This window comes from Anopheles moucheti, chromosome 2, assembly GCF_943734755.1.
Source record: "Anopheles moucheti chromosome 2, idAnoMoucSN_F20_07, whole genome shotgun sequence".
NCBI lineage: Eukaryota > Metazoa > Arthropoda > Insecta > Diptera > Culicidae > Anopheles > Anopheles moucheti.
The window spans coordinates 60943073-61015161 of NC_069140.1; the positions used below are offsets into that span (position 1 = coordinate 60943073).

At 39.1% G+C, this 72089-nt stretch overlaps 5 protein-coding genes across 5 annotated transcripts in view; 1 reads left to right on the plus strand and 4 right to left on the minus strand.

Moving 5' to 3' along the window:
* Positions 1–12075: 12075 nt before the first annotated feature.
* LOC128310671 (uncharacterized) lies at positions 12076–14741 on the minus strand. Its single transcript, XM_053047369.1, has 4 exons — positions 14181–14741; positions 13911–14109; positions 13743–13843; positions 12076–12811 (listed from the first exon to the last, which is right to left on the minus strand). The coding sequence occupies exons 1-4, from the start codon at positions 14739–14741 to the stop codon at positions 12452–12454; spliced, it is 1221 nt and encodes a 406-aa protein (XP_052903329.1). The 3' UTR covers positions 12076–12451.
* Positions 14742–22567: 7826 nt separating this feature from the next.
* LOC128296741 (pro-resilin-like) lies at positions 22568–25344 on the minus strand. The gene is made up of 3 exons (XM_053032227.1): positions 25303–25344; positions 23571–23978; positions 22568–23411 (listed from the first exon to the last, which is right to left on the minus strand). The coding sequence occupies exons 1-3, from the start codon at positions 25342–25344 to the stop codon at positions 23280–23282; spliced, it is 582 nt and encodes a 193-aa protein (XP_052888187.1). The 3' UTR covers positions 22568–23279.
* A 10329-nt stretch (positions 25345–35673) lies between these two features.
* LOC128298045 (histidine-rich glycoprotein-like) lies at positions 35674–37699 on the minus strand. Its single transcript, XM_053033775.1, has 4 exons — positions 37664–37699; positions 36445–36726; positions 36238–36372; positions 35674–36162 (listed from the first exon to the last, which is right to left on the minus strand). The coding sequence occupies exons 1-4, from the start codon at positions 37697–37699 to the stop codon at positions 35674–35676; spliced, it is 942 nt and encodes a 313-aa protein (XP_052889735.1).
* A 2590-nt stretch (positions 37700–40289) lies between these two features.
* Positions 40290–40962, plus strand: LOC128298046 (uncharacterized). Its single transcript, XM_053033776.1, has 2 exons — positions 40290–40694; positions 40783–40962. The coding sequence occupies exons 1-2, from the start codon at positions 40290–40292 to the stop codon at positions 40960–40962; spliced, it is 585 nt and encodes a 194-aa protein (XP_052889736.1).
* Positions 40963–69038: 28076 nt separating this feature from the next.
* The window catches only part of LOC128297719 (pro-resilin), a 3984-nt gene continuing 933 nt past the window's right edge, over positions 69039–72089 (minus strand). Inside the window, exons 2-4 of the mRNA XM_053033409.1 lie at positions 69886–70083; positions 69611–69802; positions 69039–69541 (exon numbers count right to left, since the gene is read on the minus strand). Coding sequence (XP_052889369.1) covers positions 69464–69541; positions 69611–69802; positions 69886–70083 — 468 coding nt within the window. The 3' untranslated portion in view covers positions 69039–69463. The remainder of the gene's footprint in view (positions 69542–69610; positions 69803–69885; positions 70084–72089) is intronic.

Consider the following 72089-nt stretch of genomic DNA (forward strand, 5'->3'; position numbering starts at 1 on the left):
CTCAAGGCTCTCGCGGAAAGAGACGCAAAAAATCGGGCAGAGCTCAAGACCTTGAAAGAAGGCAAGATGAACCTTGGAGAAGGAAGTTCCACTAGGGAACAAACTCTACAGGAAATGGTATCACAATTGTTAGTGAGCCAGCAAAGGCAAATGAAAGAATTCATTACGCTAATGACGAACAACCGTGGTGAATCCACCCAAATAGGGATCTTGGTCAAAAGACAAGCCCTAATGCAGTTGCCCAGATTCGATGGCAACACGAGTCAATGGACAAACTTTAAAAAGACGTTTGAAGACACTACCCGAGAAGGGGAGTTTTCTAATATAGAAAACTTAAATCGTCTAAAGCAAGTTTTACACGGAACAGCCTACAAGACTGTTCAACAATTGATGATGGAGGCGGTAAACGTCCCGGAGATAATAAAACGTTTAGACGAAACTTTCGGGAGACCTGATATGGTTTATTTGGAGTTGTTGAATGATCTCCAAAAGTTACGAAAGGAATCAAAAAACGTGATCTCGGATATGGCTAACGCACTCGAAAACATCGTGACGAACGTAAAACTTATGGGGAGACCGACGTATTTGAACGATCACAGGCTAGTGATGGATTTAACGGCTAAGTTACCGCATCACATTCAAGTGAAAAGAGCGGAACATATGGCGGCCGCATCATCATCATTAGATGTTCAAAATCTAGAGGAATTATGTCGATGGCTCAAACCCTATGCCAAAACGTCGGAAATGATGAACACGATCGCAGTTCATACACAGAAGGGAAACAGTCTTTTCCATGATCAAAAATCAACTGCTAAGGCTGAACTACAGCCTACAAAAAAGGAAACAAATTCCTACAAGTGGTCAAACGGGGTAATGAAATGCTTAATATGCAATAAACCTCATGCTACGATCACATGCTATGCATTGATCAGGGAAGTACCTTCTGAGCGAATAAAAATTGCTCGAAACAAACGTTTGTGTCAAGGTTGTTTAAAAACAAACAATCATTCGATAAACGATTGCAGGTCCGCACAAACTTGCGGAATAAATGGATGCGAAAGTAAGCACCATAAGATGCTTCATGTAAAGGTTACACCTCCCATAGTTGAAAAAGAAGGTGTAAATAGCCATTATGAACAAAATGCATCATCAACACATTACCAGGTATTACCGGTAACATTAATAAACGAAGATAAAAAGATAGATACATATGCTTTCCTAGATCCCGGATCGTCCTTAACACTTTTGGAAGCCAAAGTCGCAAAGAAACTTGAGCTTACAGGGAAAGAAATACCTCTTCAATTACTTTGGACACAAGGTAAAATGGCCGACCACGTCAAAAGTCAAAGCGTGGAAGTAAGAATCAAGGGTGCCACAAAAAAGGGATTTGTACTAAAAGACGTAAGGACAATTAACAATCTTAAGTTGCCAATTCAATCTTTGAATTACGACAAATTGTGCGATGAATATCCTTACCTGAAGGACTTACCCATAAATGCCTATAATAACGTTCAACCGACAATCATAATTGGCATTAAACACAATCACCTTTTAATGGGAATATCCCATAGATATGGAAAATTAGGTGATCCGATCGCAATGAAAACAAGATTGGGGTGGTTGATTTATGGCAAGGCAGCCCATGATCAAGGAATTAATCATTCCATGATAATAAAAGAAGACGAAGGAAGTCTCCGTCCAATAAGGCCAAATTATTTATCAAGAGAGAATTCTGGTGCAAAACCAGTCACTCAGCTTCCCGAATCAAAGGACAAGGCACGAAACAATGATGAATCAGTTGAAAACTTCCCGAAAACACGGAAGAATGCTATCAAAGGAAAGATTAATAAATGCTGCATAAGGGAAAACGTTGATGCACCGCCCAAGAAAAGGGCAAAACGGAAGAAGACAATACCTTGCACGCGGTATTCGAAACAGCTTCAGACAAGCACGACAAATGTTGATGCAACAATACACAAAGATGAGTACGTACCAGGGAAGCGTACGAACAAAGCAAGGTTCAAACCAAATATATGGAATGCGCTATTAATCATACTTCTTCTATTTGCAGCTCAAGCCTTTGGAAAAACCATTAATGGGTTAATCGCATACGATTGTGCGAATGATAACATCAACATAACGAGTTACTCATTGATGAAAGTAGCATCTTGCATACCTCAAACAGAAAACATAACTACAATCGAGACAAAAATTCAGGTATTACAACGTAGTCCGAAAACATTAACACATGTGCGCCAGTGTAAAGTAATTATTAAACGCTCGATAAAACACTGCGGGGCTTGGTCTCACACCTCTGAATATGAACATGGTTTCGCGTATATAGTAAAGGAATTTACTCCGAATGAATGTAGGCACGCTCAAGTGGTAGGCGAAATTTTACTCTCTGATAAGATAAGATTAGGGAATTACGTCGCAATCACACCACCAGAGGGCAGGCATTGATCATCGGCAGCGTCACGGGCTCATCGTGCGAGGGAGGTGTCTACTCAACACCATCTTATACGTGGACGAAGGCGCTGGTATACTACGAGTACGAGATCAGCATGTACGACTACGTGACGACAGCGAACATCGAGGAAGACCAAGTGACACTTCGAAGTGGTATCGTGTGCCCGTACAGTGTTGGTTGGTGTTTGGACACGGAATACGGCTATCTCACCTGGGATTTAGATCACCAAAAGCTCTGTGAAAGGACCGACTTCGAGATCATCTACGAAGGCACGGTCAATAAAACGTTTAACAGCAACAAGGGCGATCGCATAAACGCCGTGTACACCTTGATCACACACGAACAGATGTTTTCAATAAGAGCGCGTGATGTAAAACAGATCTGCGGTTTCGACAGTTTCGATACAGATCACCCGAGGATCTTTATCCTTGAGTCAAACGGTTATCAATCGCCGTTTAAGCGCAAGGCGGTAAATGGGAGAAACCTGGATCTCTTTACCTATTTCAACTCCAAGATAACGTTGGTTGAAAGTTACCTCGGGCAGAAACTAAATGATGTGTACACCGCGGTAATGACAGAAATATGCAAGGTCGATAAGGCACTGATGGAAACAAAACTAACGTTAGCCCGTATCAATCCAACCGAATTTGTCTCCAATTTGATACGACGACCGGGGCACACAGCAGTAGTCGCCGCAGAAGTGCTGTACATCCTTGAATGCAAGCCAGTTTTCGTCACCTATGAGAGGAAAGATGAATGCTATCAAGAGGTACCGGTACAGTATAACAATCGGTCGATGTTCATGGCACCGGTTACAAGAATGCTGCAACTACGTGGTACCCAAATTGACTGCACTCCACTGCTGCCTGCTAAATTCAATATCGGTGGTAGATGGTATACGACGGATCAAAGACTACGGGAAACAACGCCACCGCAAGAGTTAACGACGGACGTCGTGACAAGCTGGTCATACACTCCCTTGCCAAGTCTAATGGAAAGTGGCGTGTATGATTACGAGAATCTGCAGCGAATGAAGGATATGGTGTACGAACAGAGTGACAAACGAATCGCTTCATCAGTCGTACACAAGATGATATCCGGCCAGCATCCCAATCTACAAGGCTTCTCTTTCGAGCCGCTCGTCTCCGAAAACATCATTCATGACGCCTTTCATAAGTATTGGTCGAAACTACTATCATGGTCAACATGGCTGGGCAACGTAACGTCTACAGCGATCGGCATCTACATGTTAACGAGAGCTCTTAAATTCATCGTCGACACCATAATACACGGCAGAATTTTGTACGATATTTACGGCATCGGATGGCAGCTTTTGGCTTCGTTTTGGGACTCGCTGACAAATTTGCTGTCGCATCGCAACCACATGAAGAGGGGTCAGCATACACACGTCCCACCGACAACAGCTCCCGAGCTTGATCATCAGGACGTCGAAGTACGTTCACATCGTCTTCCAAACACCAAAACCAAGCAGTATCCCGACTTACGCGAAGAAATGGATAGTCTTCAGGTTCAGCGTAATGACTTCGGATCATAAGGTTCTACAAGCATCAGCCCATCCTTCAGATCAATAATGCCGGTGGTAAACGAGTAATTTAAGAAATCAAATGAGAGTGAAATAATTGAATGGATTAATAGTTATCGCGTTAATTTGTAAAACCTTTAGTTTTACCAGGGGAAGAATGTTGCGAACGCGAACAAAACTCATGAATGAGCATGCTAGAATCCGAAGGGGGTTAATCATAACAATTGAGAAAACCGCGAAATCAGTCGAAATGTTAAGAACGCGAACAGAACTCATGAATGAGCATGCTAGCACCCAAGGTGAGGGCGTAAATCATAACAGTTGACATAAACGCGAGCTCATAAGTAAACAACGTCCGGAGACCCGTTCGTAAGACGCATAAACAAATAGAGACCTCCCCGTTTGATATAGTAAACAATACGATCAACGATTCGGTTAAGAAATAATTATCGCAAATAAGCTGACACCATACGACCGCCAACGGGCAGGTATACCCTCACAATGCAAGATATGCTAAAGTAAGAACAATGATTTGATCTTTCAACATAAGATTGCTAACGTAAGGAGAATGATTCTATCGTTCATCTCGTTTTCACCTTCAAATCTCGAGACACATTGTTAGTATATAAGCAGGAGACATTGCCAATAAACTTCACTTGTATTTTAAACCCTAAACGGTGCTTTCAAGTCAATTCTACGGCCCTTTCAGTGAAAGTAAAGATCCACGTTAGAAACTCGCCCTGGGAATCCAGCTACAAAGCCTAACGTCTGATCCGAACTGATCTGAAAGGTGAACGAGACTTGCGCGAGAGTCTCAGGGTAGGCCAACCTTCGCGTGGTCAACCTACGGCGGCGGACCCAGCAGTCCGACTTTGTTCCCGAAGCAACAATATCCTATATTCAACCTGTGAGGAAACCGATAGGCATCTCAAAGGAGCATTTCTGATACACTATAGGAACTGTTCAATACGTTTCATGATTTTTAATTTCTCCAATAACGAAATAGCTAAGATCGAACAACCAGTATATACGATATCGACAGACCTTGGAGTACCAAGAACCGACGTCAACCCGCATGGTTCAAAGATCCTGGAAGAAACACGCCTTCAGAAACTAGAACTTGGGACACCTAGCGACAGCGCGTGCATCGGACGATGACACCATCGACACGTGTGTTGCCCGGTCAGCAGAACCAACCTAAATCGTGGGAATCGCAGTGCAAGCGATATCGACGATTCACCTCCATCGAAGCCAGCAGCAGAAAATACAGAAAGGCAGTTCTGAAGTAGCAGTCCGCTTGAACGGTCACGGAATTTAGGAATAAAGTTTTGATTATTTACCAAATAGTTTTTTTTTTAAACCCGGACCCAACGCGAGTTTGGTAATTTCAATGTCGTTGATTGTTCGTAGTGGATCTTCAATATTTACTTTACTTTCCATGATGCGTTGGAAAGCTAACCAATTTGCTGCACGTTAGTTTAGACGTTGGCTTTGGCTTGGGTTCCCGAACCTTCAATACGCATTAATACTAGGAAATGGTCAGATGACAGTGCCGTTACTGTTACAGGATCGTTTGTTTCCATGTTGGTCAAATATAAATCGAGGGTTGAGTAGCTTACGTTGCCGTGGTACGTTGGTTATGATGGATATGCTACTTTATAGTAGCCCGTCTGCAAGTCACCCCATAGCGTAGTGCCATTCTTATTGGCAATAGCATTGTCCCAATTGCGATGTCTTGCATTTAGGTCTCCAGCTACAATGAAGCGTCCCGGTGTTCGAGTGAGAATTATTTGAGAAGTGAGTGAAGATTCATTTTTTAGAAGTCGAACAGTACCGTCACTGTTCCTGGCCTGTCTTGGGCAGTGTACTGAGTGGAAACGGAAAGATCCATGGGATGTAGTGACCTCAACACCTACGGACTCTATTAAGCGGGTTCCTGGTAGTGGAAGTATGCGGTATTTTAGTGACCGGTGAACAGCGATCGCAACACCGCCTCTAGAATCTTCACGATCTAAACGAACAATCGAAGGATATACTGATTAGTTTGACTAAGTTGTCCACTGTTCGTTTGTTGTTTCACTTGTTGTTGTTTCTGTAGGTTCTACGGTTGCGAATGCTGTTGGCGCTGGCGCTGATTCTGCTGCACGATTTGATGTTGTTGAATGTACACCACTTGGTGTTGTGAAGTCTGCAGTTGTACCAACCTGCCAGGACAGCCTTCACACGAGCAGTTGTATTGGCTTGGGTTTTGAAGAGGCGTTAAATCAGGAGCTTTTGCAGTTTGCATCCAATGCATAGGATTTTCCCAAGCAGTTTTATTCGGCAGAGGGACGGGTACAAAGCGTTGCTTTGTAGGCAGGTTTGCGGACGCTTCCTGTTTGCGAATAAACTTGATTCGAGTTGGACAGTTCGCGTTATGCGGGCTATGGTTTCCTGAGCAGTTTACGCATTTGCGCTGCCCTTTCGGTTCAGCAGAGCATTGCGCTGTTCGATGCTTATCACCACATTTAGCACACCGAGCATGCATCGAACAGTTATTGGCACCATGTCCAAACAGCAGACAGTTTGAACACTGCTGTACCTCACTGCGCAGCGGTGTGTATTTTTCCCATTTTACAATGGTGTGGTTGAGGTATTTTAGCGATTGTACCTCTTCAAGTGTTTTGATACCTATTTTGAAAGCAACCACAAACACTTTGTTCGCGAGTTTCGTTGAATCTCCGAACTTAAGCTTGCGTACGAGCGCAGGTTGAAGGCCAGCTTGATTCAACAGTCTGTCAACAAGCTCTGCATTACCGAAACGAAGACCCTCGAGTACAACTTGGTTAGGTTTATCACCCGGAAAGTCGTGTGTTAAAAATTCACGGTTGAAGCTGCTCAATAATAATTCGATCGCTTCGTGATCTTTTCTAGTTTTGCAGATAATTCTGCAAAAAGTGTCCGCAGTGAAGCTGAAGGAGGTGTTAAACTCTCCTTTTTGAAACGAATTGCATAAATGGCTGTAATGCTCTTCTTTTATTCCCTGCACCATTATTGGCGGATTTTTTTCCTTACGAGAGACATTTGTCTCTGTGAGAGTGGATACTCCTGCATCATTATCGGCATCCTTTTTGCCTGACGCCGCTGTTACTTTGATTGTATTCGGTTCAGTTCGGTTCACTGTCCGCGAAACAACAGTGTTGGATCGTGTTTTAACACGTTTTTGCCTGTTCTCAGCATGCATCGTTTCAGTTGTTCTTCCTTGCCGCTTCCTTTTCTGAGCGGCGCGCTGCTCGGCTTGTGTACGTACGACTCGCCAAGAGGCCATCGTGACGTCACAAACACACTGTACCGTACAAATGTACTCACACACTGAAATATAAACTCTTCACCGCGATAAAAGAAACACGTCCGATCGCTCTGAACGCTGAAGAGAAACCTATGGATTATTGTTCACCTTCGTTCGATAGAACAAAAATCACACAATTAATGAAAGATCATTCTAACGGAATGCAAAATGCTATTTTTGCTCCAGAAAGCTTACTAAACTTAATTCAAGCGGATACAGAGGATACTTCAGTGATTCAAATCGTCATTTCGTTATTACACAAAATATTGTTGAAGACGTAACATCCGACTCAATCCAAGACAAAATTATTAAAAAAGAACACGAAAGAGCCTATAACCAAAGTCGAAAGACAAATTAAACGAGCATACTTTTTCCCGAACATGATGAAACGAATCAAGCAGCTTGTTAATTCCTGTGCCATTTTTACCCAACACAAATACGAACGAAAACCATACCAAAAGATGAGCATTATTACCTTTCATTAATATGTGCATTTTCAAAACACCTTCAAATTATCAAAATTAAATCCAGAAACATGACAACGCTCCTCCACAGTATAATAGAGCATTCAGGCCGCCAAGAAAAATTATTTGCGATCACGAAGCTGCTTTCAATAGTATTCAATTGCAAGAATTTCTAGCTACCTTTTAACCGTAATCAAATTCACCTCCTCATCAGAGTCGAATGGATAAGTCGAAAAAACTCAAACCCCCATAAAGCTTTGCAATACTAACAAACACAAATTTAACAATATCCCACAGCCAGAGATTGTGCAGATTGTGACTTCTTTATATAGTGATACAGTACATTCAGTCACCACATACACTCCGAATGAGAACATTTTTAATCTAGGATATACGAATCCTATAGAAAGGACTGAAAATGCAGACAAATTTTTTCAACAATTTGAAAGACAAGACAAAAACAAACACGTAACGAAAAATCCTCCGGTTATTACCGAAGGACAAGACATTTTCATAAAAAAAAACACGGGAAAAAAAATGCTCGCCTCACGTTTTTCAAAAACAAAATGGGTTGAAAATAAGTAAAAAAGAATAAAAATTGTACAAAGAATTGGCAAACGCAACGAAAATGAGTTAAATAATATGTGGTGTGAGCCACCCAAACAAAAAAAGATATAATTGAGCTTCATAAGAAACAAGAATAATTTAAAATACAATATTTTCTCAGCAACTAACATGGATCAAAAAACATATTTTAATTGCTGTCTTCAAGTTACATAAAATCACCTACTCGAAAGCACGGGATTTGCTAACCAGTAATCTAATTGATCAGCCAATCCTCATACCCATGTAAACTACATAGCATAGAAGCTATAGGGTCAGTTTGGAAATGGATCGCAGGAAGCCCGGATGCCCATGATTTGCAAATCATTTACGATGAATGATCTTATAGAAACTGAAAATAAAAAATGGAAAATAGAATTAAAACCCTCACCAACGAAGTGAAGCAGATAATCCAAGTTAAAAATGATGTACCACTTACCAAGTTTGACATGCTGACGACAATGATCAATATAGACACCATCAATAAGATACTAGAAGATATCAAAGAAGCGATATCGTTACCCAAAATATCTGTTACAAACAGCAAAATTCTGCTGCCAGGTGAACACGATATTATCATACGTCTTTTAGAAGAACAGGGAATAGAAACTCATATTCCCGTCGAAGCTTAAACCTACGTGACACCCAAAACAGCAGTCAGCCAAGAAAAACTGCTAAACATATTGAAACTGTGTCAGTTACAAAAAGACAAATCGAAAAAAGTATTTGCGATAAATCATAATAATTCCGTAATCAAACATCATCCAAGATATCTGGTACAACACAAAACAACCGAAAAAAGCTGTTTAGTAGTAAAAGGTGTATAGATTATGCCAGAAAAGGCTCGAAGCTTGAACTCTCTTCTTATGCTAGAGGGGACCCCGAGGAGTACCACAAGGGGCCCCTGGAAAATTTTGTTTTGGATTATGGTTTAATGCGATGAAAACGAAGTACCTGCTCACTTGATGCCGTGACCGTGATGGTCTAACTTACTCAGCAGTTAAATTCGGAGACGTTTTGCAGCATCGTGCCTCATATAAGCTCCACAAACTCTTACGATTTAGAAGACACCATCAGACACCAAACGCATTAATTATCGCACTCTGATATGTCCAATATCTTTGAGATAACGTAACTTTGTAAACGAATCTTTGGAGAATGAACCACACTTTTTGACTGCTGGACTAAAGTTGGTCGGTTTGGTGGAACAGAAATGGAACAGATAGCGGTTGGATTCGTTGCAGTGGCAGGATAACGTTGAATGAATGTGAAAACTAATGACAAATCAAAAAGATTCTCATCATCTACCTGTTTGGTAGGAAGCCATCAGTCGAAGATCCGAAACATCCGAGAGTGACATTAAAAGAGGTAGTAATACAACACGGGAAAGGGAATAACATGGTTTCACTAGTGAAATGCAATGAAATCAAATGTTTGACTGCCAAATTTACAAAATGAAACGCTGGAGGTTTTATTCAATGAAAATAATATGCAATATTGGGATTAAAATTGTTGCTCTTTATTAAGTGAATTCGAGTGTGCCATAGTAGCTAAATGCTGCAAGAATTTATCTACTCATCAACTTAGATTCTCGGTTGTGTTTTTACCAGAATTAACCGATTTTCCTTTGAGATTGATCCGTTGAGATTTACGTTTAGTTTTAGTTTGAGTTTTTTTGTATATTGACTTATGTTTCCAGTGCAGTTTCTTTTGGTTGATTTAGTTTCAAGGATCATGTGATGTCTTTTTTGAAATATGGGAAAAAGAATTCTCGCTATCGTTGCGGATTAATTTAAATTATTACACCTTAAATTGTGTCTCACATTCCAAATAGCTTGTTAAAAAAAGGTACAATTTAACTGATAAGGAATAGCTTAAAAGCTGTTACACATTAGTCACAATTTTAAATGAATGTTGTACAATATAGCAATTTTAACGTTTAACGGTTTTTCAGGTTATGAAGATGAAGGTTTTTAATGAAGCTCATTGATACAGTATAACGTATTATAGTAATACATATGTTGCATGCGTTTACTTGAACGTTTTACTGAATATTATGAGAGTTTTTGAAGGCACGCCGAATTGATAAAAGTTTCTTGTTAAAACAATTCGTGTGTGTGTGTGCGCAAAAATGATATAATAGTTACTATATCGCTGTTTAATTAGGAAGTAATAGTACCCTTTTTAATACAGGTAGAGTTAGTGAAACAAAATTGACTTTGTTCAAATAGATTATTTGTAACTGTTGCTTTGTCTCACTCATGCATTGGTATATTATGTATAATAATATTTCAATAAAGTAACACAGAGGGCATTAATCGACTATCTCAAACATAAAATAATGTACAATTTTAAAATAACTTGAATACATTCGTTTCCCTGGTCTGTAAATGGTGTTAACAAAAAACCGCAGATTTGATTAATAGTGGGATTATCATGTATCTTTAATATGGTATTGTCTGGTGTCAGGCCAATGTTTGTTATGGTAATTAAGCTACTTAAGATAGTGATTTTAATAACGATTTATTTGAAGCAATCCTCTCTACGAAATGCTTTATATGGAATAAAGACGATGGATATTGTGAGTGGTTTAAAAGTGTTAACTTTCACTAACTCATTGAGTTGATATATTGATTATATTGTGAGATGATATTTTAGATCATTTTATTATATTTTCAATTCATACACTGTCTATGCCATTGCATGGTTGATGCAAAATATGACAACAGTAGCAAACTACTGCAAAATAACAAACAACTGTTGTTGTGCTGTAGCATATTAATATCACACATTACTTCGCAGTTTTGGGGCAGCACGGTGGTGTATTGATAGCATCGCCGGTCTTCACATGACAGGACCGGTCCAAATCCTATCAAGACCAATCCCCCCGTACAAAGGACTGACTTTTCGGTTACCTTGGTAAAATAAGTCTAGTAAACCAGAAATGGCAGGCATATGCCCTAGTAGGTCCATTACGCCAAGAAGAAGAATTTAACAGTTTTACAGACAAATGTATTCTTCAAACGTTTGTTTCGAAATAACCGTAATAAATATTTATAGTTAATGTGATTTTAGAATAATCTTTACTAAATAAGATTGCTTTAATTTTGGGGAACCATCTTCAAAGGTGACATGTAATGATTGTGGTTTTGATGGTTTATATTTGTTCTTTTTCTAACAAAAGTAGCGCTTTCATCACATCTACACGTGTGTTGCTTATGGCTTATGTTGCATTACTGTTTGATTTATTGATACTGGTTTCACACAACAGAAAACTAATGATATCAAAGAATTTATTAATGAAGATCGCATTAGCTGCAACGCATGGCTAGTTTCAAATTTAGCTGTGTTCAGTTTAAAACCTTACTGAAAATGATTCCACACATAACGAAATCCAAATTTTGTAATTATGAAGGATTTTCTAACAGCACGCGCATGCCGTACATGCCTATGGGACATATTACGTGGTTTATTTTTATGAAATTGTCCTATACTAATACGCTAAGCGTTTGGTTATTTCATTAAGATTCATGGGATCAAATCTCTCTAATCAAGCAATGACCGATTATATAACTATCAGATCGTGTAGTACGTGTAATATGCCTAATAAGCAAATATAAGGCAGATAAGACCGAGTAGCTCGATACTATACCAAATAAAAGAACGAAATACATCCTGTTAGTATTGAATGTAACGTTCAAAGCAATGTAAATACGAGTGTCGCTATATCTATATAGAAGAGAAACACACTCTTCTTCATCTATTTATTTTCTTATCAAGATATCAGCTGACGGCCAGCCATCTGCAAGAATATAATTCATAATTGTAATTAAAAGTTATATCACCTATTGAATAAGTCAGGGTTACTGATCTGGCTCTCAATATTACGGTCCTTTAATAGGGAAAGTAGAAGATTGAAAATGTGTCTACTTTTATCTACAAACAGCCTTTATGTATATTGACGCGAAGAATTTTCAACTAGTGTTGACCATCGTCACTAGCCAAAGTACGGAGGAAGAAATTCGAAACGATGCCCTACTGCACTAGTCGATTTTGCTAGTTTTTATAATTATATTGTTTTCTTGCAGCATTGAGGTGGATTTTGCTGGCGACGATGAACGCGAAGATGGACGAGATGATGAGATTAGGTGTGGCGGTAGAGACGTAGAGGATCCTACTGCAGCCGCCGTAACAATTGATGATGAGTCCGTTGGCTTTCCGTTTTTGAACGTCGGATGATTTACAATTGAAGATGGTAACGGACTAAATAAAAATGTAACCAACTTGCATAGTAATGTGCACAGAATTGCCTCATGAAAAACAGCACAAATACGGTAGTTAGAACCTTCAAAGGGATCTTTCAGTGCTGGACATAGCATGTGGTTTAGGTTAACTTGTACTGGCTGGAATGAAAAATAAAACTTAGATGAGTATTTTGAAAAGTAGTGATAAATATTAAATAGAACATTAAATATTTAAGAAAATAACGTTTTATGTGAGTGTAAAATCAAGTGAATAAGTTATGTGTCATATTATTTGTCGCTTCAACTCGTATATATAATGAAAAGAAGCAAATGAAGCAAATGAAATGAAGGACACTTTCCTGGCACAATTTTGACACGCTCTTGAATGTGTTAAAATATTGTACATATATTTACATTGGGTACAGGTAACTTGTTACGCTTCATCGATTGAATCAAATCAAAACATTATTCATGCGTCTAAATGTATGAACAAGTAGAGTGCGATTAGTATTACTATTTAGCTAGACTAGTGGTAAGATTAGTGGTTACTATTTGGTGGAATTGCTGTGTATCGTCACTACCACAAGATTATTTTTGATTATGAGATAGTAGAAATGGAAGGAACATGAATTATTACGGCAAATAGTTTGAAGTCTATATACCTCTGTTTATATACCTTTCGTCCAGCCTTATGATCGCAAAAGAGCCCACAACTGGTGTAACACCATAAGGCATTTCCCGGAGAAATCAATCCACTTGCCACTCGGGAATAGTGCAACACACAAGACCAAATCTTTCTCTCACCAGGCAATTCTTCAAATCGCCTACTTCACGTCAACATAATTCATAGAGTATCGTGTCTAAAGGATAATGGACCAAGAGATTCACAAACCAACATTGCAATATACACAAACATGCTCTAGTATGAGTTGAAAAACTTAAAAACGTTAAAGAATAAAATGTTAAGTATAAAAGTGTTGTTTATCGCTTTTCTTTCGTGTTTGAAATGAATTGAATTAAGGGAATCGTGAAACGCGTAATACGTCGACAAATACGATACACATTCAATTTGGTACAATTAATTACTTACAGTTGCTACCACTTGAAGGACTCCAAAGTGATAGATTATTAAAGTAGCATAGCCTATAATATTCCAAGTAAAATCATTCAACGCTTCCATGTTATACACGCCTGCAAAGTAATATTACAAGTTAATTTGTAAGAATTCAAATGACAAAACGGTCGTAGTTTTTTTTACCTCCAGTTCTTAATAAAAATACAGGTATAATGCACATAAGCGCGTGTTGAATCCAGTAAATGGATGATTCTACGGGTAACTGTCGGCTATCGGTTTCCGGAAACATGAATGCTAACAGTGGTCCATTTAAAAAATTCATCTGTAGTCGAAAGAGCACCGTACTGCTCTTGGTCGGTTTATTACAAGCTAAAAGATATATCTAGAAAATGGTGTAAGATGGTTATTGGCATAAGTATGAGACCTTAAACGAGAGTCTTCATAATTACTTACCTGTATGATGGTAGTTATATGACACGGATTTAAAATGTAAATCACTGTTCTGGTAGCGAATTTAAAGCCTAGCTCAACTCCCAACGTAAGCGTCATAGTAACAAGCAGAAATTGTTTTCCCCAGCTGGGTACAAGGATGTCTCCAGGTATTACCATACCGCGACCAGATAGCGGTTGAACACATCGCTGACAATGAAATTCCTCTATCATTCCGCTGGCAATTGAAGCAGAGGAGAACGATCGCTCCCGATGGTGGGGCATCAGTAAATCTCGTGGTTCGGAATCAATCAGATTGCGCTGGTAGTGTAAGTGGTGAAGATTATGATTGCTGCTACTAAGTGATCTGTTTACACCAAGAGCAGAACCTGTCGCTCGATCCAGCTGTCGATACGTGATTGGTTTCAATCTGCTTATGGAACACTTGATTGCGATCAGGCATAACGGTATTATGACGATTGTTTCCATCAGCTTTCGACTAGGTGATAGATAATCTGCACATTCCAGTCCAGTATTTCGCGGAACTGAACCGTTAACACCATCGTATGCCCAACTGAACTGCATTATGTATAACTGTGAACAAATAAACTTGCTTTACATTTGCAGCCCCGGTATATGACATATGTTCATTACTTACCGTAAAGCGAATCTGTTCGTTTGCTATATTCTATGTCAATTGACTTTGCCACTCTGTCGTGCTGATGGTACTATGCAACTGAAAAGAAGAATGAAGGTGCAGGTAAAGTGCGTATTTTGTTACTACGTACGCGTGTGATGTCAACAGTTAGCAATATTAGATTAAATGTTTCTTCTAATGTGTATAGGTAAGCAAATTAAATTAACATCGATTTAGTTTAGCGCATTGAAGGGTACACGGGTGGGAGTCTAACACAGTCGATGAACAAACATTCAGTCACAACTGAAGTACAATTAAGGTTTACTATTGAAGATATTGAAACAAAGTGGAACTAAATGGAAACATCTTCGTTATGCTTGAGTATCTAGTATGCCTGCCTCGTGCAATGACTTATAAGATTTTTCGTTTATTTCTATTTCAATAACATATACTTGATTTTGGTATGATTCGAAACTCGACACATGACGTATCCGCTCGATCATCAAAGATTAGTTCAGTTAGCATTTATGATTTTTACTTAACAGTTTTTTTGCATTGTTTCAAGCATGCTCAAACTCATTGCATGCATAAAATTTAATCTTGATGCTTTATAATGCCTTAAATTTTGATTTGATTTGATTTATTCATTTATTTAATTTCCAGTATTACGGCTTTTGCTGCATTATTGTTTTATTTTGATGTAATATTTTTTTTTAATAATGAACAAAGCCTGAAATGTAATATAATATTAAAAATGAAAAGATAAAATAAACGCTACCTCAATAATTTACTGATTAGCTCGCGATTAAATCACTCCAGCAATATTATCAGCTATTCAGCTAACGCGGCATAATTATCATTTAATGCAATGGGGTATCACCAAAATCGATTCGATGAGAAAAAGTAGATTAGAACCATGATCTCAACTGACATTATACTTCAAATATTGATGTTGTTGTGTGAAAAACTTTTGGCATTTTAAATAATTTGTTATAAATTTTGTAGGTTTCATTACTGTATTTGATATGTACAACTTAGTGAAAAGGTAAAGTTTATACTATATGCAAGTAGTTTAATGATTTAACGTTATTTATGTCGCTGTTATTCTTTATATTAGGCTCTCATTTTATGTTATGTAGCGGAGACACATTTTAAGCGATTTTGTTTAAACTTGTGTAATTTAATTTTAATACTTATATCACGCCCACTTCCACAATTCACTTTTTCTGGAATATAGCAAAAACTAAGCTACGCTCTTATGTAGTATCATCTGGATGCTCCTATTTAAATAACCAAATAAAAATGTAGACTCTTCACTCTACGCACTGACATTTCCCCCCTCATTCCTAGAGGCTTAGAGAATTGATTTGAAAATTAAATATTTTTGCTCAGGATGTTTCCTTAACATTTAAAAGGTACCAGAGGAGTAAAATAAAATTATTATTGAAGGCCCTATAGAGCAAACACTTACACGACAGCACATGGCACTTGACTTTTCACGACTATCTGTTCCTATCTATGGATTGTGCCAGAGAGTCTGTCAGCTGCTATTTTGTTATCTCCACAATGAAATACGGTATTGACGTGAATAACGACGCCTATCAAGAATAACTGAATGTTTATGTTTAGTTCAGGGTTTGCTTGCTTTTTTAATCTGCAAAATTGCCATGTTGCGACATGATTTTGTTTTTTTTTATTTCAATCTATTAAAAATGTTTATTATATACTTAGTAACCTAAGTTAGTTAAAGACTTAATAAATTACACCTTAAAAAGGCTAAAATTCTGAATTCTGAAAAAATTAACGTAAGTGATATTTTTGCTGGATATTTAACGAAGGTGAAAAACTTTGCGAAACAGCGTCTTTGCAAATCGATGCATAAATGCTCTGATTTTTGTATGTATCGTATATTTTTTAGCCATTTTGCATTTATTTGTTTGTTATTTAAAAAAATAAACAAATTACAAATTATATTGTTTGCTTTGGTTGGTGTAATTATGTATCCAACCAAAGCTGAAAAGGCCTATTTTTCCTACTAATTTATCCAATTTAAGGGGAATATATTAATATTTAACCGTTAAAAAATCGATAATTCCATCTACTTTTGCTCTATTTTCATGCCCTAGCCATCCGTATCGAATCAATTGCGTACTATTGCTTTAATGTATATAAAACTAATAAGTGTTTGCTATTAGTTGCTGCTTGCAAAGGTAGTAGAAAATTAAGAATTATGCTGAAATTATGCATTATATAGCATGTGAAAGAGACCAATTTTTGAGAAATATAAAGTGTTAACTATCGCGTGAACTCGTGTTAAGTTTGTTTGACTTTTGTTGAAAAATAATGTACATATGATTGGAAATTAAAGAAACTATTGTATTGAAGGAGATTTAAAAGGAACAACACATCAGTATACACCACAGGCATGAGATAGAATCATGATAGGTAAAAGTACCCAAAAGAACATGGCAATAAAACACTCTTCCTTTTCCTATTATATTCACGGACTGCCTAGAACAGATACTATAGATAAATTGACATTTGCTACATCCAAATTTATCTTTGTTAAGATTGCATAGCATTAGCAATACGGCCTGGCCGTTCCTGAGTAAATAAAAAAAAAAGATTGCATAGCATTCCTAGATTTCGTAGTTTATGTAGTATAATTAAAGGTAATAATTTTTTTCCAACTCAGCGTTGTAAATTATAAGGAGTTATAATCGTTGTAAGCACACAAGGATAATGTTAGTGACATGGTTATCTATTTATGTATGCATTTCGATAGGTAATTCGTCAAATAAAAAACAGGAAGTACAAGTGGGCCCCATTTCGAAATATGACGCTTCCCCGCGAGGGGAATCATTATTACCGAACAGAAAGGTAACAGATATGTACAATGGTTGCTTAATATGGTATCTATTGTTATTTTTCTGTGCATGTATGTATTCCTGTTTTTACACGTTGTATGTATTGTACGTTACATAAATAATTCACTTTATAGTGAAATAATATCTGCTTCGCTTAAAATATTGTATTATGAAAAAGGATTTAAATATATGATTGCTACATACCAGTCGCATTCAGGTGATATTCATTATCCGTCACCTAGTATTTCCTTATTGATCCGATTAAATATGTCACTAAGCGTCAGTGAGTCACCGCATCTTTAGATATGTGTATATATATATACATAAATATGTATATATATATATATACATATATTTTTTTGTTGGTTTATTTTTCAAACAACTGAATTCTTCTTCCACAATTTTTAAATGATTGCTAATATGGCACCAGGATCAACTCACGACAGTATAGAGATATTAAAAGCACTTTGTACTAAGCATTAAATGATCAGTTGACACAAACGTTTTTCACAAAACAAATATGCTTTTTATCTTGCAACTGCAATTCACCAACACTTGATATGTACTTATGTTGACATTCATTGCATTTATGGTTGCACCATCAGTCTGCTGAAAGGAGATTATGAATCCAGCGTTATATTTGTACCTTTTAACAGAACCAGATTATCATCATCGTAACATGTGACATTTTTCGTTGGATCGATTTGCGATACACAATGCTGCTTTATGATTGCATAAAATTGGCTTAAGGTTGTAAAACAAAGGAAAACAATCTTACTGCAACCACGATGAACATTGAAAATCTAATTAATCAAAACACTCTAGGTCCGGCTCCTTGAACCAAGTACCAGGATTGCTCCTGTTTGTTGTTGAGCCCCGGGAGAAATATTATTCGAGTTCTAGACACTGAATTGAGTTGAAGAATCCAAATTGGAATGGGAATATGTTGAACTGGTGCAGTCGTATTTGTTCACTTGATTATTGACCGAATGTAAATGAGTTACCGTCTGTTTTAGGCCCTGCAATGAGGCAACTTGTTAAAACTGAAACAAGGAACACTGTATTTGCTCCTGGGTAAATATGAACATTCATGTGAACTAACTACAATGCGTTCACTCTTTTTCTATGTCAGCTCGAGTGAAAAACTAAATTCTTCGAGGCCACTTACTATGTAGGTAGTTGGAACTTTCTCACAGGGATGTTGCTGAGAAACAAAATCGATAGGAGAGCAAAAAATCGGAGAGCAAATGGAGAGTTCATACGCTTCGATAGAACGGAGCAAGAGAATTTACTAAGGCTTGGAATCGAAATGACTTCCGAACCCGGCAGCATATTCAAACAGCAGGTGTTGTGAGAAATATGAGAGAATATTGCTGGTAGATGATTGCTATGCGGTCGCTTCTACGGAGCATAAAATTGGGAAATGAGAAACCATTGCACCACTACTAATCTATAGGTATAGGACACATATCGTTGGGAGAAAGCTGTAGAAGACATTTAATGGTCATGTATTCTTAGAGTAACATTTTTCTGCGTTTTTGAGCAGAAATTAATAGATGGCCTTCCTGTTAACCGTTTTAATACACTTGTAGGTAATTAAAAACCTTTACCCTTAATTGGGACTCCACACAAAGGACGCTGGTTTGATGCAACATATATTCGAATTTCCTGTTCAAAGTCCGAAAGCAACCGTTGGCTAACCTATGTAGTATACATGTTAATTGTTCACGTGGTTCAAAAAACACATTTGTAATTCTAGAGCTTTATGTATCATAACTTCCCATTGTGGGAGAAAAATAGTAAAATGAGCTACAGTTACAGAGAACAGAGAATTTACAAGCTACCAAGTATTGGTTTAAACATTCTTCCTGCTCCCACGAAATCTTCTTCTATGTATTTGCCATTTGTTTACGTCTTGCATGGCAAGTCGCTATATCTTTGCATACTGGTCGATTTAGCGGACATCTAAAAATCACATACATTAAAAAAAATATCGTGTGTCCTTAACGCAATCGTGATAAGATCATAATAATTCTTCAGTGTGCCTGTGTTGCATAGTATGGAATAAAAAAAATATTACAACAATATTGAATGTTTAGAACAAATAAAATAATCTCGTAATTTAGTATTGAAACATGGAATAGTTTGCCCAAGATAATACACTGAAGGATTGTTATTTCATCTTACTAGCTATATCGGCCCGGTTAAAAGGTTACTCAAGAGAACTATGCAGTGTACTCGAGCTTCTAGGGGTATTCAACGGGATTTTTGAGCTTACGATTTTATTTTTTTTTTATCACGCATGAAAATCATCCTTTCAACAGATGTGAAATAAGAATGCTAGGCCTTGCGATGGGGATATAGTCTACATTTTCGAATAAAACTAGACAATCTAAAATCTCCTTGAAATCTCTTTGATGTACTTGGTCTGCCGCTACACCACATGACTGGTGAAAATCCCATACGGCTCATTCTGTCGGCTACAAGGTAAAATAAGACTATTCGAACCGGCCCGTTCTCATGATTAAATCATTTTGAGCGATTCTTATTCGATGGGTATCTATTTAATTTGGGCTCAACAATACGACATTACAGCATCGTCTACAGAACATTCAATATTCCAATAAGGCCCGCGTTTTATTCGATTCCCTCAAAACAATGGACAAAGTATTTTATTTATTTTTAAAAAATCTGGCTCGTTTCCATAGTCTCTTGTTCCGGTTATACAGTTTTTTTTCACTTTCGTCATATTTACCAAATATTTTTACTCGTCATCTGGTATTATTTTGTCTCACCGATTCAATAATGTCCGACCTCCTTGTTTCTGAACAGTATTGTGGTGGAGTTTGGTGTTTAGTATTTTTAATTTTCATATTTTTTTAACATTCACTTGCAATAGCAATTGGAAGATTCCAAACCATTAATAATGTTGTGACCAACACAAGATGTCGGTGTACTACGATATATGTAGCGTTGACATCCATCAAGAATTGAATTGTATCGTAATAATTGGAACTCGCTCTGTCTCTTCCGTATGACATTACAACCTCATAGGACTTGAAATGCCATTTCTGACTTTCCTTGATTTTAACTTATTCGTCGCCGGACTTACCATGGACAGAATGGCCCGTTTTTGAGAGCTCTTTCAGCCTTCAATTGAACTTATCACCTATTCGACTTTGACCTCTCGGTACCCCAAGATCACCTATGTCCGATTGTCTTGTTTGTGTTGGCTGTCTTCCTCAGCGGTGTACTTTAAACATACCATGAGTCCAACCGTCTTTACCCCATGGAAACAGGAATGGGTACTATAGTGCATGCATCATCTGGTTGGTCTCATACAATGTCCTTAAGGATCATGTAGCACGATGTTTCAGTACAATACCTGTGTATTTATCCGTGCTCCCGGTGACATCGTCACAAACACACATGACCCCCCATACGTCAATACGTCAATACCTGGTATACGTGAAAGGATAGACAATATGTCTCGAATAAGTTCACCCCCAAATACTGGCGATTGAGTGATTTGCATTGCATCATACTGGCCTTTTGAGATACGATCGTACGATGAGTGTTGCATGGTGAATGTCCCGGAAGCACAGCGAGCAAACCAATTCGCTGGCCAATCGCTCCTTGAATGCTGTAGTTATAAATTACCAATTATCAATATTAACAGTTGCAATTACCCGTTCTATGCAGTGAATATTCTTTTTCCCTCTGGGAATGTTCCAGTTTAGTAAAACCTTTGCTATAATGTATGAAAAAATCATCAAAATCCTCTCTAAAACACATATTAACGCCATAAATTAACAAAAATATGTTTACCGGATAAAACTATGCTTGATAAATCATTTGTAAGAAACGCGGATACCTTGGTTGCCCTCCTCTATCCTTTTTCCTCTATGGTAATATGGTCGCTCGATAAAATTATAATTGCTAAATCATTTGGGACATATCTCATGAGTGAACTTTTGTTTGCGGTTTTTTTTTTAATTTCAGTAAACGGAGAGGTCCGGTACACGTGTACTCGCATAATGATAACCGCACTATTTCGAACCAATTGCGAGATAGAGATTGTTGTATGCTACATTTTAAAAAAGTCATCGTTTGACAATAGTAAGTTTTTTAGTACAATACTAGTCTCTTTGTGACAATAGTAACAAATTAAAATAGCATGGACCTTGAAACCAGAAAAAAAACAGATGAGATATTTTCAAGTCAGCAAAAAGGTTTCTACATTCAAAAGGCAAATTTGGTTCGCAAATTGAGTTTGACTTCCCTGGTCGAAATGTTTGAAAAACGAAGCTTTGAGCTTTGAATAGTTGCTGTCATGAGATGGGATTGAAGACCTCACTTTCGAATTGGTTCTTGTCTTCACTAATTTATGTTACGCTTTCAGATACGCTCAAGAAACTTTGAATCATTGGATTGATTTGAAAAGCTTAGGTTTTTGACTAAAATTTAAACGTATGTGGTAAAGATAACTCTATTTTAATTTTTTTTATTTTAGCGGAGCCGGTCTTCACACGTCACCGGACCAAAATCCCTTCCGGACCAATCCCCCGTAGCAAGAACTGACTATCCGGCTACGTGGTAAAATAAAGTCGATATGGCCGGCCAGGCCGTTCTAACGAAAAACAAAATCTCTATCTAGTAACTAAATGGGTTTAAGTGTATAGCATCTTGCTTGTTAGCAATTTTGAACAGGTCTAGATGTATAAATGAGGGATTACCTGCGGTATAAACATAATTCTTTGATAGAAAATAAAAAAAAAACTTATAAATATCGATAAGTAACTCAATAAGCGACCATTCATGGGGTTTCTTTGAAACTTTATTTTCACGTACAATTAACAAAACATTCTTCTTCTATATTAACTTCTTATAAAGTAATACATGTACACAGATGTGGATTGTACAACGCAAACGACGCAATCCGATAGCAAAAAAGGTGAACAATATCAACAGTTTAGCAGAAATCAAAAACATTTCCCATGATTTTACAGTGACATCTGCTGAAAAAAGGTGGTGAGTTTAATTTCTGACGTTTTGCTAGTTATTATCCACTTTCATGCTCTTGATGGTATAGTGTTGGAAAGCCCGAATGTATGTTGTTTATCGTTGTTTTTGTTGGTTATGGCAGTACCTTCATCATCGTTATCGTCCTTTCCTCGAAAAAAGCATGATAATTTATACTATGTTCTTTAATATATTTAACATTTTTTTTACTCCATGCTTTGTTGATGGGGTTTTTATATTGCTTTGTTCCACATTGCTCTTAATAACTCATTAAACTTGTACTGGGGAGTTAATTTCGTTGTTTAAACTCCCTTATAAGACGATTTATCAAAAATTACTTTTAAACATTGCTTGGGTCGGATCGTTAAAGTGTGTCTTGTGTTGACTATAGGATAACTGGCGCATATCAGTTTTTACTTAATGACTGGTGCCTATAACAATATTTTTGTGCTCCATGAAATGACAAATGCAATACTTACAATGCGGTTTATGACCTATGATTTTCGTTTAACTACAGTGAAGGTAACTACATATCTCGTTGCGTCCAGGAGTATCTACAATTGCTGACAGGTTGTCGTCGTTGGCATTGCCAGAAGTTTATTGATAACCGTTGAACTGTCCGTTTCCTCCATATCCACCATTGTTACCATTAGCTCCATTTCCAGTACCAACATCTTCATAGGTGATGGTTGGACGATATCCATTCTGGTCGGCTTCATAGTTTACAACCTAAAAAGAAATAAATAAATAAAATAAATAAATAATATCATCTAACGAGTAATAACAATTTCTATTCATAAGTTTCAATGGTTAAAAAAACAGTTTTTGTTATATGAAACGCACAATGCCAAGAATACAGATATATGATAGAAGGATATATCCACTTACTTGCTTACGACCATCGGGGAGGAGGACATAGTAGCGTCCAACGGTTCGGTCGCCATCACGAGACTCCATGTGTCCGAAGTCGTTGCCGGAGGCGAAGTCCTGCACGTTGTACTCGAATGAGTATTTGGCAGGTTGAGCATTAGCGTCCTCGTAGTTGTATCCGCCGTTTGCGCCGTTACCAGAGGGGGCTCCGTACTGCTGGGATGGGGCAGGATAGTTTCCACCGTTGGAGGTCGAGGGGTAGTTGTAACCATTGTCGTTTGAGTTATAGTTGTAACCGTTATTCCCATTGAACGACTGGCCTGGGGGCAGGTAGTTGCTCGAAGGAGAGGAAAAACCGTTGCGGGGAGCAGGGGGTTCGGCTGTGGCTATAGCAGCCAAGAAGATTGCAGCGACGACAAAAAAGATCTGTAATTTATATGAAAAGAACTTAGTCTTTTCGGTTCACAGTTTTGAATGAAACTGGATTTGTTTTGTATTCTAACGAGAGGAGCAAGACAGTTAAGCAGCTCAATAGCTTTCGGTTTAAAGTCTACGATCTTTCGTGTTATAACTGATTCAGTCACCTTCAACGAATGACGATTGGCGATACGGTTGAGAGCGTTTGTGCGTCCACAAAACTGTTTTTGCTCGCATATCTACCCGAATGTGTGTGTGTTTTTAACACACGATTTCGCTTCAATTTACGTCACTTAATCAACATTGCTCACCAATGGGTGGATTCGGAATAATGTAGGCAAGTTAGCAATATTGATGTGAAATATTTCATGATTCGTGTGAAATTAGCTATCAATGTTTCTGTTATACAGAATAGAACGTTATATCATAACTTAATTTGAAAAAGTGTTGTAAAATCGATAGGGAAGTTTAATAGTCCTATTTCAATGCAGGAAGACGATACAAGTTTAGCAGTTAACCGTAATAAAATTATCAGTTTTTTCAACAACAAAATGTTTTTTTTAACAAATAGATACGATTGGTGAACTGTAATATGCTTGAAGTATAGTTTTCACGTTATTTAATCATTTTATTAAATAAAAGTCTGTCGTGTTTTATTTTTAAAAACATTTGTTTAACACAATAGTTGTTTGTGTAAGCTATGAATACGCCACTAATTTCGATAAAATATAGCTAATTTTGATAATATAGTACAGAACACTTAGCTACGGTACAGTAGCTTAAATCAGCTGGTTGACTGTTTAACTATTTTTTTAATCATGTAGAACTTTCGTTTAAGTTTTTTTTAACTTATGCTTCACTGCAATCAGTCACACACTAATCACTGTTATTCGACAAGCAATCGAAATTTTCCGTAGAACTTTTTGTACTATTATGCGTTCGTCTGTTCAATATTATTGCATACCTTCATTTTGTTTGTTTGCACAGAAAAAACTGCTTGAACAATTAACTTAATCGTGAAACACTGCACTTGAGAGCAAACGCCACGGTGATTATAGAATATCAGGCTACAACAAACCACTAAAACAGCGCAACAAATCTTCAGAACAGATTTGAAACTTTGCCAGTTTGCACTAGTTGTACTGCGCTCGAGTTTGTGCTCTTGATGACGGTTAATTTGTTTATGGGTTGATACAATCATATCTGCGGTATATATACGTTGTTTCAGCGCAAGATCACAAAATGTGAGCTGTCTGTACTTTCGGTCCGACAAACTTTAGTAAGTAAATGAATCTTCTTTGTACATGCTGTCTCTTTTTGGTCAATGGCTTACCAAAAGATTCGGTTGGACGCAGTTACTACGAGAAACGGGCATTTTCGCGTCATCAAAAAGCGTGCCGAGATATACTTCCAAAACTGAGCCCCACGCTGAACGATGAGTTGGGTGAGAAGGAAGGAGCGAATGAACGAGCATGACCATCGCGAAACGCGTGCATCTCGTTTTGGAAAGAAGCAAAAAATGCTGCATCTTTAAAAAAATGAATAAAAGCTAGAGAACGTTCGTCGGCTGTGCATCAGTGGCCATAGAGATTGAAGAAGATCAAAAGAGAATGGAGACCACTCTCTGAAAAGAAGGGAGTACTTCACAAGCACTAGTCGAAACACGCGCTTGTCGTGCGCGAATTGAAGGAATCCGAGCTCAACCCGAAAGCTAAGCCAGAAAAAAGTTTGGGGTAGTAGGGCGAGAACCTCACCGGTTTCATCTTGAACATCGCAGCAGACACTTTAACGAAGCTCTCACTTATTGTCCACACATCCGTATCAACGTATTGCATTAAGATTACATCTAACAGAATCTGTAACAGAACAGCCTATGGGAAAAGTAGTTCATATGCTTTATTTGTTGTGCTATCATTGTGCTCTAGGTAGCACTGTAACCTGTTTGCTTAATGTATGTATGTGTCGTTTACAGCAAGCATATTACATGATTTAACCACCAGATGCTATATAGTAAACCAACACAAATCTTTTGTAATTGTGCACTTTTTACGTATTTGAACAAAACGTAAACCTTCAAGCTATGAAGTCGGATGAATGTGAAAATCCGTTTTTGCACACAATGTTCGTGTGACTTTTTAATGTCGTTTAATGTGTCTAATAGATCGCCTTCGTATTCATATGCATCAGTCATCTACGATCATCATGTATGATAAAACAGCGAAGTCGGTAATGTAAACGGTCCTCCCAATTTAGGTTGATAAAAATTCATTGATTTCATCTTCATCTTTTTTGTTTACTTCTTTTTCTTCTTTTATATCATATTTATAAACACATATGCGTAATTTGCATTTACAGTTGTGCGTAAATGCAAAACGCTGAGCAATTATAACTTTTTTATTTTTTTATTTAGACATTATTTTTTTTCTTTATTTTATTTAGCTAGTTATGTTTTTATTCAATTATTTAGTTATTGATATATCACAACTCCAGTATGATAGTATTTGCCGTATTATCAGCCATATATTATCTGAGGAGAGTACTCATTTCTCATGGCGTATCCTCCTTGTCTTTTGCCTTATCCCGGGCATGCTAGGTTATTTTTACAATTTAGTCATAGTTAAAGTTGTTATTTTGTTGTTGCAAAAGATGTAAAAGTTTTCAATATCGTTTATCTTGAATACTACAAGTTACAAAAGTGATAATAAGTGATCGATCATCTCAATAAAATCGTTATTTTTTATGTGATTTATTTTCGCCTTAAAAATTGTTCTAATCGCCATAGAAAAGGGTGTTCACGTATAAATGATTTCGTTTGTACGTGTATATACATCTTCGTAGATTTTTAATCAATTTTTAAGTTAATTTTATTTGGTTTAATATTATTCAATTATTCCATTCCTGGCGTTATACTAGCTGTTATATTTTTTTTCGCGAAGCTTTTCGAAGCTTTTACAACCACCGTTATTTGTACGTCTATTGTGTTTTGTTTATAAGTTTGAATAAACACATCGTCATGGAATTGCATTGCCCTGCTTGGCGTTGGTCGGTGTAAATGTTTAGCTAATTATTAATTAATTCTTTCAACTGAATGGAGCCGTTCGTTAGTCTTTACTGTGCGTCTTGGAAATGGAGCGGCAATTTATTTAACGCGATTGCGGCGTCGCGATACGCGAGAAGAGGTCCATAGTGATTTTAAGCACCCTTAGTAAAATAAAAATCTCCACAAATAACTATCTAGACAGTTTGCGAATCACTATTACGTTGCTCGTTCACTTTTTTATTCCGAAAATATCTACATCCTCAGAAAGCGCATTGTATAACCAGGATTGCATTCAAATAAAAATTGCGTATAATGCACTTAATCTATAAAAAGGCAGCAATGAGTGCATAGCAATGTATGATGGTCCGCTCCAAAAACAGCAACCGTGAAGAACAGTTCGTGATTCTGATTGCAATTGCGTCTTTTGGAGCAATCTTCGTATGTGCAAATTGATATGAAATAGAATGTTCAACAGGTGTTCCAAATGCTATCCCTTTGAGCGGAATGGATAGATGGTTACGAAAATCCGTGTGTTTAATTGCTATTAGTACCTCCACTAACCGGTTGATCTTGAAGAAGCAGCGTGGCCTGAAAATCAGTTATTTTGCGATGTCATTGAATTAGTCAATTACTGGGGTAAATTAATAATTTGCTTGATATTTTACTATATAGCTATAGTCATCGCAAGAAGTGATTGCAGTCTTAAGCAATGATACTTCAACGTAAATAAACCTCAAGAAGGATTCTAAATGACAAAAATTTGCTTGATTGCTTCTTACGTGCTGCTAGTTACGTGTAGTATGTATTATTGCGAAAAAATCATACACATGAATTATGCAAGCAATTTTAGAGAAAAACAAAAGCAATATTGCATACACAAAAATAAATTACCAAACGTAGCGCACTGACCAACAGGTTAACGCAATTGCCAAAATCACGAATTTTACAGTTGACCTTTCAGTAATACTCTTTGTTGTGTTTCTGTTTTGATTTATGAAACCAACGTTTGGTAAGTGGAACAATCGATAGCCAGGCACAGTGATTTGAACTGTTGGGGGTAAGTTGAACCGTGCTGATGATGATGATGAAGATGATTATCGTAAAAATCACTGAACCTAGGTTAGCATTCCGACTGGCAATAAAAAATGGAGCAACAGACTGGATGTACAAGCACTAGTTCTATTTCGATAAAATCCATAATTTACCGACAGTTGTCTGGTTGAAATCATAAATCCCTTGTAAGTTACCCTGGAAAGTTACCCTTAGTTGTAAGTAATACGGCCTGGCCGTTCTTGAAGAAATAAAAAATAAATAGATTACTCAGGATTAGTAAAACAAAAGATAGAAAAAAAAAACAGATTAATTTCGAAGACATGCATTATCACATAGTTTACAATAAATTCAGCTACCCTTATAAAGCACGAAGTCGTGGGAGGACGGTCAGTAGTATGGTTTTGGTGGTTCACCTTTGTCATTTACCATTCATTTTTTTATGCTATGGCGAGGAGGTCATATTTCACCGTAGTAGATGCAGTATGAAGCAGACCGTGAGCTTATAGGTAGGGTAATGGAATGTATATAATGAAGTTCAATTATTGTACCAGTAGAAGGGTAGGCTTTCGCTAACCTCTTAATTGATCGTTTAATTTTGGAACGTTTAATTCATTTTCCAAAAATGGTGGTGAAGTGCCGATCCTCTTCCTTGAAATACGGCGATCAACAAGACTGAAAGAAAGATAGAGAGAGAGAGAGGGAGAGAAAGAGAGAGAGAAAAAAATAAATAAAAAGAGAAAGAGAGAGAGTGATATAGAAAGATAGGTAAAAAGGAAAATAGGATGAGATCGAGATTGCGCATCATTGTATGTTAAAGTCAATCCACATAAAACCGACACAAAAATAGTATCGATAAGCTCATTTTATACCACTGCTAATCGTCTGAAAAACGCTTCAAAATAGTGAAAAATAATTGTTATGTGACAAACTCACTAATAAATATCAATACCATACCTAGAGACAGAAAAAAATGCAAACCGTGACAATGGCTGCATGGGGAATGGGGAATGGCTGCAATGTAAAGAACCCAGTTAAAGTTACCAGGCCCATGAGCTGCAGGGATACTTTCATTTTTAGTAAGGTTATCTTTCGAAGGAATATGATTTTATTGACAGATTGTTGCCTTTAACAAATCCATAGAAGGTACCCATAATGCAGATGACCTTGAAAACCACGTATGGTCATATACCAGACTACTTATTTATCAAACTAACTTGAAGTGGTTTCAAGACAATTTATTCCGTCCATTGTTCCCTGAACCGATGTAAAAAATGAATGAGTTTCCAACTAGTGCCATTAGTGCAATTAGTGTATTATTTTTTCGTGATATTTCATTATAGGATGAGTTGAGATTGTACAGGGAATGAGTGCTTTAACAGAACTACATAAAATAAACGATATGAACACTTTATTTTGTTTCAAAAAACTTTCTTTCCTTCGTGAGCACCATGAACATCGGATAAACTGTAAAGAAAAAAAAACATATGTGCACTACTTACTTTTAAACATTATTGCTCAACGAAAAAGCTTTCTATTCTGTTACGCCAATAGAAAAGAGACTGTGAAGTATAGCAGTTGATCAAACCCTTGCTTGTATGGCTTTTTTGTTTGTTCGTTAATTATGTTCATTTAAATTGATGAAATCATACTTACTGATAATAATGAGCCATTTTTCTTTATTTTTTATGACAAATGTAATTGTATCATAAATTTAAGAGTCCATCATCGTATTTATTTTACCAAATCGGAAAATCAATTCTATTGTGCAACTAGTACCGCAAAATAAGAACCATTTAGCGTTGCGATTAATTGATTTATTAAGTAAAATATGAAATGTACATTTTGTTAAAAAATAATAATGACATACAAAAAACTCTTTGCCGTGATCGATCTATGCTGTTTTACCGCAATCGTTGTTTCATTCGTGATCAAAACAATTAGTTAACGCAATAATTGATGGCGTTTTCGATGTTGAGCATGGTTGGAGGTTGAACATGAAAGGAAGCGCTTCACCTAGCGAAGGACCAGATCTCTGTTTCGTTTCGAATCTAAGTGTTTTACAGATACCACAGAACGTGACCGTGAAGAAGGTGGTAAAGTATGAATGAACTTGAAATACATAGCGATGCTAATAGTCCGGTATTTGAATGTCTGCCAAGTGTTTGGTAAATAGATTTCCTTTTACATGTTTGAGACAGATTCTTGACAGATCGCATGGTGAACGTGGAGTAGAAGGAATATGGTCATACATGCCGGATAAAGTTATTTAAGAACAGAGTTGTTCAATGACGTGGACTGTTGATACATTAAGCACTCATACGAACACGCATACAACGTTCGTCCGAACATATCAAATGTCATAAGTTCGTAAGTGACTGATTACTCGTTAACATTACAAATATAAGTTTAGCTAAATAAACTAGACATATAGATATCAAGGCATGTTTCAAACTACATGAACTGTATGAAATCCCATACGAAACGCTCTTCCGCAGCAAGCCTTGATTATCCAGCTGAGTGGTACAATTATGCCTAAAAAATCAGAAATGGCAGGAAAGATCTGGCCGGGTTGCCAGATATAAATGAAAACATATGCGAGTATGTCGTTGCGTTAATAACAAAACCTCGGCATATTTGATCGATATTGTTGCAGAAAGAGATATGACTAATTGTACAGTCGATAAATTTCGTAAAAATGCATCGAATCATCCTTGCGTATTCATTACGTAGTATGTTCATTTTTGTAGAACTAGAAAGTTTTCTGGTACGTACGGTTTAAAATTTACGGCAAGTACGGTTGAAAATTTTAACAAAACGAATAGTTTATCTTCCATTTATATACCATTCTCGCTCCTTCGCCAGAGTGATGAACTGGTTTGCATTGTTAATGCTTTACATTTGCACAAGATCGCGATAGAGTTGATGGCAACGAGCAAAGAAACCTGCGCCAGTGAATTGAAATGATTAATCTGATTGAGCCATATACTAATACTTTGCGGTATAGCAAAGTGCTGAAGTGATGTGACGTGACACTGGGACAAATGCAGAAATTTTTGCTCGAACGGCCGTTCGGCACGGTAAACGAAAGGGAAACGTTTTATGAATGTGACGGTAAGGTTGTTGTAACAAGGTTGTGGTATGTAACGGGTAGCAAATTGCAGCTCAGTAAAACTGACAGAGAAGCGTTTCTAACAACTCCCACGTCGAGCTGCAGTTTGAAATATTGCCGTAAAATAAAAGTCTCCACCGTTGCCAAGACGAAGAACTAAAGAACTATTAAAAGTAAGATAATGCTTATAGTTGTAATGGGTATGGGAAATGTACGTGGTTGGTTTAACGGTTGCGACAATTTTAGCGATAAAATAACAATTTGTTTTTGTTGCGCTTCGTTATTAGATGTTTGCAGCTTTGCAATGGTTAAGCCATTTTACTAACGATACAAAAGACTAAACGGTACTTACACATATTTAATAACTATGAAACATTAGTAAATACAAACTCGTTTGTTAAGGAATGAAAATCATAAAGATAGTCTTGCGTATAGGCTCAGCCGATTTAAACATATTTAATACTTTTTGCATTGATTTGATGAAAATGAAACACGCGATTTTAAAAATGTTCATTTTAAAAAAGACCATACATGGTTTGGTTTTCGTACACAGTTAGTCTGTCGAGCTAATCATAGTCAGTTCAAATCTGATTTTGACGGATACCGTTGTAGCGAGGGTGTCTCCAACATAAAAAAGAATGTGAAGCAGATGAATCAGATTGACTTGATGGTCTCGAGCCTCGTTGGTTGATCTTTCACATCGAAGGTCATAGATCGATTATCAGCCGATTCTTCGTAGCAAAGGCTGAGGGAGCGTATTAGTGGACGAAAGCGTGATATAGTTTAGTAATTCATTCTACTACCGACGTCTCCGTCAAGCACAAAATCAAAATATGAAGAATTAGGGATTTATTGGGTTCTGAAATTCTGATTTGAAAATTTAAGGTTTACTTTATGTGACAAAAAAGTTTGCCATTGACAACCATTTAAGTGGATATTTAGAAAACAGTATTTTCGAACAACTTGTTGAAATTGTATTATCAGTTGTAAATTTGGTTTTCCTATTTGATATGAATTCTCTAGTACTGATAATTTCGCATTCAAATAGCTAGCTCAACTTTGTATGTTATCTTAATAGCTTGTTGACAATTATGCTCATCAGAACCCAAAACGTGTCTACGAACTTGACTAGCTTTATGATTCGGTTGGTTACTAAGGCTTGGGAAAAGTGTGTAACAGCTTAGCTTAAACAGGGTTATCCCACGACACGGGCGGTCGTCATCGCCCCCAAATTCAAATCCATTTCGAAACATGTTCAATCTGACATTTGCGCGCGAAAATCATCACCGTACAACCTTCAATTAGTACTCATTTGGTGCTTAGTTGTTTAAACAAATGTAGACTTCTGCCAAGGGGGAAGCTGTAACCACTATTTGACCAATCATATACTTTCAGATTTTTCATATTGCCAAAGAGAAGTCTATTTCTAGCTTCCCTCTCTTCTCACCTTTCTAATGCTCTTCATTCCTTGGTATTGATCAGTTAAAACATCGGCTAATGTAAAGGTATGTGAGTTCGATGGAATCCAAATTACTTAAAAACAATCCGTACCTGATGTTAAGTGAGAGGGGTCTTCGTGTGAACGAAGGCACATCTTTAGGCTAAGGTGATCTTCGCCAAATCTGAGCATATCGAATTTGATCATGTAATGGTTACACGTGTGTGCTCTGTTCAACTTACAACAGTCGATATAAAACCAACTCAATCATAATGCATTTTACGCTATGTGTGAAATTTAATGGCATCCACATGAAAACATTATTATCTCGTACATCACATCGTCCATGGGCCACCAAAACCCCGATGCATCGTACCCATTTAATTAATAATTACAATTTAATCCGCCATCGGCTCATCAACCATTCAAAACAGATGCTACACAGAGGCAATGAACAATGATGATAGTTTTCGATAGGCTGTTGATGCGAGTGTCAAAGCAATTCCTTTCATAACCTTGTGACCCACCCAATGGGTAACAGCAAATTGGAACGAACGTCAGCGCATTCAGAATCCTCTTCGAACGAGCAGAAATAGACACTGGGGTGGATTTTTTGCAATCCTTAGCAAAGCAGGCAGTGCAAATGGAGCAACTTTCCAAATTATGCACTAAGTAAGCAAACAGAATGCAAGGTACTCTTTGCTCGTTGGGTTCGTTTGACTCCGTTGGGCTCTGACAGCCATATTTTGAAAGTATCTTCCTACAAGCTTCATGATTACCATTATGGCAGTCTGGCAGATGTGCGGTGCCCTCTAACAGCTGTGTAACGTACTGGGGAATCGGAGCAGTGAGCCGTCTAGAAAAAGATGTGGTTCAGGTCAAGGTTCACTTCCCAGAAGTGTGCTCTGATTTAGTTGGCAAATGTCGTTTTTCTACAGTCGAAAAGACTTGATGTCATCGCATAACGTTCACTTTATTCCATTCTAGCACATTCAATAGTTTAGTAAACCTGTATTCTTGAACCTGTAGTGATTCTTGAACATTTTTTGATGTACATTTGACAGGTGATTATATTTTAGCTCATCTATTTTTCCTTAGTTTAAACAAATAAATCAGCGCACTATTCGTGATTGTGAAGGTGAAGTGAATGGAAGATTTGTAATGATTTACGTGTGTCATCCTTCTACAAAATTTCGTTTATTTACCACTGATTAAACGCTTCCCCTTGAAACCACGTTACACTATTACACAAGTGTACCCGTACGTTTTTGATGTAATGTTTAAAGTTAAGTTAAAGTTAAAGTTTGATTGTCTCTCGATGTAAGCTTTGATTGTGGAACGCATTACTAACTAAGCTTGTCATAGATATTTGGTAAACGCAATTATGGATTTCACAAATAATTCTGAATGCGATACTGGTTTGCTATGCCGAGATTGTAAATATAAAAAAACGAGGTAACGAGGTAGTAGTTCTCATTAAAGACCGGACACGTGTTTTCTTCTATTGATCAGTAGAGGTAACTTATGTTGCACTCAATGAATCATAATTTTCATAATTTTCATAATTTCAACCATCATAAATACGACGACATAGAAGGGAATGAACGTCAGCACAAAAATGTCCTTGAACTTTGTGACATATAGTAAAAGGAACTGCGTAACAAATGGAACTCATTGAATGACCTTCACTCTTGATTGTTCCAACGATATAGATTATTTGAAAATAAAAACGTAGTTCTGACACGAACATATACTTTAAAATAGTTTATTGGTTTATTTTTTCCATCATTTTAGCATGGCTGTATACATAATAACATCATGAAATAAAATTTTGATTTTCTATACGGAATTTATTAGTGGAATTCCAACTTGAAGCTTCAAACCCTCAATTGAAATACGTAGTATATATATAGTAACTACCTATACTTATGTAACAACATCCACATACATAAACACAGATGTGTGTAATTTTTTAGACGCACAGAGCCTTTCTTTCCAGTTCTTTGATTTGGTATTGCTGATAGCTGTTTGCTCTGAAATTGAAACAGTACAGCGCATGCACTATTCCTATCCGAGATGGTCTTCGAATGCATAAGCACAAGTCTCCTTTCCAATTTGTTCGAATAATAGTGAACGACTTATGCTGGCGCATCATCACTGTTGTGCAACCTATTTGGCTTCTAAAGTTTGGTATAGATTGTAGTTCGAAAGAATGTTCAAATAACGAAATGCTTTGCGCGCTTACCTGTAAAATATGACGTCAATTATGTTTTGACAGCACGAATCACGTCGACGATGAACCCTTAATCTCGATGCGGCTTGATTCAGGTGTAGCAATGGATGGTGAATGAACCGGGTACAACCAGACGAAGAGTCGCCTCTCTGGGTGATTGGATCACGTGCAACCTGTAGAAAGTACTATTACAAATTCCCAACAATGTAGGCCCGTGCAATGAAAATAACTAGACATCGTAATGTGTAACTAATTATGAGTTATATTTTTGTTACTAAATTTATCCGGCGACAGCGCTCGTCCGTGCAATTATTGTCGCATGAATGGTTTTTGCTAATAATTGTAGCGTCAGATATTGCATTTTTATAATTTTTTTCTATATCATAAACTGTGTACGGAAAAATAACTCAACTTTTCATATGTATTCTGCTTGGGTGGAAACTTCGTTGTGCATACGTAATATTACCAGCCAGCGCCATGGATATATAGAAATCACGAATCAAACAACAAGTTTGCTTTCAGGTCCTTCGTTATGTGAGGATGTATATATTGCATATGCGTAAACTTACAAATAAGCTGCTGAACGTATATTATTATCGATGTTTAATGACCTAAGTAATAAAGATCACATGTCTACTAAAGTGTCTTGCTCTTTCACGATACACCTGTGGCATGTGGTCTGAAGTATAAGAATCTGCGCGATACATGATTCGAAGCATCATATAATGTTTTAATTGGTATTCGCTATTATCGATCCGTAAATCCATCCTCCGATCCATATTTTCCGATTCATTGATTTCATTATCATTTTCACTCTAGAATTGAATCGATCTAGTGGTAGCCATTGTGACGATGATTATTGCTATTATGGTGATTCGAAGAATGTTGGTGGTTGTTAGTATTGCTGCTTCTTCTGCGATGATGACCATTATGTCCGTTATGGTGATGATCGTTATGACCGTTATGCCCGTTATGTCCGTGCCCATGTCCATGACCATGCCCGTTACCATGGTTCTCGTGAGCATTACTATCATAACCTCGATGACCGTCGTGAATCCCGTGATCTGCCCGGCTGTGTCCACTATCATGCCCATGCGAATCGTACTCATTCGAACCGTGCCCAATACCGTTATGCTCGAAATCGTGATGCGATTCCCTAGGGTAACCAAGTTGAGTGTGTGGAGTTTCCTTTGGATAACCGTCATGTCCATGCTCGTGTCCATGCTCATGGGGATGATCATGGTGATGCGGATGCTCGTCTCCTCCTTCGTAGGTAATCTTTGGTCTATATCCCTTGTGGTCGGCCTCATATTCTACAATCTGTTTATTCGTAAAAAGTTAGCAAATAGTAAATGATGTTCATAACCAGCAAAGACAATACTGCTGACACATTACCTGTCGACGTCCATCAGGAAGCAAGACGTTATATTTTCCGGTGGTATAGTCTCCATCGCGCATTTCTTCATGACCGAAAGACAGATCAGCATTGTCGTCATCGACTTCGTAGCTAAATTCATACTTGGCTGGTTCCTTTAATCAGACAAAACACGAGTTGTATAGCGTTAAAGGTAATAGCTTATGAGCGATTCGATTATTAGTTACATCTTCAAAGGATCCGCTATCATCGTGGTTATCATGGTGATCGTGATGGTCTTCGTACTCGTGATGATCTGGATGGAAGCCAGACTGATGATGAGGGGGGCCGTAACTTGAATCGGGGGTTCCATAGCTGCTCGATGGTGGTACTAGGTCCGTATGGTGATCGTCGTGATGCCCACCTTCTCCTCCGTGACCATGACCGTGAGCGGGAGGTAAGTATGAGTTGATTGGAGCCTCGGCTTTAACTCTCATAATTACGGTAACCAACAAAAAAAAGCAGCAATGCTATGTAGAAAAACGAGTATAATTTGCTATAATGATTGAACTTTCGTACTGTGCTATATTGAACCTAAGCTTTTTTATTCTAGGAAAGCTTTTGTTTGAGCTTTATTAAACTGACTACTCATATTGTATAGACCTTGGCGTTTTTTAAGCACCAATATCTATGAAACACTGACAAGTCAGAAAATGCATTTCAAAGGGTTTGGTAACCACTAAAATCGCTGGTGATTTTAAATAAAACGGGCATGGTGAGGATATGGTATTGCCAAAAAATTAAGAAAAAAAAATATTTGCACGTTACGTTGCTTAGGTTAGGAGTATATGATACAACGCATGTTCCATGGAGAAACATGAATAATTTAGATAGTACGAACATTTTATTCAAATGGTCCAAATAATGTCATTCAAAACTATACTCCTAGCTAAATAGGGCATACAACGCTTTACAACTTTTTTCATATGGAATGTTGTGAAATGTGTTTCAGGTACTTGCCAACACAACACACTGTACCTAGCATCAACAAAAAACACTAGCTCAGGTATTCGGACTGCCTGAAAAGTCTTGAAAGTTAACTTCGAACAACTTTTTAAATTGTTTGTTTGTAATTGCTTTCTGATAACTGTTTTACATATAATTAATGGCAAAATTTACAACTACCAATACAACCGAGCATCCCCGGGATAAGGCAATTCGCAAGGAGGAAATGCCTTGTTATTTGTTATGTTATTTTCTCTCAACACAACCGGTGTTGAAAATACGGCATTGCCGTCAGAATAGATATTAAATAAAAACAAATATGGCAAAATTTATTGTTCAGCAATACGGCCTGGCCGTCCTTATTAAATAAACAAATAGCAGAACTCAAGGTTTACATTGATGTTTTTCAATGGTGGTAACGTTCGTTGTCCATGCTCTGTGGATGTTCAGAATCACTCTTACCTTTAGCACATTTGCACATGTTATGAATTTTAGCATTTCTAAGACGTTTATTATATGTTGAGCTTATTTTCTTCACAAAATTCACTCACTAAAGACAAAACGTTTTCAGTAGTTTCAATTTTACCGTACACTTCGCTTACACATTTGTTTGCGCACTGTAGAAAACAAATAAATACTAATAAAATATAAAGTATGCTCCAGCTAGTCTCACTTATCTAGCAGGCAAATAAACGAATACTGACTGTTTGGAGCCACTCGCCAAACTATTTATACGAAGTTCTTGTTCCAATTTCAATCAGTTCATTCCTCTCACTAGTAAACAGTATCATGATCTTCAATTGAAATATCTTCTATACGTACTAAAGCTCCCTACCAGATCCTCATTAGTGAGAAGAAGCATTGTCAAGCTGTTTGTTGATGCTAATGGTGGCAAATTGATGACAACATTTGCCAACGATAGTCAGACGGGCATGGATGGGATTCTAACGATATCCCATCACCAAAAGCAAATGTGCAATCGCTTAACTTTGAAAGAGCTGATTACGAAAAATAAGCTGAAGATTCTACTCGGTGATTGCTTCGTGATTAACGTTAAAGATTACCAACTAATCCCCATCACCGAGGTTGATTGTAGATCGCATCCCTGTATTTTCTCAACGATGTGATTGGTTTCCATTCATACAGTGCCGGCCGGCCAGTCACTAACATGCTGCAATACAGCAATTTATCGAAGCTATGCAATTGATAGCCATTCACTAGGGAACATGCAAGTTTAATGCTCGAAGAATTCTTTCTAGATCAACTTATCGGTGTTTTTCTGTACGGTGAATCCCAATGAAAAATGTGTTAAATCTAATTAGGTTTCGAATCAACGCTTATCAGAACCATATTTATTTTTTATTTCTCCAAGAACGGCCAGGCCGTATCAAAACCATATAAAATATTAAAAATTATATCTGTATGGGTCAATAATAATGGAAAGTATTTTTACAGCAGAATAAAAGGAAGTACCAATCGTTTATCGGTTTAACGATCAATTATTAAGATTACCATAAAATGCGTCAATTGTTAAAATTTATCAGTCATAACTTGCAACTCAAGTCTGTTATGTCTGTAGACTGTTGTTAAGAAGATATATCATTCTCTGTTTATAGAGGTGCTTTATGGCCTATGTGTGTCTCAAGGTTTGTGATTTACAAAACTAAACTTTTCAAATCCACTCAACAATTTTGTGTACAATATTGAAATCAAAACATATTTTGAAATTAATCTCAGAATAAGCACAATAGCAACAAAAATACTTCAAATTTAAGCATTTCACACTCGTTTTTTACATCAGTTGTAGTTGTTATAAATAAATGTAACAAAGTTATATAATAAACATGTATAAATAATGCACATCTAAGTCTATAACCATAACACCATCTAAGATAACGAGATAACGGGCAGTATAGTTGTGATACGCAGGAATATGTTTTAATTTGTGAGCATTTCTGAAGGAAGGATTTTTTAAATAAAAACTTGCATAAACACATAAATAATTCCTTTAACACTCCAAAGCATGAAAAAAAATTGCCAGAGGCGTTAAAACTGCCTCTACTAGAGGCGTGTTATTCTGATGAAAAATGTTTGAGACTGTGCTCGCCTTCAATATGCGTAGACGTATTTAGTTCATGGTGCCGACGAAATTCATTATTACTGTCCATCGATAAATGTCTAGTAATGTCCTTCTCAAAAAGCTGCCCTCTTGTCCTATTCTACTACAGCATTGGCAATTGTTTATTACAACGTTCTGAGTGTGTTAGAGTCCTAGGGATCCTTCTTGACGAGCAACTTAGTTTTAGACCTAATCGCATGACAAAACTAATTAATCGTGGTAATCAGATTCTAGGCGTGTTATTTTGATTAACAACAGAGTTCGTTAGTCCGGCCGATCTTAGAGTACGCAAGCATTGTTTGGTACCCCTCAGCACTTATCTGGAGCCAGCGCATCGTACCAATTCAACGTAAGGCTACGCGATTTGCCATCGGACCCTGGAGAACTATGCCTCCAGAACTCACCTCCAGATTATGCCTCACGATGCCTGCTTTTGGGACTCCAGCCACTGAAAGTCCCACTGACGACGGTTCAGTGCATGCTTGTTCTGATACTTAGTAAAACTGAAATGATTTATTTACTGCTTTTTAAATAGTCCCGATATTAGATTGTATGTTATATGGGCAACAATTAGGGGCCCCAAGCGGTACCAGTCCCCAAGTAATGAGGCGAAAAGGGTGAATTCGCCTCTAAAAATGGGGCTATATGTGCGTTTTGTGTGGAATTTCGGTCACTTTTAGATTACCTAAACATACATTATGTAATTGCCCTAAATACCTCATTAAGCTTTCCTTCAATGTAAAGGCTCATTAAACCTTGAATCTCACAATTATTTGAAATTTATCATATTGCTATTATTCTTTTTTTCAATTCTATGTCATGATTATAGATGCCTAATACCTTTATTCGAATTGTTTCGTTAGTAGATGCAGGTTACTGTTTATATCGGATGCAGAGTTCTTTTTCATTCTGTCGTGTGCAGTTCATTTTTTACAACTCTAGCTACATTGGGTTTACTTTTAGAAGAACATGGAGAATAGAAACACTGTATATATGATGTTTGGCATTATACTTTATATGTTCATTCAGCAATTCTCAGCCACAAGTGACAAAGACTATGATCTCAAAATTACAAAATTTGTGTGCCTTGATACACCTTATCAACGAAGTGTGCTACATTATTGCAAAACTGTAGTTCGTCGAAATCGGCCCACAATCCTGAACTTGTCGATAACGATTCCAGAAAGCTTCGATTTTCTGAAAATTCAATTCAGTATAGAATACAAATTTACTACCTTTCGCCCCTTTTTGTTCGACTTAGAAAATGAGGCATGTGAATTTTTGTCGTCAACAGTGCGAGATCCTGCATCGGAAATAGCATATAAGGTGGTGTTTGAAAAGTACAGAAATATTGCTAAGCCCTGTCCACATGGTGTAAGTAGATTTATGCATTAAAAATATTTTTAGAATTACATTGGTAAAACTTAAACGCTAAACGAGGCTTACGGTTTTTTATTTGCAGAACCGTACATATAGCATTGAGTATTGGGTGGATCCTCAGACTCTTCCAAAATCGGTGCCTGCTGGTGATTATCGATTAACTTCAATTTTCTCTTTTAAAGACAACGTGACTTTACTAAAACTGCAAACTTACGGCACAACAAGAAGAAAGGGAATTTTTCGTTCCATGATTGAATGGTGAAACAAGTTATAACAAGGTTTTGAAAATTATAATAAAACATATTGAAGGGTTTTACAACAACGAAAAAGTAATAAAACGGCCAAATACAACTGGGATAATGTGCCCTTCCACAGTTCGGAGAATAGAATGCCTCCCATCCAATGTGGTCATTATAAACCAACCAAGCAATTGGTAATTCATGGGGTAATGGTAAGAAATGGTAATTACATACTATTGCTGATTTAGAATTTATAGTGTCACAAACGACATGTCATTAAGTTTGAATATTTGATTTAAGACAGTTTTAAGTATACTTGTTGTATACAGTATATTAAAAAAGAATTAGTTTACCTATATACTTAACATAAAACGGCGAAGTAGACACGTGAGAGGCATTGTTTATAAAAACGAGTAATTTTAATAGAAGGTCAATCACTTTTACTTTTTATTCATAATTGTGCGGTAGAATATATCAATAACAACAAAAAATAGAAGCAAAACTCAACATTTATTTGTTTCCATTTACAAAGCAGGATGTGGTGCGATACAACTAGAATATGTGTTTAACGTTTTTTGCGCGGCCCGGTGGCATGATGGTAGCGGCACCAGTCTTTATACGAACAGATTGGTAGGTATAGACATCTTGAAGATGTTTAAGGTTTTAACGGACCGTGACGTAATGTAACAAATTAACATTTCATAATCGGTATTGTCCAGCACCATTGCAAGATATTCAATTATTATCTTTATTATGTATTGTTCATCAGACTTAAGTTTAGACTTGAACACATTAAATTCTTACTAGCTAATACTTATATCAGATTGCGAGATTAGTTCACTCTAACAAAAGTTTGTTTTTGAATGTTCATGCGCAGATGTGATAGTCGTGATGAATACTGAACGGGTTAAATATTTTACCCATAGCGGTTATCGGTACACTGTTCCTCTAATATTTGCTTATGTTCGGTAGCCTAAATGTGCCTCTTGTTCGAATTTCTCTTTCTGGTGCATATAAATACATAATATCTAACAAACAGGATGAGTCAGAGACATGTTTTAAAACTTTAGCAATTATCGTAATCTGTGCAACTTGCCGTCTAAAAGCTAAGTCGAGTACCGACACTCAATCGATCAAAGTCTGATCGAAGGATCATCCGGGTCTCTCTCTGGCACGTGTGATGATTGTTAATAAATACATTGTGTATAAGTTATTGTTCAATTATTATTCTGCTTAATTGTGTTACTATAAAAACTAAATGTACGTTGTGCTATTAGTGATAAGAAAGCTATTCATAGTTTATGGTATGGTGTACCAATACCACCACAATAGGGACCATACCACCATTATTGGAATTACTTGAAATAAATCAATCGGTACAATAGAACATCTATAAAAAGTTTTTATTTCTTTATGTTCGTCATTTGTAATGGTAGACATCGTTATTTAAAGAGAGAAACGTGTTTTCTATCATATTTCGTCGAAACATCAACATTTGCTCTTTCCAAACACAACATAGTTTAAATTGACCACTTACCCCATATCAGCCCGCAGTGAAAAAGAAAATTCTATGTCCATCAAGTCTATCAACTTTATCTAAACGATTCGATGATCTCATTTATAGACGAAATGCTTGATTGCAAATAATCTAATTGTAATGTATTTAACACGGACAACGCCGCATCACTCAAATTTGGGTTATGATCTATGGAAATCGCCTTGAACGATTTTTACACGGTGTTGTAAGCTTTGGTTAAAGTAGCATACAATGGAGTGTACATGATTTCGATCAGTTTAAAATTGACCACACATATATAACAGGCTACTGATATAGTCATACTTAATCATAACTAAAATATTGTTGTGTGAGCATTTTGTCGCCACATCTTTAGAAAAAATGATTACAAAAAGTGTGTTTTTTTATCAAAATGAGCTTAATGTTTATCTTATGTTTGGAATTGCTTGCCCTGGATAATTCCTCTAGACCGTTTCAGTTACGGCTCCTGAAAATACTATGTGTGGATCAACCGTACAAACGTACGATTCTGCATCATTGTAAAACAGTTCTGCGCCGTGATAAACCCACTTTGTTGAATATTTCAATTACTTTTCCCGATGTGATAAATGCATGTTATGTTTCTGTCAAAATCGAGTATAAATTCAATGAGTATCAACCATTCTTGTTCGATAAATCGGCAGAAGTTTGTCAGTTTTTGCGAAATAGACCTGTCGATCCATTATCGGCATATCTATACAGAGTGTTTGCGGAAACGCTGCCAACGTTGGTTACTCCCTGTCCGCATGAAGTATGTATTTAAAATGAACGAAAGAACGTTGAAAAGTAATTTAGACATTCTTCAATATTTTTACAGAATCGAACATACGACATTTTATGGACTATGGATGAACGTTTATCACCACGATCTGTTCCAGCCGGTGACTACAGGGTGACAGCACATTGGGAATCAATTGATAATGAAACTATGCTTAAGCTGCAAATATATTTCGCGGTACGTCGTAAAGGAATATTTCGTTCGATGATCGAATGGTAATACTGGTAATGAGACTAATTGCCTCATGAATTCTCTAAGATTCGTAAATCTGTCACTTTAGTCTCTCAGGGGGCATGAACCGTCATCAATCTGGGGATAATGAATCTTTTGAGAGTCGATTCCTGCTTTGAATGACTTCCAAAGTTTCATCTATATAGGAAATAATGATGGAATAGAAATAATGTTTTATTGAATCTTATGTTCTTTTTTTCGTTTGCGGCCGTTCGGTCTCACTGTCCGAAACCGACTACTTCGCGCTAATTGGCTTATCGTATGAAGTATTGGCGTTATAATAATATCGTAAGACACCAATACATTTTCACACTTTTTCGATACTCCTATATCTCTCATCTGTAAATCTAATAATTAATATTTTCCAAAAATATGGAAAACAATCCCCGTGATGCACTTCCTTTGTGCAATCTGACTGCATGTCAATTCACACATGTTACCGGGCGTTGAGAAACGTCGTTATGTCGAATGTTCTAATGGATATCGAAGATCGAAGGTGCTATGTTCCTGCGCCCTTTTCTTGTCGCTCCCTTCTAAACAGTATTCTTTGTTTTGCCTGTTCTGTTAGTTTTTGCCTTGTTAAATTACCATCGCTTTACTTCTGCATTGTTCATTGCCTCGAAGAAATACACATACAAATTGTACTCAGGATTGATGAAAATTTGATGTTCAAAGTTATATTCAGTAAACTTAAATACATGCTAACGGTTGAAAATTTTTTCAATTTTGAGGTATAATCGTTTAATCTCCGCTAAAAAAAAGATTTCAATATTCTTTTAAAAGGCATATTGGAGTTACAAATAAATAAAAAAAAAATCTTTTAAAAGGGGAAAGTATAGATGTAAATGCTGAAAAAAATGCTACATGATTTTGAACATAATTGTATAACGATTATTTATTTCAAAAACGTTTTCAAATTGCCTCCTTGCAAATTGCCTTATACCGGGCATACTCGGTTGTATTGGTTGTTAGTGTATGGTGATTGTTAGTTGTATATAGTTTGTGATCTTGTTATAGTACTATTGCTACTGTTCGTTATATCTGTCCTATTGTTTTATGGGATGGTCTTGGTCCGGTGCTATTGGTGAAATTGTGGTTGTGGAGCTATTGCTTGTATTATGGCAGATGTGCGATTGAGTCGCTCTTCACTGGGGCAACCTCCTGTGTTCAACATTCGAGTGTTCCGATGTGTTCGACCGCTTGTTCACGGGACTGAAACAAAACAGACAACAAATGGTTCAGACGGACTACTACCATACACTGATAAGCTTTCCCCCCATTTTTGCGGCTTTAACGCTGTCCTCGAAGGAGACTGTTTCCTTTTTTTTTAACGGAGAGGGAATCTTCAAAAGACGAACACGTAAGAGGAGGGTGGATACGGTTGCCATTAGCGTTTGTAAACCACCGTCCATCCGGTGAACAGTGCGGGATTCACCAGGTCCGCTAATTCCGGGGGAAGGAATTAGCGTCCTGACGTGACCTCGCTAAACCACTCCTCGACCTGATCCAACCCTGCCGATGCGCTGAGATGCGTATAACTCCTTGCAGGGGCGTGTGTGCTTTGCACCCTTGTCGTCGATCCTCTGCTGCTGCCGTCGCTACTCCGATGTCCCCTTTCGCTGCTTCTGCTGCTGCTTCGACGTCTTCGTGTGTTTGTTGGCTTTGCTGCTTCATCTAAAAGAACGAATAATGGGAAGAAATAGACATTAAAAGTTCTTGGGATGCTGCATCGCCAAACAGCATCTACAATGTTTTGCGAGGTTATCGCCGTCGTTGTCGCCGTCTTCGCCGTGTCGTCGGTGGGCTCACTTCATTCCACAACTGTTGCAGTGTCTGCGTCCCAAGTGTCCTTGTCGGCGCACATCTCTGCCACAAGGTTCTCCATGGTGAGCCGGGTTAAACTACGCTGTTGCATTTCTTGCTGTATTCGGGCGAATCGGGGACATGAGAACAGTACATGGCTCACGTCCTCCACGGCGTTGGTGCAAACTGGGCAGTTAGGTGACCCGTCCAGGATGGCTTTCTCGACGAAGTAGCTACGGAGGAATCCATGCCCCGTAAGGAGCTGGGTTAGGAAGAAGTCCACTTCCCCGTGCTTACGGCTTAGCCAGACGGAAATGTCCGGTATCAGCCTCCTTGTCTTCATTCCTGGAGCTGTGGGTTGCGTCCCTGCCTCTGCCAATTGTTGCTGCCAACGCCTTAGCGTTTCCTCATGTTGCCGTTTCCTGATGTTCGCAGACGTTCCACCCGTCGATTTGAATTCGTCGTGGCAGCGAATGTCCTCGTCTATCAGGAGCACGAGCGGGATGGTACCGGTGACAACACATGCCGCATCATACGAGACTGTCTGGAAAGCGCTAGCCACCCAGAGTACTACCGTGCGATGTGACCTTTGAATAGTCGTGCGATGTGTTTGTCTTGCCAATGGCCATCTCGCCCATGCCGCGGCTCCATATCGGATGATGCTATGATGTTCGGCATCAGAGCGGTCAAGACGTTAGTGTTCCGTGTCGCCTTGTTGCAGACCACTTCTAAATGCCGGCTGTGGTGCTGTTTACGGCAGAGCTCGACCCCCAGGTATTTCAGTGACTCCGTCGATGTGATCGAGTGACCTCCCGTCTGTAGCTGTCCTTGCTGCGGGATGTGGTGGGTGCAGAAGGTCATGAATCCAGTCTTTTGATGGGCTAGTTCCACCAGGGCTCACCAGGTGGCTTCCCGGCCTTAGAGAACAGCACCAATCGTTGCCTTTTCCATTCGTCTGGGAATATGACGGCATCGAGGTAGTGTTGAAACGTTCTCTTGAAGACTGCTGGGAAGGCCGCAATTGCTGCGGACACTGCTACGTTCGGAATGTTATCGTTGCCCGGCGCTCGTCCTGGGTTGAGCGATTTGACTATCCCGACTAGTTCTTCATCCGTCGCTGATTCCTGGTTCATTGCGTCGTCTTGTTGTCCAGCTTCCGGCCAGTCCATGAGTGATCGGTCCGGGAAGAGGTGATCCGCTATGTGTCGTAGTTTTGTTGGATCCCGTTCCTGCGGCACTCTTGCTCCCACCCAATGCTGCTTCTTGATACGATATTCAGGTCAAATCCGTTGTCGTCCAACTGCTCCGGTAGCTCGTCGCTTTTCTGCTGCTTGCTTATCCACACTGCTCACTCTAGTGCAGATCTCGCAGCCTTGCACGGTGGGTGTCTCTCGGCCCGCTGTTCGTCCGTTCGAGCCCTCCGCAACCGCCTTCGCATTCCGACGTAGGTGCTGCGTAGTTGGCGTATCTCGTCCGTCCACCAGTATACCGCTGGTCGTCCGCTCCGTTTCCGGGGTTGTCTCGGCATTGTAACATCGCAGGCGATTGTCATGGCCCGGGTTAGTTCTTCAGTAGTCAGAGTGTGTTCGTGTATGTTCTGCAACCTAAACGCTTCAATGAAAAGGTCCTTGTTGAAGTGTTTGGTCGCCCAACGTCCCTCTGGCTGCTGGTCGATGTTTCGTTGCTGAGTCCTCCGCCTCGCCAGCCGTTATTTCCCACCAGCGAAGCACTGCAGAAGGTCACGTCCACGATGGAGTTGCGTCCGTTGCCGCCGTTCCATGTACTCCTGTTGCCTTTGTTTAGCAGGACAAGACCAAGCGACGCAGCTGCATCCATAACGACTGCTCCCCTGTTGACCTGTTGTCCGTCAAGGTGACTGTTTCTTTATCAGCCTAATGTGGCACATAAATCATTTATCGACAAAGACAACACAACATATAACAGATATTGCAGAAGGAAGGGATACAAGGGATTACTGTGATGGGATTCAAAGGAGCAGACCGTTGTCCCTTGCGAAGCGAATGATGAGTCTCATGAACTCCATGTCCCTGAAAGCCAAAACATTTCGTACCGGTATATCCGGAATGAATAAAATCGGAAATGATTCGACATTAGTCGGGACATCATCCGAATGAACGCACGATCTCCAGAGAGCCCACCGAACCAAAGCCGCATGGACACTTGTAACAGTCAAACACAGTCTTACAAAATAGTCTTGGCTCTTAACAGCCCTTGGAGTTTTCAGTGCTTCAATAGCACTAAGGCTATCTGTAAATTTGAAGTACTGAACTCGCTGTTATGAACAATAGTGCGTAAAAAAATGCGACAAGCTTAGCCGTGAACACGGACATGTCTGCCTTAATTTGAAGCAGGCTTCGATTGTCTCACTGAAAATACCGAAGCTAGTGCCCTCCTCAGAGGATGAACCATCAGTATAATACTAGTTCATTATATCAATTTGCTCTACCCACCAAAATTTTGTGACTGTCCTTAAAAACTTCTACTTTTTTTCATCATTTTTTGATCAGCTGTGTGATATGCATGCTCCAGTTCAGCCTGGAGTTGAACTAAACACAAAGGTATCGATAATTGTCGGTGATTGATATTTTTCCCAAATATAAAAAGACATTTATTATAGGTTCACTAAGCCTTTTCTCCCTTTTTTTCGGTGTCGCAAGGAGAAAAGAGTACCATTTCAGTTTTCATTGGAGAGAACTTGATACCAAGGTTATCGGACTGCTTGGCAAGGCTGTCCAGAATGGTTTGTAAAGCCTCTTATATTTTGACGGTCCCTGCAACAGAAATGACACCGTCGACAGCCAATTGTCGAATACTGCAGTTGGGTGTTAGACAAGAATCTATTTCATTCACATAAAAATTATATAGTAGGGAGCTCAAACAGGACCCTTGTGCTAGTCCATGGTAGCTGGTTTGTTTCAATTGAACGTGACCATTGTTGAATTCGTGATATTCATGACAGTTACTCAATTTAGGTCCCAGCCCAGCAGCTTGCAATTTTGGCTCAGTTTGTGCGGAGAAACAGAGTCAAACGCCCCCTGTATATCTAGAAAAGTAGACCTCATGTTTTGCCTGCGAGCACGAGCAAGTTCAAATTCTGTTACCCGTAGCGCTAAACAGTCATTAGTACTTTTAGCTTTACGGAAACCGAACTGGGTATTTGAAATAAGGTTGTTGGAATCCAACCATTCTTCTAATCGGAAAAGAATCATTCTTTCAAGGAGTTTCCTCAGACACGGCAGCATAAATATCGGACGTTGTGTGTCGTGTCTTGATGACGGTTTGCCAGGTTTCAAAATAGTGACAACTTTTACTTCTCACCATTCTTGCGGGACTATGTTGAGTTCCAACATATTGTTAAAGATTCTCAACAATCGTTTCTTGCCTACGACTGGTAGGCTTTGAAGCAGTTTGCTAATAAGCTGATCCAGACCTGGGGTCGAATTTTCGCATGAAAGAATAGGAATTTTTGCCAGGGATAGCTCTACCATGGTGAATAGGAGAATCCAATATTGGATCACTACATTGGAAGGAAATCGGGGCAAAACATATGAGCAAACTCGTTGAGCCATACGCCGGAAAAACATTCGTTCTCGTTAATATTGTTGCTGTTTCGCATCCTCTTGGCCATTTTTTAAAGCGAATTTAGCGAAGTGGAAGGACCAAGATTGTTTTTTAGAATTTTTTTTCATAATTTCTCCAGTGCTTTTTATTTGTCATGTAATGACTTGGATCCTAAAAGGTGGGAGGTTTTTTTTAAAATTTCCTTGCTTGGCGGGTGCCCCTTGTTGGAGCTTCAAGGACGAGCTTGTTTAGAATGGAAATAAGATTTTCATACTCCATCACAGGAGTCAAATTATCTCCTACAAGAGAAAGCAAAGCGGCTACTAATTCGCCGTATCTTGTCAGTCAACGTTATTCGTCAAGTCACATTTGACGGGAATTCCATTAACAGGGCATCCTCCCTTGAAGTAGGAAATTTCTATCGGTAAGTGATCACCTCCTATAGGGTCCTGGATGACCTTTTTTTTTTTGTTAACGGGGAGGGAACATTCATAAGGTACCCACCTAGAGGGGCATATCGCGGCTTGACACCGCCCATCGAGATGGGTTATGTGGGATTCATCATGAAGCTTGACCCGTGAAGCGAGTCAAGCAACCGATGCAACCGCACTAAACCACTCCTCGACCTGATCCGAACCCTGCCGATGCGCGGGTCCTGGATGACCTTCCAACAAAAATCCAGGGCCATAACTAAAGGACATAGGGACAGATCCACTGCACTTTCCCTACTTTTTGGTGTCGACATCCTAGTTGCCTATCCTGAGTTGAAGATAGAAAACCAAACCTTTTGCAGAAATTTCGGATGATGGGAGGACGGATATCATCCTTATCAATGCCTCATTCGATTCCATGGGAATTAAAATCTCCCAGGATTAAAAGCTTCCTAGGTAAGTCTGTAATTAAGTTTCTAAGAACCAAGATGTGAACTTTTCAATATTTTCTATTTCGGAGCGGCCCGGTGGTATGATGGTAGCGGAGCCGGTCTTCACACGAACGGACCGGACCAAATCCCATCCGGACGAATCCCCCGTAGCAAGGACTGACTATCCGGCTACGTGGTAAAATAAGTCGATACGGCCAGGCCGTTCTAACGAAACAAAAAAAAATATTTTCTATTTCATTATTAGCTATCGGAGGGATATACACTGATGCAATTGATGTGCAAAGATCGCCAAGTTTAGCCTGTATTACGACTGTTTCAATTAACTGTTGCCTTGGCGTTTGGTATTCTAGAGAAGCTGTGACTCTTTCCTATACCAAAAATTAGCTCCCCTTCACCCCCCCCCCCCCTCCCCTCCAACACCGCTGCACCACCACCCCTAGACATTCGATCTTCACAGATTTTGTAATATTCCGTAAAGGTTTGCGTAATGTCTTCCGATAGCCAAGTTTCACAGAGGGCGAATACATCACACTAGTGATCGAATAGTGTTCGCCCACCAGTGCTTTAAACGAATCAAGTTTTCCCAACAAACTTCTGCAGTTCCATTGTAGCCATTGCAAGATTAGCCGTACAGGCGGACCATCATATTTAGGCAGGAATTGTATTACGATTACATTTGTATTTGTATTTGGAATTATCAGCATTACTGTAACATTGTAATAGTTTAATTATTCGCAATTATATGATAAAAAAATTAAAGGTGGATGGTTTGATTGAATCTAATTAACTTAATTGTAATATAGATAATAATTGTACATAGATTAATAATAACAGTTTATCAAACGCAATAACCGAATTATAAATGCATTATTCCTGGCATATAAAGTTACAGTGCATCTATTTGTTGAAGTACTCATTTTGAAGTTTTGGTAGCAATGGAAAAGCGAACATTGTATGTGCTCTTGAATTTATCGTGTCTCTTGTGGTTTGAAGTTGGTACTCTAGATAATTCTTCTAAACCTTATCAGTTACGGCTCGTTAAGATATTGTGTGTCGATCAACCGTATAAATTTTCTGTTGTGCATCATTGCAAAACAGTTCTGCGTCGTGATAAACCCACTTTGTTGAATATTTCAATTACTTTTCCCGATGTGATAAATGCATGTTATGTTTCTGTCAAAATCGAGTATAAATTCAATGAGTATCAACCATTTCTGTTTAACACGAAAATGGAAGCTTGTAGCTTTTTGCGAAATAGACCTGTTGATCCATTATCGGCATATCTATACAGAGTGTTTGCGGAAACGCTGCCAACGTTGGTTACTCCCTGTCCGCATGAAGTATGTATTTAAAATGAACGAAAGAACGTTGAAAAGTAATTTAGACATTCTTCAATATTTTTACAGAATCGAACATACGACATTTTATGGACTATGGATGAACGTTTATCACCACGATCTGTTCCAGCCGGTGACTACAGGGTGACAGCACATTGGGAATCAATTGATAATGAAACTATGCTTAAGCTGCAAATATATTTCGCGGTACGTCGTAAAGGAATATTTCGTTCGATGATCGAATGGTAATACTGGTAATGAGACTAATTGCCTCATGAATTCTCTAAGATTCGTAAATCTGTCACTTTAGTCTCTCAGGGGGCATGAACCGTCATCAATCTGGGGATAATGAATCTTTTGAGAGTCGATTCCTGCTTTGAATGACTTCCAAAGTTTCATCTATATAGGAAATAATGATGGAATAGAAATAATGTTTTATTGAATCTTATGTTCTTTTTTTCGTTTGCGGCCGTTCGGTCTCACTGTCCGAAACCGACTACTTCGCGCTAATTGGCTTATCGTATGAAGTATTGGCGTTATAATAATATCGTAAGACACCAATACATTTTCACACTTTTTCGATACTCCTATATCTCTCATCTGTAAATCTAATAATTAATATTTTCCAAAAATATGGAAAACAATCCCCGTGATGCACTTCCTTTGTGCAATCTGACTGCATGTCAATTCACACATGTTACCGGGCGTTGAGAAACGTCGTTATGTCGAATGTTCTAATGGATATCGAAGATCGAAGGTGCTATGTTCCTGCGCCCTTTTCTTGTCGCTCCCTTCTAAACAGTATTCTTTGTTTTGCCTGTTCTGTTAGTTTTTGCCTTGTTAAATTACCATCGCTTTACTTCTGCATTGTTCATTGCCTCGAAGAAATACACATACAAATTGTACTCAGGATTGATGAAAATTTGATGTTCAAAGTTATATTCAGTAAACTTAAATACATGCTAACGGTTGAAAATTTTTTCAATTTTGAGGTATAATCGTTTAATCTCCGCTAAAAAAAAGATTTCAATATTCTTTTAAAAGGCATATTGGAGTTACAAATAAATAAAAAAAAAATCTTTTAAAAGGGGAAAGTATAGATGTAAATGCTGAAAAAAATGCTACATGATTTTGAACATAATTGTATAACGATTATTTATTTCAAAAACGTTTTCAAATTGCCTCCTTGCAAATTGCCTTATACCGGGCATACTCGGTTGTATTGGTTGTTAGTGTATGGTGATTGTTAGTTGTATATAGTTTGTGATCTTGTTATAGTACTATTGCTACTGTTCGTTATATCTGTCCTATTGTTTTATGGGATGGTCTTGGTCCGGTGCTATTGGTGAAATTGTGGTTGTGGAGCTATTGCTTGTATTATGGCAGATGTGCGATTGAGTCGCTCTTCACTGGGGCAACCTCCTGTGTTCAACATTCGAGTGTTCCGATGTGTTCGACCGCTTGTTCACGGGACTGAAACAAAACAGACAACAAATGGTTCAGACGGACTACTACCATACACTGATAAGCTTTCCCCCCATTTTTGCGGCTTTAACGCTGTCCTCGAAGGAGACTGTTTCCTTTTTTTTTAACGGAGAGGGAATCTTCAAAAGACGAACACGTAAGAGGAGGGTGGATACGGTTGCCATTAGCGTTTGTAAACCACCGTCCATCCGGTGAACAGTGCGGGATTCACCAGGTCCGCTAATTCCGGGGGAAGGAATTAGCGTCCTGACGTGACCTCGCTAAACCACTCCTCGACCTGATCCAACCCTGCCGATGCGCTGAGATGCGTATAACTCCTTGCAGGGGCGTGTGTGCTTTGCACCCTTGTCGTCGATCCTCTGCTGCTGCCGTCGCTACTCCGATGTCCCCTTTCGCTGCTTCTGCTGCTGCTTCGACGTCTTCGTGTGTTTGTTGGCTTTGCTGCTTCATCTAAAAGAACGAATAATGGGAAGAAATAGACATTAAAAGTTCTTGGGATGCTGCATCGCCAAACAGCATCTACAATGTTTTGCGAGGTTATCGCCGTCGTTGTCGCCGTCTTCGCCGTGTCGTCGGTGGGCTCACTTCATTCCACAACTGTTGCAGTGTCTGCGTCCCAAGTGTCCTTGTCGGCGCACATCTCTGCCACAAGGTTCTCCATGGTGAGTCGGGTTAAACTACGCTGTTGCATTTCTTGCTGTATTCGGGCGAATCGGGGACATGAGAACAGTACATGGCTCACGTCCTCCACGGCGTTGGTGCAAACTGGGCAGTTAGGTGACCCGTCCAGGATGGCTTTCTCGACGAAGTAGCTACGGAGGAATCCATGCCCCGTAAGGAGCTGGGTTAGGAAGAAGTCCACTTCCCCGTGCTTACGGCTTAGCCAGACGGAAATGTCCGGTATCAGCCTCCTTGTCTTCATTCCTGGAGCTGTGGGTTGCGTCCCTGCCTCTGCCAATTGTTGCTGCCAACGCCTTAGCGTTTCCTCATGTTGCCGTTTCCTGATGTTCGCAGACGTTCCACCCGTCGATTTGAATTCGTCGTGGCAGCGAATGTCCTCGTCTATCAGGAGCACGAGCGGGATGGTACCGGTGACAACACATGCCGCATCATACGAGACTGTCTGGAAAGCGCTAGCCACCCAGAGTACTCCCGTGCGATGTGACCTTTGAATAGTCGTGCGATGTGTTTGTCTTGCCAATGGCCATCTCGCCCATGCCGCGGCTCCATATCGGATGATGCTATGATGTTCGGCATCAGAGCGGTCAAGACGTTAGTGTTCCGTGTCGCCTTGTTGCAGACCACTTCTAAATGCCGGCTGTGGTGCTGTTTACGGCAGAGCTCGACCCCCAGGTATTTCAGTGACTCCGTCGATGTGATCGAGTGACCTCCCGTCTGTAGCTGTCCTTGCTGCGGGATGTGGTGGGTGCAGAAGGTCATGAATCCAGTCTTTTGATGGGCTAGTTCCACCAGGGCTCACCAGGTGGCTTCCCGGCCTTAGAGAACAGCACCAATCGTTGCCTTTTCCATTCGTCTGGGAATATGACGGCATCGAGGTAGTGTTGAAACGTTCTCTTGAAGACTGCTGGGAAGGCCGCAATTGCTGCGGACACTGCTACGTTCGGAATGTTATCGTTGCCCGGCGCTCGTCCTGGGTTGAGCGATTTGACTATCCCGACTAGTTCTTCATCCGTCGCTGATTCCTGGTTCATTGCGTCGTCTTGTTGTCCAGCTTCCGGCCAGTCCATGAGTGGTCGGTCCGGGAAGAGGTGATCCGCTATGTGTCGTAGTTTTGTTGGATCCCGTTCCTGCGGCACTCTTGCTCCCACCCAATGCTGCTTCTTGATACGATATTCAGGTCAAATCCGTTGTCGTCCAACTGCTCCGGTAGCTCGTCGCTTTTCTGCTGCTTGCTTATCCACACTGCTCACTCTAGTGCAGATCTCGCAGCCTTGCACGGTGGGTGTCTCTCGGCCCGCTGTTCGTCCGTTCGAGCCCTCCGCAACCGCCTTCGCATTCCGACGTAGGTGCTGCGTAGTTGGCGTATCTCGTCCGTCCACCAGTATACCGCTGGTCGTCCGCTCCGTTTCCGGGGTTGTCTCGGCATTGTAACATCGCAGGCGATTGTCATGGCCCGGGTTAGTTCTTCAGTAGTCAGAGTGTGTTCGTGTATGTTCTGCAACCTAAACGCTTCAATGAAAAGGTCCTTGTTGAAGTGTTTGGTCGCCCAACGTCCCTCTGGCTGCTGGTCGATGTTTCGTTGCTGAGTCCTCCGCCTCGCCAGCCGTTATTTCCCACCAGCGAAGCACTGCAGAAGGTCACGTCCACGATGGAGTTGCGTCCGTTGCCGCCGTTCCATGTACTCCTGTTGCCTTTGTTTAGCAGGACAAGACCAAGCGACGCAGCTGCATCCATAACGACTGCTCCCCTGTTGACCTGTTGTCCGTCAAGGTGACTGTTTCTTTATCAGCCTAATGTGGCACATAAATCATTTATCGACAAAGACAACACAACATATAACAGATATTGCAGAAGGAAGGGATACAAGGGATTACTGTGATGGGATTCAAAGGAGCAGACCGTTGTCCCTTGCGAAGCGAATGATGAGTCTCATGAACTCCATGTCCCTGAAAGCCAAAACATTTCGTACCGGTATATCCGGAATGAATAAAATCGGAAATGATTCGACATTAGTCGGGACATCATCCGAATGAACGCACGATCTCCAGAGAGCCCACCGAACCAAAGCCGCATGGACACTTGTAACAGTCAAACACAGTCTTACAAAATAGTCTTGGCTCTTAACAGCCCTTGGAGTTTTCAGTGCTTCAATAGCACTAAGGCTATCTGTAAATTTGAAGTACTGAACTCGCTGTTATGAACAATAGTGCGTAAAAAAATGCGACAAGCTTAGCCGTGAACACGGACATGTCTGCCTTAATTTGAAGCAGGCTTCGATTGTCTCACTGAAAATACCGAAGCTAGTGCCCTCCTCAGAGGATGAACCATCAGTATAATACTAGTTCATTATATCAATTTGCTCTACCCACCAAAATTTTGTGACTGTCCTTAAAAACTTCTACTTTTTTTCATCATTTTTTGATCAGCTGTGTGATATGCATGCTCCAGTTCAGCCTGGAGTTGAACTAAACACAAAGGTATCGATAATTGTCGGTGATTGATATTTTTCCCAAATATAAAAAGACATTTATTATAGGTTCACTAAGCCTTTTCTCCCTTTTTTTCGGTGTCGCAAGGAGAAAAGAGTACCATTTCAGTTTTCATTGGAGAGAACTTGATACCAAGGTTATCGGACTGCTTGGCAAGGCTGTCCAGAGTGGTTTGTAAAGCCTCTTATATTTTGACGGTCCCTGCAACAGAAATGACACCGTCGACAGCCAATTGTCGAATACTGCAGTTGGGTGTTAGACAAGAATCTATTTCATTCACATAAAAATTATATAGTAGGGAGCTCAAACAGGACCCTTGTGCTAGTCCATGGTAGCTGGTTTGTTTCAATTGAACGTGACCATTGTTGAATTCGTGATATTCATGACAGTTACTCAATTTAGGTCCCAGCCCAGCAGCTTGCAATTTTGGCTCAGTTTGTGCGGAGAAACAGAGTCAAACGCCCCCTGTATATCTAGAAAAGTAGACCTCATGTTTTGCCTGCGAGCACGAGCAAGTTCAAATTCTGTTACCCGTAGCGCTAAACAGTCATTAGTACTTTTAGCTTTACGGAAACCGAACTGGGTATTTGAAATAAGGTTGTTGGAATCCAACCATTCTTCTAATCGGAAAAGAATCATTCTTTCAAGGAGTTTCCTCAGACACGGCAGCATAAATATCGGACGTTGTGTGTCGTGTCTTGATGACGGTTTGCCAGGTTTCAAAATAGTGACAACTTTTACTTCTCACCATTCTTGCGGGACTATGTTGAGTTCCAACATATTGTTAAAGATTCTCAACAATCGTTTCTTGCCTACGACTGGTAGGCTTTGAAGCAGTTTGCTAATAAGCTGATCCAGACCTGGGGTCGAATTTTCGCATGAAAGAATAGGAATTTTTGCCAGGGATAGCTCTACCATGGTGAATAGGAGAATCCAATATTGGATCACTACATTGGAAGGAAATCGGGGCAAAACATATGAGCAAACTCGTTGAGCCATACGCCGGAAAAACATTCGTTCTCGTTAATATTGTTGCTGTTTCGCATCCTCTTGGCCATTTTTTAAAGCGAATTTAGCGAAGTGGAAGGACCAAGATTGTTTTTTAGAATTTTTTTTCATAATTTCTCCAGTGCTTTTTATTTGTCATGTAATGACTTGGATCCTAAAAGGTGGGAGGTTTTTTTTAAAATTTCCTTGCTTGGCGGGTGCCCCTTGTTGGAGCTTCAAGGGCGAGCTTGTTTAGAATGGAAATAAGATTTTCATACTCCATCACAGGAGTCAAATTATCTCCTACAAGAGAAAGCAAAGCGGCTACTAATTCGCCGTATCTTGTCAGTCAACGTTATTCGTCAAGTCACATTTGACGGGAATTCCATTAACAGGGCATCCTCCCTTGAAGTAGGAAATTTCTATCGGTAAGTGATCACCTCCTATAGGGTCCTGGATGACCTTTTTTTTTTTTGTTAACGGGGAGGGAACATTCATAAGGTACCCACCTAGAGGGGCATATCGCGGCTTGACACCGCCCATCGAGATGGGTTATGTGGGATTCATCATGAAGCTTGACCCGTGAAGCGAGTCAAGCAACCGATGCAACCGCACTAAACCACTCCTCGACCTGATCCGAACCCTGCCGATGCGCGGGTCCTGGATGACCTTCCAACAAAAATCCAGGGCCATAACTAAAGGACATAGGGACAGATCCACTGCACTTTCCCTACTTTTTGGTGTCGACATCCTAGTTGCCTATCCTGAGTTGAAGATAGAAAACCAAACCTTTTGCAGAAATTTCGGATGATGGGAGGACGGATATCATCCTTATCAATGCCTCATTCGATTCCATGGAAATTAAAATCTCCCAGAATTAAAAGCTTCCTAGGTAAGTCTGTAATTAAGTTTCTAAGAACCAAGATGTGAACTTTTCAATATTTTCTATTTCGGAGCGGCCCGGTGGTATGATGGTAGCGGAGCCGGTCTTCACACGAACGGACCGGACCAAATCCCATCCGGACGAATCCCCCGTAGCAAGGACTGACTATCCTGCTACGTGGTAAAATAAGTCGATACGGCCAGGCCGTTCTAACGAAACAAAAAAAAATATTTTCTATTTCATTATTAGCTATCGGAGGGATATACACTGATGCAATTGATGTGCAAAGATCGCCAAGTTTAGCCTGTATTACGACTGTTTCAATTAACTGTTGCCTTGGCGTTTGGTATTCTAGAGAAGCTGTGACTCTTTCCTATACCAAAAATTAGCTCCCCTTCACCCCCCCCCCTCCCCTCCAACACCGCTGCACCACCACCCCTAGACATTCGATCTTCACAGATTTTGTAATATTCCGTAAAGGTTTGCGTAATGTCTTCCGATAGCCAAGTTTCACAGAGGGCGAATACATCACACTAGTGATCGAATAGTGTTCGCCCACCAGTGCTTTAAACGAATCAAGTTTTCCCAACAAACTTCTGCAGTTCCATTGTAGCCATTGCAAGATTAGCCGTACAGGCGGACCATCATATTTAGGCAGGAATTGTATTACGATTACATTTGTATTTGTATTTGGAATTATCAGCATTACTGTAACATTGTAATAGTTTAATTATTCGCAATTATATGATAAAAAAATTAAAGGTGGATGGTTTGATTGAATCTAATTAACTTAATTGTAATATAGATAATAATTGTACATAGATTAATAATAACAGTTTATCAAACGCAATAACCGAATTATAAATGCATTATTCCTGGCATATAAAGTTACAGTGCATCTATTTGTTGAAGTACTCATTTTGAAGTTTTGGTAGCAATGGAAAAGCGAACATTGTATGTGCTCTTGAATTTATCGTGTCTCTTGTGGTTTGAAGTTGGTACTCTAGATAATTCTTCTAAACCTTATCAGTTACGGCTCGTTAAGATATTGTGTGTCGATCAACCGTATAAATTTTCTGTTGTGCATCATTGCAAAACAGTTCTGCGTCGTGATAAACCCACTTTGTTGAATATTTCAATTACTTTTCCCGATGTGATAAATGCATGTTATGTTTCTGTCAAAATCGAGTATAAATTCAATGAGTATCAACCATTTCTGTTTAACACGAAAATGGAAGCTTGTAGCTTTTTGCGAAATAGACCTGTTGATCCATTATCGGCATATCTATACAGAGTGTTTGCGGAAACGCTGCCAACGTTGGTTACTCCCTGTCCACATGGAGTATGTATTTAAAATGAACGAAAGAACGTTGAAAAGTAATTTAGACATTCTTCAATATTTTTACAGAATCGAACATACGACATTTTATGGACTATGGATGAACGTTTGTCACCACGATCTGTTCCAGCCGGTGACTACAGGATAACAGCACATTGGGAAACAATGGATAACGAAACTATGTTTAAACTGCAAATATATTGCGCGGTACGTCGTAAAGGAATATTTCGTTCGATGATCGATTGGTAGAAGTTATGTTTTTGCAAATTTTTTCATGAGCATGAACTATTAAAGTCGTCCTTTAATTTCATGATAACGATTTCATGTAATTTGAATTGTAGGTGATGTGTTTAAAACTAAAAACATTTTGTTTCACTATTAATCCTTTAGGGTTGAGAAATGTTTGGAATTTTCAGGTCTGTTTTAATTGATCGGTTAAAAGGATGATTAGTGTCTCTCTTCTTCTGTTCACATCAAGCAATCAGAGATATCACCGATACAGTCAGTGACGGATTTAACGGTGGGTGGAGTAGGCGGCGAAAAAACTTACTCATTCTACAGTCTGAAACAATGGAGTTGACACCGGAAGAAACACTGGACTGGAAAAACTGAGGAGTCTGAGGAGTTTCCACTCAAAACACCTGTCGCGACAAACGAAGCTAGGAATATATATAACTTATGTTCCAGCACTCAAATACGCCGCTGAGACATGGACTTTATCCAAAACTGACGAAACCCTCTTAACCGTGTTTTGTAAGTGTGGAAGGAGGAGTCGCTAATGGCGAACTCTATGAGCTGTACAGCAAACTCATTGTCGTACAGCGGATTAGACTCGCCACGCTCCGGTGGACTGGTCAAGTCATGAGAATGACACCGGACGACCCAGACCGTAAAGTCCTATTAGATCGTCCACATGGACAGAGGAGGCGTGGTAGGCCTAAATTTTGATGGAGTGATGACGTTGATGCGTCCGCCAGAAAGCCCGGGATAATGGATTGGCAGACGACGGCGCTGCACCATGAGCGGTTTAGAGGACTCTTGCAGCAAGCCAAGACCGCGAAGCGGTTATAGCGCCGGATTAGTAAGTAAGTAAGTAGTAAGGACATTTCCTTATGGTACATCAGACAGGTCAGTAAATTCACAGGACAGAGAGCTACCAACGCGAACACTATATTTACGATTAGATAGAAAGGATGAGATCCACCTTAGCAAAGGATCTTCAAACCCAAGTTTGGTTAGTTTTGACGTTAACAGTTTATGTGGTATGCTATTGAAAGCTGCTCGGAAATCTATATAAATTGTGTCAGCTTGCCTACCAGCAACAAGGTGTGAAAAAATGAAGGATATAAAACACATAAGATTGGACGTAGTTGAACGTTTTGGCATGAAACCATGTTGATGTTGGGATATAATTGACGAAACACAAGGTTGTATTGAGGAGTAGCCAAAAGACTCGAATACTTTAGCACATGCACTCTGGATAGAAATTCCTCTGTGGTTAGATATGTCAGAACGATTGCCTTTTTAAATATTGGTATAAGAAATGCTGTCTTCCACAGTTTAGGAAAATAACCTTGGGTGAGCGATTTGTTGAAAAGTACTGCTAGGATAGGAGAGAACACGGAACAACAATTTTTGATGACACAGGATGGTATACCATCAGGCCCTGAAGAAAAGGACAATTTTAGTTTAGACAAGACAGACATTATAGAAGCATCCGACGCAAGTGGCACATTACAATGGAGAACTTTCTCTGTGGTGTAGGATAGGCCAAAGGTACAATACGACTTGCCGGATTTACAAAAACGAAACTTGGCGAAGAGATCACATATGCCTTGTTGGGTGCAAGCATTCTCGCTGCTAAGAAACATAGAGGATGGGAGATTTTGTTGATCCCGACGCGCATTTACGAAGCGCCAAAATGATCTTGGTTGATACAGTAGCCGAGCTTGCATACGAGAAATATAGGAGCGGTATCTATTACGGTTATAATTACGAAAGGCGGTGTCTGCATATTTATAAATTTGAAAATGGAATGCAGAACGTGTTCTACGGTAGTCTTTTAACGAGCGGTTTTTATCTTTCCGTATTACACGTAGATACCGATCCGACCAATGAGGACCAAGGGAGAGCGGGAGGAATGGACAGCATAAAGGGAACAGGCATCGAACCTTATCAGTAAAAAGCTGTGTAATATTGTCGAGATTGTCGTCAGAAAGTAAAAAACAAAAATTTTGTCGTAATAATAAACATTCAAATTTACGATAGTCAAATTTCCTAAAATTTAATATGCGTGGACGCTTAACATTAAGTTGGCTGTGTTTTGTCAAGTTTGGTACAGGTAGTGATAATTCAAATGATGGGTGATGGCTGTCTATATTGGTAAGGGCTATAGGTGCATTTAATACTTCAGAGCAAATAGCAGCTGCTTGAGAATTACCAAATACAAGATCAAGTTGACGATCATTCGCATGTTTGATACCTGACAGTTGAAAAAGGTCGTTCTCAATAATAATATCAACAACGGGCCGAAGTAGAAAATGGAATGTAATGCACGAAGGGCTGTGCAAACCTGAGACTGTTCAATTGTGGCCCTGACGTAGATTGCCAAGAAAGAGATGGAAAGTTGAAATCGCCGATAGCTAGGACAAAATCGGGGGGTTTTACGGATGCTAATAATTCGCTGATACTATCACCAAGTGTGTTTACGGTCGATGTGTTGCAGCTGACAGACGGTGGGATGTAAATAGTGCCGATGAACAATGATGCATGTGGTAGTTTTTTTTTTATATAATTTTATAGAGGCTTTGTGCCAAATTGGCTGACATTCGCCTCTTTTGCATGTGGTAGTGTTACCCGAATCCACACATGTTCGAGAGAAGTTGCCGATAGCAGGATGTCACGGGATACTATGGATGAAGCACACGCAATCAGCACACCACCACCACGACGACAGTTGCTAGATAGATGGTTACGATCGCATCGGTACACGGTGAAACTATCGTCAAAGATCAACGCCGGTGGGATGGTATCATCTAGCCAGGTCTCCGTGAGAATATAGATGTCGAAATCCAAGGAGTCGATAAAGGAGCGAAGCGTTGCTAGTTTCGTTCGAAGCCCACGCATATTTTGATAATAGATGTGATATTTTGATAATAGATGTATTGACGAGGATGTTGGCGACTTCAATGTGTGCGTGACTGCAGGATAAGCTGATCCGAGCGGTGATTTACATTTCCATTTTGGCGATTGCGTGTGAAACGTAGCATCAGGAAAAATGTGGTCTGGTTTGGCGATCCTCACTATTGCGTGGCATAAATGACACGATCGAGCGATTCAGTGTGTCCAAATTAGGTGACGTTGCGGAAACAATTGTGTGGTTCAGTGCATCCGATAGCGGCTCAGCGCACTGCTGTACAGTGATATTGCGTGGTGGTGTTACTGGATTGTGCAGTGGAGTGAGGCAGGCTAATTGGTGCAGTGGAGCAGGACGTTTTTCACGCAATACGAATTCACGCACACGGAGATTAGAAGGCCAAACCGAAGTGGATAATGCCTTGTCACGTAAGTATGCAGGAATCCCAACTTTGAAGGACATTGATTTCAAGGTTGAAGGATCAATGTTTCTTCCGATCAAACTGAAAGCGATCACGTCGTCAGTGTCAAGGCGACGCTTTACAGATTCTGCCACTTGTTCGCATGATGTTTTGGGAGCTATGATCGCTAGATGTAGCCATAGTTTCGGTACATGACTATTTTCCACCGTCGGTAGAGTAGGTGATACTACATCGGATTCCAGAATTACGGGCGGGATGTTCGTACGAACATGTTGCTTTGTGTTAACACTAGTACACACGTTTTCAACGATCGATGGATTTGTGTTAAAGTTGTTGTTGTTGTTGATGTTGCTATTCATCCGTCTTTTCGTAATAGATGACTGCGAACCCATCGCAACCTCATAGAAGAGACGCTTGGCTGGGATGAGACGACGCAATTTGGCAGGCGGATGACTGCTAAGCGGAGTTTTAGCCTCGTTCAATTGCGAGAAACCGGAACGAATTTCCTTTGCAAGTGGTTCGAGTGCTGATTTTAGGCTGTCGGCAATTGCAGATATAGCAGTTTGTACGTTGGATTGCACTACCATTTGTTTGATTCGTTTGGTGCGTGGGTTGACTACAACATTGTTGCAGCCAATGCAGCACCAGTGCAGCTATACATACTGTGTTGCCAGCTTGAGTACGCCAGGGATGGACGCGCAGCCCATGTGAAAAGGCGAATCGCACAGGTAGCAGCGGATCAACTCATCGTTGATTTCAGTGGCGCAAGAGTAGCATACACGATGCATAGCTTGCGTCGGGAGCGAATGGTTGAGTGGTGGTACGCAAAGAGCGATGGCTGTCAAAATAGACGTTGGGACGCACAGAGACAATCCGAAGGAACCAAAACTCGGAAAATACTGCGCAAGACACAAGTAATGTGCGATACAGCAATGACACACGTAGTTAATGGCTATAGAGCAGCAAATGCACGCTTCAGAACACAAAAACCAACTATATACTTTGGAAATTGAGACGAAACACGGAGCGATACTCAGAGCAACCATACAGGTCAAGCAGCCAACGAACGAACCAGAAAAAAATACCATCCGGAACAATCCCCCGTAGTAAAGACTGACTCGTGGAGTCCTCTACTCCTCCAAAGATGTCATTAGTAGGTGCCAGCAGCGATTTTTCGTTCGAAGATCGGTGACGAACAACCTCCTGGATTTTGTTTGTGTGTGCAACGAGACGTTTGATAGAGGGTGCCATGAGGTGTAAACGGACCTCAAATCAGCATTTCAGCGGGTGAATATCAATATTCTTCTAGTCAAATTATCAAGGTGTGTCTCTTTTGCTGATCCAGTGGTTTGTATCCTATCTAAAAATATCGTAGTTATGCCGTCCAGATCGCTGAGGTATGCTCCATTCCATTTATGAGCACTTCTGGCGTACCTGAAGAGAGCAACTTAGGTCCGTTGATAATCTTCATTTTCGTCAACGATAAAAGTTATGTGATCCCCGAGAGTACCTGCCAACTATTTGATGACGAGTTGGGGATATTTTTGCCCAACAAGACTGAAACTAACTGTGATACTTGTAGTATCACACGGCAAACTACTTATTATAAACGATCCAATTTGCGGCGTATGAAGAGATAATGGAAATGAAATTATAAAAAGGAGAGGCAACCGAGACAGTGATCAGTAGACGTCACCAGCCTAATAAAGAGTGGATTCTACAATACTCTACAATAATATATGATGACTCTGATGACTAGTTTAAATGACCTCTGCATCTCTAACGTGTTGAGCTACACGCAGTAGAATTGACGCCCCTGACTTGCCGGCCAATAAGAACAAAAACTAGAAAGAAAGAACAATTAGAAACAGGCGAAGTTTTGCTCCCCCTTCACGAAAAAATTGTACAGCCATAATATACCATTGCTAATGATGATAGGTAATTTTAATATGTTTTCTGAATAATTCGACTATTCCGTGCAGCGTTTTAAAAGACAACTATCCCTTCTTTACTCTAGGGTCAGGTCTTAGGATGGTTTAAGTATCATGTTCAGACTCAAGCATCGGCCGTACATTACAGAACAATAAATAAATAAATAAATGAATCAGTAAAACTTAAGATAGCCAAATATCTCTTTTAGAGCGCCATGTGCTCCGTGATGTACACAACCAATCCAGTTAGTGCAAATTTCAGGCTGTATACACAGTGAATATAATCCATATTAATCATAATCCAGAAGCGTATCAAGCATCTTTCAACTATAAGTACTGTATCCTAGAAGCTTGATATTAGTACTCCCGTTGAAATCCGTAAAAATTTCGATATTTCTCAGTCTTTACATGTGTAATTGCAAAAATTGTGCAAAACACTTCACTGAATACAATTCTACCAAGTGCCAGTGTAGTAACTACGTTAAAACCTGTTTTTTTCCGTGTACTCATTCGAGTATTTTGCTTGTTCCCATCGTTCGTGTTCTGTTATTCTCAATCAATCAAGGATACAACAATGGTCCACGACCCCGGATGGAGTGCTACGCACATCAGCGCATCGGCAGGGTTCGGATCAGGTCGAGGAGTGGTTTAGTGCGGTCGCATCGGCTGCTTGACTCGCTTCACGGGTCAAACATCACGATGAATCCCACATAACCCATCTCGAGGGGCAGTGTCTAGCCGCGATAAGCCCCTCTAGGTGGGTACCTTATGAAGGTTCCCTCCCCGTTAACAAAAAAAAAGGATACAACAATGGCTTCCATTACCAACATTAACTGTACGAAAGTGCCGCCAGTGCTAATGGTCAGTGTGAAGGAGCACGACGATGTACAGCTGTCCAGCATGTACCACAGATCTGAACGATGCTCAATACAAGCATGCACAGGAGCCTGCTTCGCAAAACGGGGTCCCTTCAAGTGAAGAAGCAATAAAATCAGTACTGCTGAACCCACTGCTCAATGAACTTCAACATTTAATTAAGCTATGATGCAGATGAACAACCAACAACTAGATTCCCTCACACCCTCAGGCAATCGGCGCCGTGTTATCGATGGTGCGACACATATGTCAACCGAGTTAAACAACTACAGCAATAATAGCGAAAACATTAAAATCTCCAACACCAACAACAATACAACTAGAAACTAAGTGATCATCTCACTTTCAACGACGATTATCGGTACAAGATCCTCTTCATTAACGATGGTGATCGCTTATCAAATCCCAGAAATCCTTCGCACTGCGATTCATTTCCGTTGAAATCTACTGGTGATATTTTGAAACTTACACAGGTCCATTTCGGTTGAAGGTTACAGCGAAAAGAGATCGAGCCTTCCTTCATGGTTGTTGTCTCTACTGTCAATTTATATCGTATTACTAGTTCGACTTTTCACGCATTGCCTATATTTAACCATTTTTCCAGGCTTGACATAAACACATACACACATAATCATGACCGTAATATTTTGATGCAATTTTGTCTGTCTCGCTAAATGTGATCAATTTCTCGTTTAATAATCTTTGTATTACTCATGAAACAATTACGGCAGCTATAAAACACTAAAGTCGATGGAATCCCATCATCAGTGTTATTAAAATGTGCAAAAATATTATGAGTCTCTCTAACGCATCTACTGCTAAAGTCAATATAACAACGTGAATTTCCAAACGCTTGGAAACATTCATTTATGGCACCGATATAAAATACAGATGAATAACATCTTTTTGCGCAGGTGCTAAAGTGTTTGAAATCTTTGTTCATGATGTCGTGCACAATTACGTATGTAAGAAGATAATGGGATAAGTATTTATTTGTTACATTTAAGTGCTCCTTTCTCATCGCTTCACAGTTTGCTACTGGCTATTCTCCTTAGCCTTTAGTATTCCATTTATTGGATAAATGACGTGCGATTTGTTATTCCTGACCAACCCAAGCTTTTATGCTTTTTTTTTACCCATGCTGACGACATAAAGATTTATAGCGTGATAAATAGTATAAGCGACAGTCAAAAATTGCAACAAAATCTTAATTCATTCTGCAATAGGTGTGTGTCTGATAAGTTAGTGTTGTTGTCGATTAATATAAAAAGAAATCGAAAAGCCGATAGTATACGACTAACATTTTGGCGTCCACGAACTGGCACAAAAAACTTAAATTCGAGATTTTAGAACCATCCTTGACTGTAAACTATTGCACACTTACTGAACTTACTGAAACACTTACTTATAAAACTGTGTTAGGTGCCTCAAATCGTATGATAGATTTCATAAGCAGAAATATTAAAGACTTCAGCGAATCAATGTTCCTAAAGGCAGTCTAGTTCCCTCAATATTGAAATTTAATTCTGTAACCATTTCGCAGTTTGGACTAATAGCCTAGAGTCGGAGCAGCGCAAATCAAGTTGCCTTAATTACTCACTAGGTTTACAGCCACTATATCAGAGACGACATATAGCCGGGCAAATGCAGCGTTAGTAAATGTTTGTAAACGGAACGGACGCTTAGAAATAGAGAATTATTAGAAATCCCATAGCACCTACACTTGCAATACCCCATTGTTCGTGATGTGCAAAACATGTAATGAGTTCAGCAGTTAGTACGACTTTCATATAAGCACTTACACATAAAAAACGGGTTACTTATGTAGATGAATAGGATACGATAGAATGTACTAAAAATTGTTAAAATGTAAAATGTTTGTCATCCATGTTCATTCAGACATATGTCTATTGAATAATAATAAATAATAATATTAGGTGCGCAAATAAATAACGGCCGTTTTTCATGAGTTTATTTTTACTCGTGTCATTTTTATTTGAAGAAATTGGGTCAATCAAAGTATTGGCCATTATTATTTATTACTCTCTTGCACCTTTCGGGTAAATCGCGGATTCCTTTTCGGAAAAATGATACGTTTTTCGACGCAATCCAGGTATCCAACCAATTCTGGATCTGTTCATAGGAGGCGAACTGCTGGTCAGCCAATCCATGTGCCATGGAACGGAACAAATGGAAAGCTGATGGTGCCAGATCCGGTGAATATGGCGGGTGCGGTAAAACATCCCATTTGTGGTTATTAAAGTAGTTTTTCATAGGTTGCGCAACATGTGGCCGAGCATTGTCATGCAGCAGAATAACTTTGTCGTGGCGTGATGAGTATTCTGGCCGTTTTTCACGCAGTGCTCGGCTTAAACTCATCAATTGGAATCGGTAGCGTTCACCAGTGATTGTTTCTCCCGGTTTCAGAAGTTCGTAGTAGAGCTGGTCCTTGATTCGAGCGCGCGCGATCGAGCTGGTCCCACCAAATACTCAGCATAACTTTCGAGCTATGGATGTTCGGTCGAACTGATGATGTTGGGGTATGACCGGGGGATGATTTGATGATTTTTTGCGCCTAGGATTGCTGAACAAAATCCACCTCTCGTCTCCCGTCACGATTCTGTGCAGGAACCCCTTTCTGTTGTGCCGCTGGACCAGCAATTCACAAATGCAAAGTCTGCATTCAATGTCCCACGGCTTCAACTCGTGTGGTATCCATTTGCCCTCCTTCTGTATCATGCCTAACGCATTCAGCCGTGATGATATGGCCTGACGAGTTTCGCCAAGCACGGCTGCAAGCTCTTCTTGCGTTCGGCAGTGATTTTCCTCAAGTAAAGCCGTCAATTCTTCGTCGGCGAACGTTTTGGGCCTTCCTCCACGTTGAGCATCCCCCACGGCGAAATCACCGCTTCGAAAGCGTCGGAACCAATCCCGACACCTTGTTTCGCTTAGAGCAGCATCGCCGTAAACACTCGAAAGCTCTCGTTGCGCTACGGCTGCCGTTTTCTTCGCTCGAAACAAAAACAGCAACACCTCTCGCATATGGCGCTTATCCGGCTCAAAATCAGACATTTTCAAGAACTAGGAACTTTTACTCGCACGAAATAATCACTAATCTGTTTACTCAGTTTATGTCATTCCCGAACTTGATTTATGTAAACGTCAAAATCGCGCCACCGTTCACAGTGGCCCCATCGATTTAACAACGGCCGTTATTTATTTGCGGACCTAATAGTAATTCTTTCAGTCTCTAAAATAAAAAGTGCTTAAAGTTGAAATAACACACTAAAAATGGTTACCAACAACAGTAAACATAATGATTGTTTGGAATTTTATGTTTGGAAATTTCAGGCATTACGAGCATGGGTTAAACTTATTTCGGTCACAAAATCATAAAGCAAAAAGCTTGGCGAAGCCACTGAAAAGGCGAATTGGAACTGGTTTGTGAGGAACAAATCCCTGATAAGAACATATTATTCATCAGAGTGGCCATGACCATGTTATTAGCAAAAATGCAGTGTGAAAAAATGAAAATATATACTCATACTAATATTAATATAATCACTATTAATGCACATAAAATCTTAATCCGGTATTGATTCACAGTTATTGTGCAATCACTATTTCTAGTTGTCATCAATTTTGTTTACTACTAAGTACGCCATAAATTAAATACTTTCGTCATTGAAACTGATTAAGATGTCTTAATCCATCTTTAAAATGATATTTGGAAAGGAAATATCAAATTGGCTCGCTATGGAGTTTATTTTAACGATATCTCGCACGGCAGTTGGTTTCAGAATCATCAAATGGGAATTAAATGACTTCGGGAAATTCTACAACCATCTACAACCTAGGAATGAATGAGTTCGCCAACCATATTCACCACATTGCTAAGTTGCAAAAGTGCTCTTTTAATATAAGTTGCGATTTGTATGTGAACTTTACCTGCTTAATGACTCTTACTTTAATGATAACCTTAGCGTAGTTGATGCAAACATGAAAGGGAACATTTATAGAGTTGGTTCTACCGTTCTGTAAAAGAAAGTCTAGTCTTATCGGACGCGAGAATGGTCGGTTGAGTCCATCATTCAAGTGGTGATGAAAGATTTTGTGCTAGTCGGCTTCTAATATTTGTATCCACCTGCATTGGCACCACCCTGACCAGGGCCTTCAGGATATTTTGCTTCCCCTTCGTACGACACCTATATTGTATTCAAATCAATAAAAATTATTTAAAAATTCCATTTAATTCACTACTATTGTTAACATACCTCAGCGTTGTACCCATTCTTCCAATCGGCAGTATAGCGCACAACTTGCGTACGTCCATCAGGAAGCTGGACACGGTACTCGCCACGTGTCACGTCACCGTCACTTACCGCCTTATGAGAGTAATCATTTTGGGTTTCAATGTCATTCACGTTATATTGAAAATCGAAAGGCATTCCAGGTTCGTGATGGTGCTAAATAAAAGGTATAGCGAGAAAATAAATCAATTATTCATCTGCACGCAAACCAGCAGCACTAACATGCTAATCATACTAACATCATCCTGAGCTGGAGGGCCATAAGATGGTGCCGGACGACCAGGAGTGGGCTGTGGTCGAGGAACATTCTGAGGTTGAGGGGAAGATGGGAATGGCTGATTCGGTTTGTCGTAAGCATAACCTTTGTCTGGGGGCAGGTATTGATTGTTTTGTGCTAATGAATCAAGGCACATCACGGTAAGACAAACAGCAACGCACTGGGAAAAACGAAATGTGTACATTAATTTATACTGCTGTGTGGTGCACGTGGTATAAAGGAACTTAAATAAACAAGCAAGCACAATAATGACAATCACTAACTTAACCTTTTTTCAGTACGCTAAATATGATTATCGTGACTAACTAATGACCTGATGTGTGTCTTTCGTCTTTCTTGAAAATTGAAGAAGAAAAAACAAAAAAAACCCGGAAAACTTTAAATAACACAAATCAAACAAATAATTCAGTAGCGGTTTGAAAGATCAATCCACCTCTGGATATATTATAGCTTTCGTTATTGCAGTGCGTGTTGGTAATTCAATGGAGAAAGGTTTATTATTCCGTTTGGTAGATTGATTTTGCTAAAAACTGTTCGATTCGTTTAAGAGTAAACAAACAGACAATAACAGCAAGAATCAGTAACTGTAATGATTTTTTAAGAAGACGATTATCTCAAATTTTGACAAAAGGTTTATTGGAAAATATACACTCATACCGTTCTTGATCGAACTACTGACAGCTTCAAGTTCCGGACATTGTTCACATAATTTTGGAATATGTTCATACCCTGCATCCCATTATTCTGCATGCAAATGCATCCCTTTATTCTGGACTAGCTGCATGGAAGTAATCGATTCTAGAGATGATTATCTAGAGAAAACTATGGTGGTTTATCACTTTACACTCTGAATACCGCAAAAAAACTTTTTCTGTTCTAACCCCATTGTTCACAATTCGAATCACGATTTATTATCTTGGTTTTTTATTCCGGATAGCCGAAGTAAATTGTAATTGCATACACAGAGTCACGTTTCGACTGAGACCCAAGTTTTGATGCTGTCCGAAGTATGAATCTTAAGATTAGATTATGAGTAATTGTGTTATCACAATCGATTGAGTTCTTTTCAATTCAATTTTCAATTTTTTTCAGTTCAATTCAAGAGTTAAATGTGAGGAGTGTTTCATTCTAAAACTGTTCGTTTGATTTTCATTCTCGAATACAATTTGTACCCTTAATTTTAAATTATGTATTGATGGTGATACAAATTTACCGCAAATCCAATTGTTGGAATAGTTTCGTTAATGTACAAGACCCCAACTTTATAATGACGTAATTACAAGATTTGATTAAACATGGTAATATTCAATAGAATCGCATTTTATTCCAGAGTTCACGGGCACAAAATTTTTCAAACTAATACTAACTAAAGAAACTATATTCATGCTAAGGTGCATCATTATACTAAACTGTAACATTTCTACATTTGAGATTTATGAACAAAATGTTTATTTTATTTTAAATTATAATTATACTTTCTTCTGTGATTCATTGCGAGATCTAAAAATCACGTTTTAAGATCTCTCATATTTCTTCTTTTGAAACAATTGTGTATAAATCAATATTATACTATTGTGGATTATTGTAAACTAGCTATGCGTCGTAATCAACTAACTCAACGTCAACTAAACAACGTCGTACTTATTATTATTATTTACTTATTGTTATGAATAGTTACTTAAACATTCTTCAATAGTTTTACAGATTAGAACTTACGACGATGTGCAAGCTAACGAAAAGTTGTTAATACAATCTATTCCAGCTGGTCACTACCGAATGATAGCGCATTGCGAAGCAGAAGTCAACGAAATAATTCTTCGCTTGCAGATATTCTTTAGGGCACATCGTTAAAGGATATGCCGTTTTATAGGTAGTAATTGGTAAAAATTATTATACTCTGTCATTTTTATCTTATGGACCCCATAGACTTTCTTAACACTGACGAACTGGTCTACTGGAATGCAAAATAGAAAAACTGGCTTTGAAAGCATACTTGTATGTTGTCGAAAAGTGCATTCCAAAGTTCAAAAATTACTGGGACGGCCTCGTTGGGTATCGGTAGCGGCGCCGGTCTTCACACGACAGGATCGATCCAAAATCCCATGGGGACCAATCTGCCGTACTTAGGACGGATTATCCGCCTACAGGTAAATGAAGTCAAAAATA

What these genes read in the sequence shown, in the direction of transcription:
- LOC128310671 (XM_053047369.1), bottom strand. Translation starts at nt 14,741, where the DNA reads ATGCAGTTCAGTTGGGCATACGATGGTGTTAACGGTTCAGTTCCGCGA. An exon ending in ATATAACTACCATCATACAG is followed by an intron (nt 14,110 to 14,180) that starts GTAAGTAATTAT and finishes ACCATTTTCTAG; the next exon opens with ATATATCTTTTAGCTTGTAA. An exon ending in ATTTTTATTAAGAACTGGAG is followed by an intron (nt 13,844 to 13,910) that starts GTAAAAAAAACT and finishes ATTACTTTGCAG; the next exon opens with GCGTGTATAACATGGAAGCG.
- LOC128296741 (XM_053032227.1), bottom strand. Translation starts at nt 25,344, where the DNA reads ATGCCCGTTTCTCGTAGTAACTGCGTCCAACCGAATCTTTTG. An exon ending in GCGTCCAACCGAATCTTTTG is followed by an intron (nt 23,979 to 25,302) that starts GTAAGCCATTGA and finishes TATAAATTACAG; the next exon opens with ATCTTTTTTGTCGTCGCTGC. An exon ending in TCCCCGATGGTCGTAAGCAA is followed by an intron (nt 23,412 to 23,570) that starts GTAAGTGGATAT and finishes ATTTCTTTTTAG; the next exon opens with GTTGTAAACTATGAAGCCGA.
- LOC128298045 (XM_053033775.1), bottom strand. Translation starts at nt 37,699, where the DNA reads ATGCTAAAATTCATAACATGTGCAAATGTGCTAAAG. An exon ending in CATGTGCAAATGTGCTAAAG is followed by an intron (nt 36,727 to 37,663) that starts GTAAGAGTGATT and finishes TTTTCTACATAG; the next exon opens with CATTGCTGCTTTTTTTTGTT. An exon ending in ATAGCGGATCCTTTGAAGAT is followed by an intron (nt 36,373 to 36,444) that starts GTAACTAATAAT and finishes GTCTGATTAAAG; the next exon opens with GAACCAGCCAAGTATGAATT.
- LOC128298046 (XM_053033776.1), top strand. Translation starts at nt 40,290, where the DNA reads ATGGAGAATAGAAACACTGTATATATGATGTTTGGCATTATACTTTAT. An exon ending in CTAAGCCCTGTCCACATGGT is followed by an intron (nt 40,695 to 40,782) that starts GTAAGTAGATTT and finishes TTTTATTTGCAG; the next exon opens with AACCGTACATATAGCATTGA.